The sequence below is a fragment of the Pinus tabuliformis genome, chromosome 7 (genome assembly GCF_031772625.1).
Source record: "Pinus tabuliformis cultivar Carrire ecotype Pingquan chromosome 7, CPIR1, whole genome shotgun sequence".
NCBI lineage: Eukaryota > Viridiplantae > Streptophyta > Pinopsida > Pinales > Pinaceae > Pinus > Pinus tabuliformis.
Window position 1 is genome coordinate 1,173,021,866 of NC_142293.1, and position 72,089 is coordinate 1,173,093,954.

Below are 72,089 nucleotides of genomic sequence, written 5' to 3' on the forward strand. Positions count from 1 at the left end.
CTTGGCGAGATTGGTGTTGTAGCTTTCTCTTTTTTTTCTCTATGGTCTTCCAACTTTCTTTATCTTACATCTTCTTCATCTCTTCTAATGGGACATTGGTGTCTTAGCTTCACGATCTATTGTGTTCTTCCTTTTGAAGATAGTCGGAGAAGAAGTTTGGTCTAGGAGATCTGCTTTGCCGTTAGATGGAGATTTATTTTGTGTGGTATTCGAACCCTCATAACTTGAGGGGTTGTTGACTTCACTCTTTTGTTGTTGGGCGAGGCTTTCCCCCTGCTTGTCTTGAGAGTTGTTTATTTCTGCCTGATTTCTTGTGATTCAGAGTTTTCTCGAGAGTATTCTTCTTTGATGATAGTGTAGTGCTCCTTCCCACCATGTAGATTTGTGGTGATTTTTTCTTCCAATTTTTTTTTGGGAGGCTTTTGGGAAATTTTTTTCTAGGTGGCCTGTCTCAGAGCAGGACCGACATCTAAAGAGGACACTTTCATAATCGAATTTCTAGTTTCACACATAGTCTTTACTTGTTAGGTGTATTCCAGCCGGGAATATAAATGATATATGAAAATTATATAAAAATAATTTGTGCTTATAAAAATATTTGTTTTTCTAATCAAATATCATAGATTTATTTTTATAAATTAATTTTAATTTTGGATTTATCAATTATTAATATATTAAATTTATTGAGACGCAAATCTCATTTGAAGTGAAAAAATTAACGAAAAATTTACATATTGAGAGATTTGATTATTTTAGAGTTGATGGATGTGGGTGGTGATACGTATATATTGAGGATGGAAACAATTACAAATATCCTTAGCTTAACAAGCGCACTTACAATTTTTTTTAAACATATTAAATTTTTCTATTATTATTTGTTATATATAAAATATACATAGTTGACATAAAGATATTTTTCTTTCTAATTGACATTGTCCATATAAATTTTTGTTTTGTTATTAGTATAAAAGATAAATTTGACTCATATTAGGAAATATAAACCATATATAAGATAATGAGAGATTTCATTTTGTTATTATTATTTTCATAGAAGGAATTATAAAATTGTATACATGCTTTCTCTTCTATTCAACTTCTTCCTTGTGCGAAGTATCTAGAAAATTCTCCAAACATTAAAAAGGTAGTAAACCCTTCGGGCGGATCTTCGTTAGCTAATGGAGCAACTATTCAACACTGAATATGGGTGATAAAAGAGTTTACAATAGACTTTGCAATGTCTTGTGGAATATGTTTGATCCTTCTAAAATATGCCTTGGGGAATACACCTCTTCTAGCACAAACTATTGTTCCACTGGATATCCTCAATCACATGCATTCAGAGTACCTTTTGCTACACTAAATAATTCTAGTATAATTACGCACCATTCAGAAACATTTTCAAATGTACCTTTCAATGCTGGTGAAATGTTTTAGGTAAGGGAATTATTTTTTTTTACATCGAAATTTATTATTTTTAAATGTTTTATAATTTGATAAAGATATGTATAATGTTTACATATAATGTCTTTAGGGTGTAGATAAGTTTGTTATAGAATGTATTATTAAGGCATTTCTTGTAATGTAGATAGTTCAAACTCTTCATTAATCTTGTTGGTATGTTTAGAGGTAAAAGCAGGAGACTATTAATTGACCCCAAATCACAAAGGATTCCATAGAAGTAATAAGTATATGACTCATATACTTTAAATTAAAAATGTGAGTCATATACTTATTAGTTTTAAGAAAAAATGACAATGATCTAGTTAATGGTATGGAAACCACATCAATAATATCGATATAATATATTTAACAGTAGAAGTGTCCTTAGACAAAAAAATTGTTAATAAGGAAAAGAAAATTAAATAGAATTTGCAAGAGTTTACACACCATTTCTAAACACTCTTACAAGCAGAGAAATTAGCTTGAAATAAGCTAATTTCCTAACCTAATTTTGTTATGCATCACTTATTTTATTTACAAGTGTCCATTTAAATTTAGTTCTATAATAATAACACTCCTAACTATTTTCCTAAATTAGTTCCCAAGAAACAACTCATTTCTACATGCCATATCTTTTACAACAATTAGTTATTCTAAAATTTCTCTAAAATCGAATTCAATATTCTAAATAATTGAATATTATATTCTAAAAAATTATACTAAATTTTATGTATTTTGGATCATCTAACATTCCCCCATTTGATCCAAACATGCATTACAACAGATACAAAATTCATTCGTGAACTATAAATTTGATCCTACCAAGTGGTTTTTTGAAAATATCAAAGATCTCATCTTCTGAAGGACAATATATCGACTTGATGACATCCTTTGGAATGAGTTTTCTAATCTAACTATACTTTCTGTCCACATGCTTTATTTTTGGAATGAAAAATTGGATTTTTGGCAAGCTTTATGGCTGAATAGGTGCTCGATGGATAATGATGTAGTCTTTGCACAACCAAACAATTTCACATGTTGCTTCCCATTTCAATATATATTTTTCTTCTAACAAAGAAGTGACCATTGTATCTTTCCTCTTGTAACTCCAGGAAACTGCATTTGATCCCATTTTCATCAAATAACCCGAGGTTGATGCCCCATCATCAATACTGGTGATATCTCCATTTCAATATTCACCAAGTACATTTTTCTTAGTTTTATGTAACGAATGCCAAAATCTTTCATCCCTTGTATATATCTAAGGATCCTTTTTTTTGCATTCCAATGGTTGTCCCTTGGTTCCTACATAAAGTGAAAAATAATACTCACCCCTTAAGATAAATTTGGATGAGTGGTTGTGAGATAAATGAATCTACCAATCAACTGTCTATAAGTAGTATTGTTCACCATTTCCCCCTTCAAGTTTTGAATGTTTCAAGTTTTGTTCCATGCGGTTGAGAATGAGCTTGCAATGTTGCATTCCAAGCCTTTCAATAATTACATATGCATACTTTGAAAAATGAAAATATGGTATGGAAGTTGGAATACTTCAACTCCAAGATAATAGTCAACTAATTCCAAATTAGTCATCTTAAAACTAGCTTATAACTCCTTCTTCACCTGCAACATATTATCACTATTTTTCCCGGTAATGATGAAGTCATCCGCATATCTAAAAAATATCACCAAATTTTTACCCTATTGGCGTACATATAAAGTATCATTAGATCCACTTCGCTTCAAGCCAAATTTGCAAAGGCACTCGTTCATTTTTTTCATACCGAGCTCATGTACCTTGTTTCAATCTGTATAAAGCCTTGATCAATTTGTAGACTTTGTGTTCCTAGCCTTCAATCTCAAAACCTGGAGGTTGTGTCATATAATTTCTTCCTGTAAATTTCCATTGAGGAAATAAATTTTAACATATATTTGATGAACATTCCATCCTTTTTATGTTGTTAATGCAAGTGTTAATCCAATGGTGTTCCATTTTGTTGTAGGTGCAAATGTTTCTTCATAGTTAATGCCTTCCTGCTGTGAAAAAACCCTAACAAAAAGCCTTTCTTTGTACTTGTCAATGTCTCCATTTTTCTTATAATTAATTCTGTAAACACATTTCATCTGATGGGTTTCACGTTTTTTGGACAATCAACAAGTTTCCAAGTATTATTTTCCATTTCTACCTAGTAATCTTCAATCATTACTTTTTTCCGTTATTTATGTTTTACTACCTCTTTGTATATGGAGGGACCAATAAAATAATTTGTTATCAAGGAAGAAATTCATGATTTGTATGTGATCCCCGTGTTCCTATTTTGTTTTGCTCATTTGGCGTAACATATTTTAAAAGTTGAATGAAGCATTTGTCAGTTGATGTTCACTAGTTTTCATATCTGAAAACTTACCATGATTACAAAGTGGATTGATATAAACAGATGTTCTTCGATCAACTGAAGGTTCAAGGGGTGGAGACTCACTGTTAGATGAACTAATGTTGCTAGGAGATTGAGATGGATTCTTAGAAGATCTAGATGGTGTAGTTAAAGTATATGGGCTAGATGAGCCATTTTCAGATGAATACTTTCTATATCTATGGCACTCTTTCTTTATATTTCTTTTAAGGCCACATCCTTGCCCAAAAAAAAATTCCATTGGATTGAATACAATACCTTTTCTTCTCATCAAAATAACCAATCATTGTACACTTTAGACTTCATGAATCTAGCATAATTCATTTTTCTTTTGGAACTAAGGCATAACACACTGAACCAAAAACACTACGATTTTTAAATCAAGGTTTGAAACCAAACCATGCTTCATATAGTATAACTCAATCCAGAGAAGTAGTGGGTGAATTTTTCTTTAAGTAGATTGTTGTACATATTTCTTCTACCCAATATACAGGACATTCATTTTTTAAAGTTAGTATGGATATTTCCGTTCCTAGAAAAATAAGATTCATTCTCTCTGCTTCTCCATTTTGTTATGGAGTGTAGATATTTGTATGTTTTATTTTGATGCCATTGTCCCTACAATAATTTTAGAATTCAGTGAAAGTGAATTATCCCCCATTGACTGTCCTAAGAGTATCAATATTCTTTATAATTTCATTCTAAACAAGTTCGCGAAAAGTTTTAAACTTTCTGAATGTTTCTCACTTTTTCTTCAAAAAATAAACCCACGTCATTAGACTAAAATAATAAATGAAGAGAAAAAAATATCTACAACTTGCTAGATAAGTTTGTAGAGGTACATGAATGTCACTGTGAACTAATTAAAAATGCTTGTTTGCACACCATAAACTTGTTGGAAAAGTCTCTCGACCTTGTTGCCGGTAAATGCAAGCTTCACATTTTTCATTTTCTTTATTAAATGATCCAGGTGGATATTGGTGGCCACCTGCCAAGTCCACCTGGACCCCCACCATTGTCTTTCTCAACATTTTCAGTTTCCTTAATTGTAGCACAACTTACTGTTTTTAGCAATTTTTCGGGTCCTGAACTTCCGGAGCCGTTTTGAGGCCCTAAACGACGTTTTTTGGGGAATCCGGGGGCAACATGGGTCCATGGAATGGACCGATTTTGCCCGTTCCAACAATGATAGTGCTCGGATAGATCTTTCTAATGAGCTATTGTACGCGCCAAACGGAGATCATATGCCAAAGTTACGACCCCGAGAAGTTGATGTACCAATTTACCCCAAACGGGGCCCACAGTTTGGCGTTTCATCTCCTAGGGTTAGGTTTTGGAATGTTAAGGGTTTTTCCATTGTTTCTCAACAATAAATAGGCCTTCGAGCTTCATTGTAACACAGTTCAGAGGCATGTAGCCATCACATCTCTTCTCAGAGATAAGCTACCATCGCCCTAGCTGGTTTATTTCCATTTCTGGTTGTAAGCATATTTTAGTATTTTCCATTAATGAAATGAAGTATTATTTCCGCTGCATCTTTGTGTATATGGTTATCTCAGTAATTTGTTGCGTTCCTGTTTAAATCCGGATCAGTGGTATCAGAGCGGTTTGATTTTTCTCTGTTTTTCTTTGCATGTCCCCAACAAGTTCGGGATATAAGGAGTTAGGGCTTGAACTGGTTGAACCTTTGCAAGAGCAGCCTCGCAAATCCCGACGGCCTCAGATGGCAGACGAGAAGAAAGACGAGGGGGCAGGAGATCCCATCAAAATCTTGCTCGAAGAAGCCCTCGAGCGACAACGGAACGCGATGATGGACAGCTTTGCCCAGATCCTTGAGCGGCTACCCAGAAGCGGCGCATCGGCTTCCAGCAGCTCCTCTAGAAACGCCACACCCTTTAAGGTACAAGTTAATTTTGAAATCCCCATATTCGAGGGTCAGATAGACGCCGATGTCGTAGATAAATGGTTAAATCTGCTAGAGGGTTATTTTTCTGTTCATGAATTTTCGAGTCGGGAAAAGATTGTTTTTGCTCTTCTCAAAACAGCCCCCCACGTCAAGGACTGGTGGGAAACCTACTGCGAGCAGAAGGATGAAAGTACTGGCTCACTATTTTCAGCCGCACCCACCTGGGATTCGTTCTGAGATGCCATCAAGGAGCAGTACTACCCTGTCGGAAGCTATGAGGATGAATACATAAAGTGGACCACGCTGCAGCAGGGAAGGGACCAAGACGTGCCGGAGTTCACCAATCTTTTCCATACCCTTTGCACAAAGTTGGGTATCAAGGATTCAGAGCAACATTTGATACTCAAATACCATGGCTGTCTGCACAAGTACATCCAGGAAGAAATACAATTCCTAAACTTCCCCTCGCTCGGCGCAGCATAACGATATGCCGTCAAGGTCGAGCAGAAGTTTAAACAAAAGAAGCGAGACTTTGGATCTGCGAATCCAACGCAGGGGAAAGGTGCCCCTAAACCATAGAACAAAGGACAGAGCCAAGGCGGGACAGCCCAAAACAACCAGCTGAAGCTGCAAGCAAAGAACAACGCTGCGAATCCGAGAAAGGACACTGGAAAATGGTGCGAGTTCCATAAGAGCTCCACTCACAACACAAGTGAGTGTCGGGCCAAGCAGTCACTGGTGGCTGAGCTAAAGGTTTCAGAATCAGATGCATGTTCCAACTCTGAGTTAGAACCCGATAAGGGGTATGAAAAAGGGAAGCAGATCATTGATGCAGATCCCAACGCCATTGTTGCTACCGCAAAGATCCAGAAAAATGAACCCGAAGATCCAGAGGAGGAGGAGCGTCTCTTCCACTCCCAGATTTGGGTAAAGGGCTCCCCAATACAGTTCATTGTTGATAGCGGGAGTCAAAATAACCTCATTTCAGCAGAGGTCGTGAAGCGGTTGGGCTTACCGACCACAACACATCCACAACCATACACCATTGGGTGGCTTCACCAAGGGCGAGATCTTCGCGTGAGCCAGCAGTGTCGCCTTCCATACAACATCAAGCCCTTCACAGATGAGGTATTGTGTGACATTGCTCCCCTTGAAGTTTGTGATGTATTACTAGGACAACCATACTTGTGGAAGCGACATGCTGTGTATGAATCAAGGCCCCGTGCTGTTATTATTACATTGGGAAATAATTTGTTCAGGATACCAGAGGTAGCACCACCTGCCGCCATCTCTTTGATTACTGCAAAACAATGCAGTAAGATCATTTCCAAAACCAGGAAATTTGTTTTCCTGATGATACGCCCTCAAGGGAAGAAGAAGACAGTGGTCGCGGCCTCCAAACGGGGTCCCTCTGCACGACAGCTACAGATGGACAAGATTGTGGAGGAGTATGAAGACATCTTCACCTCCCCGGCAGGGGTTCCTCTGCACTGTCAAGTCAAGCACTCCATCGATCTGACCCCAGGTGCGCCGCTACCCAATGGACCAATTTATCGACGCTCCGTTCTGGAGAACAATGAAATCAAGAGGCAGATTCAGGAGCTCCTGCAGAAAGGTCACATCCGTCCGAGTTCATCGCCCTGTGGGAGCCCGATCGTGTTGGTACAGAAGAAGGATGGGACGTGGAGACTCTGTATTGACTATCGGGCGCTGAACAAGATCACTGTCCATAATAAGTACCCGATCCCGCAGATTGATGACCTCCTAGACCAACTAAAGGGGGCGAAATATTTCAGCAAGATCGATCTGAAGTCAGGATATCACCAGGTACCAATCGAACCCTCAGATGTGTGGAAGACTGCCTTCAAATCCAAGGAGGGCCTCTTTGAATGGTTGGTCATGCCTTTCGGATTGACGAATGCTCCTGCAACCTTTATGAGGCTAATGGATGACATCTTGCGGCCATTCACCAACTCCTTTGTAGTAGTATACTTGGATGACATTCTGATCTTCAGCCAGAGTTGGGAAGAGCGCCTCCACTACATCCGACAGGTTCTCCAAACACTGCGGCAACACAAGCTATGTGCCAATTTGGAGAAATGCAATTTTGGCATGACCCAGGTTCAGTATCTGGGATACATCATTGATGAACAGGGGGTGCATATCGATCCAGCCAAGGTCCAAGTCATTCGGGATTGGCCCTCTCCAACCACTCTAACAGAGCTCCGCAGCTTTCTAGGTCTTGCCAACTTCTACCGCAGGTTTGTGCTGGGGTTTTCTCATATTTCTTGGCCCTTGAGTCAAGTCACCAAGGGAGGGGCGAAAGCAAAATTCATTTGGTCTGAATCTCAACAGAAGGCATTCAGGGAGTTGAAGGATCGCCTCTGCACGACACCAGTGCTCGTGTTACTAGATTTACAACAACCATTTAAGGTCGAGACAGATGCCTCTGACTATGCTATTGGGGCAGTCCTTACTCAACATGGACATCCAGTGGCATATCACAGTGAAATGCTTTCAGAAACAGTCTGGAAGTACCCCACTTATGATAAAGAGATGTATTCCATTGTACAGGCCTCCCAACAATGGAAGCATTACATTTTGGGGAAGGAAACGGTCATCCACACAGACCACCGACCCCTGCAGTTCATACAGACCCAAGGGAAATTGCAGAATGATCGCCATCAGAAGTGGTCTACATACCTGCAACAATTTCACTTCAATATCAAGTATAAAAAGGGCAGCACAAATAATGTTGCAGATTGCCTCAGTCGACCACCGATCATGGCACTGACCACCGTGCTCAACTCTTGTGGGAACGAGACTTCTGATTGGCCACTTCTCTACAAAAGCGACCCAGAATTCGGCCACACATACCAGACACTCTTGGAGGGTCGGCATGTTGCAGATTTTCACCTCCAGGATGCCCTATTATGCCACCTCGGTCACCTTTGTGTTCCTTCAAGCGAGCATGCCAAGATGATTTGGGAAGCACACTACAGTCAGGCTGTTGGGCATTTCGGGGTCGAGAAAACAGTGGCAGTACTGCAAAATTATTTCTATTGGCCGAATCTTCGACAGGATGTTGGGAAGTACATCTGATCATGTACTGCCTGTGCCATTTCCAAACCGATCATTAAGAAGCACGGCCTCTATACCCCGTTGCCTACCCCTAGTCGACCTTGGGAATCCATCTCCATGGATTACATGTCAGGCCTTCCTTCCACCAAGCATGGAAATGACTGTGTTTTTGTGGTCGTCGACAGGTTCTCGAAGATGGCCATTATGGTGGCCTGCAAGAAGAATATCACAGCAGAAGCCACTGCTAAACTCTTCTTTGAACGAGTGTGGGTGCACTTTGGGATCCCACAGTCTATCATATCAGATCGGGACAGTCGGTTTCTCAGCACATTTTGGTCCAGTCTCTGGTCAATGCGGGACACCAAACTCACGAAGTCCACAGCCTTCCATCCTCAAACTGATGGCCAGACAGAGGTTGTCAATAAGATGATTGTGCACATTCTGCGCATGTATAACTCAAAGCATCCACGCACATGGGATGAGAGCCTCCCCTATGTTCAGCACAGCTACAACCAAGCTCTTCACAGCTCCACTGGCCATAGCCCTTTTCAGGTCGGTTTGGGATTCCAGCCACTATGCCCCATTAACGTGGCCATGCCGCTTGCAGCTACTCACATGAATTTAGCTCATGTCCAGTTCGAAACAGATAAGGCCACCAGCTTCATTGAGCGCATCCAACATATTCGCCAGCAGGTCCATGACATTCTTGAGAAATCAAATGCCAAGTACAAGCAGCGACATGATCAACATCGGGTGCCACACAAGTTTCAGGTGGGCGACAAAGTTTGGTTGCATTTGCAAAAGGAACGCCTTACTGGAGCCTATCAGAAATTGAGACCACTCCGATATGGTCCTTAAACCATTACTAAGGCTATGGGAGACAATGCATTTGAGCTCAGTATTCCCCCATTCCTTGGCCTGCACCCAGTGTTCAATGTGGACCTCCTTCGGCCATACTTTTCACCATTGCTAGACACATCCGACATTGCAGAACAGCTCAAACCCACATAATTAAATCCAGATTGCATGGAACAAGCTGCAACTGATCGAATCATGGACACACAGATCAAGAACACTCGCCAACAGAATATCCAACTGTATCGAGTTGTCAAAGCAGGCCAACTCCTTCAGCAGGGCAAGTGGCTCACCAGGGAACACGTTCAGCAGAAGTTTCCTCATCTCATGGAGGAGCTCAACGCAATGGGGACCATTGCTTCCTAAGGGGGGAGGAATGATTCAGGTGGATATTGGTGGCCACCTGCCAAGTCCACCTGGACCCCCACCATTGTCTTTCTCATCATTTTCAGTTTCCTTAATTGTAGCACAACTTACTATTTTTAGCAGTCTTTCAGGTCCTGAACTTTCGGAGCCGTATTGAGGCCCTAAACGACGTTTTTTGGGGAATCCGGGGGCAACATGGGTCCATGGAATGGACCGATGTTGCCCATTCCAGCAATGATAGTGCTCGGATAGATCTTTCTAATGAGCTATTGTACGCGTCAAACGGAGATCATATGCCAAAGTTACGACCCCGGGAAGTTGATGTACCAATTTACCCCAAACGAGGCCCACAGTTTGGCGTTTCATCTCCTAGGGTTAGGTTTTGGAATGTTAAGGGTTTTTCCATTGTTTCTCAACAATAAATAGGCCTTCGAGCCTCATTGTAACATAGTTTAGAGGCATGTAGCCATCACATCTCTTCTCAGAGATAAGCTACCATCGCCCTAGCTAGTTTATTTCCATTTCTGGTTGTAAGCATATTTTAGTATTTTCCATTAATGAAATGAAGTATTATTTCCACTGCATCTTTGTGTATATGGTTATCTCTATAATTTGTTGCGTTCCTGTTTAAATCTGGATCATTAAAAGTAGGAAGTCCTTTAACCACTCCCTATTGCTAAAGTTGAGAGAGACTTTCAAGGTTTAAATGCCCATATCTAGCATGCCACAACCTCATTGGTGAAATATATGTACTTGCTACACCTCGAAAATAAAAATTATGTGGAATGAATGTTCCTTTCATCCTTAAAAGTTTTCCATTTTCATATCCTATCATGACTCTCTTCATATTTTATTTGTTGGCATTGATTTTTACTAGGCCATCCTCCATAAAAACTTGATGTCCTACTTTTGTTGGGAAAAACACTAAGAGGGGGGGTGAATCAATATTTTCAAATCAATAATTCTTTTAATTTCATATTCAGATTTTTATACGCGACTTTACTGAAAGCAACCTACATATGTACATGACTGTTCTTAAGACAACTAGCGTACATGCAGTAAACTTATGATTCAGTTAATTCATCATATGCTCGTATTTAGCTAGTGCATCTATACTTTATTAAAAATTAGATAATTGGTAACCATGTGTTGTAAGAGAAAAATAAACCATAACACATAAGAAACACACATGAACACCGGGATTTAAGGTGGAAACCCAATGCGGGAAAAAAACCACTTCCTGTTGCTATCTTTGTCTTCCTTTTAATATAAAGAAAATGTGTTTTCTAATCGTGTACTCGTACAAACTTATACTATTATGCAGACACCCACCTACAGAAGGCTACAACCTTCGATCTTTCCCCCGATCATACTACAAGGGAGTTCCAACCCCCTAGTTCTTGTACTGGGGTAAACTTGTACCAATACATAAGCACCAACCCGTAGAAGGATACAACCTTTGATCGTTATCTAGTTTCTACTGGGAGGGAGCTCCAGCCCCTAATACAATTACCGTTCACTAGTGGAAGGAAGCTTCAACTTCCTCACTGAAGGCTCCAACCCTCACCATCCTCTATGGACCACGTTTCATAAATTTTTAAACTGGATCCACCTGCTACAACCCATCATAACTTGTAGGCCACTTTTAATCAAATTTTAAGACTGAACCCATTATCGAAACTTAAGCTCCATACCAATAATCAAATTGTATCTCATCACTTTAGTGCATTCATTAATCACTAACATAACTAAATCAACCCATCAATCTCTGACACAACTAAATTTACCATTCACTAAAAACCCAATCAACTAACACTTAATAAAAACTCAACTAGTCAACTAGAACAATAAGATCACTATAACAAATACAGAAAATTGAACCCATAATACTGCATCCACACATAGAATCAATTGTAGTCCTGAGATCGCTCAAATGCAAAAATGTATACATGGTCCGAATTTAAACAAGAAAGAAAAAAATTACAAAGATAACCATAAATACACAGATACAAAACAAATAATACTTCATTTCATTAATATAAAATACTAAAATATGCTTACAAATAGAAATGGAAATAAACTAACTCAGGCAATGGAAGCTTATCTCTGAGGAGATATGTGGTGGCTACATGCCTTTGGATTGTCTTACAATGAGGCTCAAAGGCCTATTTATTTTTTAGAAACAATGGAAAACCCTAAACATCCAAAACCCTAACCCTATGAGATGAGGCGCCAAACTATCAGCCCTGTTTTGGGTAAATTGGTACATCAAGTTCCTTGGGTCGTAACTTTGGCATATGATCTCCATTTGACGCGCACAATACCTCGTTAGAAAGATCTATCCAAGGACTACAACTTTGGGATGAGAAACATCAAACTATGGACCCATGTTGCTCCAACATTTCCCAAAAAACATCATTTAGGGCCTCAAACAACTCTAGAAGTTTATGATCCAAAAAACTTCCAAAAATGGTAAATTGTGCTACAAATAAGTAAACTGAAAAACTGAAAGAAGCAATGGTGGGGGTCCAAGTGGAATTTTTCGGTGTCCACCAATATCCACCTAGATCATTCCTCCCACCTTAGGAAGCAATGGCCCCATTGCATTGAGTTCCCCCATGAGATGAGGAAGCTTCTGTTGAACATGGTCCCTCGTGAGCCACTTGGCCTGGTGAAGGAGTTGGCTTGCTTTGACAACTCGATAGAGTTGGATCTTTTGCTGGTGAGTCTGATTGATCTGCATGTCCATGATCCAATCAGTTGCAGGTTATTCCATGAAATCTGGATTTAACTCTGTTGGTGTGAGTTGTTCTGTAATGTCAAATGTGTCTAGTAATGGTGGAAACCTATGGCCAAAGGTGGTCCACAATGAACATTGGGTTTAGGCAAAGGAATGGGGGAATACTGAGCTCAAATGCATTGTCTCCCACATCCTTAGTAATGGTGTAAGGACCATATCAGAGTGGGTTGAGTTTCTGATAGGATCTGGTAAGGCATTCCTTTTGCAAATGCAACCAGAATTTGCCGCCCACTTGGAACTTGTGTGGCACCTGATGTTTATCATGTCGTTGCTTATACTTGGCATTTGATTTCTCCAGAATTTCATGGACCTGCTAGCGGATATGTTGGATGTGCTCAATGAAATTGTTTGCCTTATATATTTTAGATTGGACATGAGCCGAATCTACCTTAGTAGCTGCAAATGGCATGGCCACATCAATGGGACATAGTGGTTGGAATCCTAAGCACACATGAAAAGGGTTGTGTCCAGTCGAGCTGTGGAGAGCCTAGTTCTAGCTATGCTAAACATATGAGAGACTCTCATCCCATGTGTGTGGATTCTTCAAGTTGTACATGCATAGAATGTGTACGACCATCCTATTGACAACCTATGTCTGGCCATCAGTTTGGGGATGGAAGGCTATGGACTTAGTGAGATTGGTGTCCAGCATCGACTAGAGACTGGACCAAAATGTATTGAGGAACCTGCTATCCCAATCTGAGGTGATGGACTGTGGGACCCCAAAGTGTACCCACACTCGTTCAAAGAAGAGTTTAGTAGTGGCTTCTATTGTGATATTCTTCTTGCAGGCCGCCATAATGGCCATCTTTGAGAACTTATCGACAACCACAAAAACACAATCATTTCCATGCTTAGTAGAAGGAAGGTCTAGCATTGAATCGATGGAGATGGATTCCCAAGGTCGACTAGGGGTAGGTAGCGGAGTTAGAGGCCTTGATTCTTGATGGTCGATTTTGGAATGGTGTAGGGAGTGTAGGATCTGATGTACTTCCCGACATCATGTCTAAGATTCGGCCAATAGAAATACTTTTGTAGTACTGCCATCATTTTCACGACACTGAAATGCCCAGTAGCCCAACTCTAGTGTGCTTCCAAAATCATCTTACCACACTCGCTTGAAGGAACACAAAGGTGACCCAGGTGGCATAGCATGACATCATAGAGGTAAAAATATGGAAAATGTTGACCATCCAAGAGTGTCTAGTATATGTGGTCGATTTCTCAATCACTTTTGTAGAGAAGTGGTCAATTAGAAGTCTTATGCCCACAAGGGTGGAGAACAATGTTTAACGCCATGATCAGAGGTCGATTGAGGCAATCTGCAACATTATTGGTGTTGCCCTTCTTATATTTGATATTCAAATGGAAATGTTGCAGGTATGTGGATCACTTCTGATGGCGATCATTCTACAACTTCCCTTACGTCTGTATGAACTGCAGGGGTCAATGGTCTGTGTGGATGAATGTTTCCTTCCCCAAAATGTAATGCTTCCATTTTCGGCAGGCCTGCACATTGGAATACATCTCTTTGTCATAAGTGGGATACTTTGAGACCGTGTCTGAAAGTGTCTCACTATGATATGCTATTGGATTCCCATGCTGAGTAAGAATTGCCACAATAGCATAGTCAAAGGCATCTATCTCGATCTCAAATGGTTGTTGCAAGTTTGGTAATGTGAGCACTAGTGCCGAGCAGGGGTGAAATTTCAACTTTGTGAATTCCTTTTGTTGAGATTCAGACTAAGAGAATTTTTCCTCGCTCCTCCCTTGGTGACTTGACTCAAGGGACAAGTGATATGATAAAATCCGAACACGAACTTGCGGTAGAAGTTGGCAAGACACAGAAAGCTGCGGAGCTTTGCCACAGTGGTTGGAGATGGCCAATCCCGAATGGCTTGGACCTTGGCTAGATCCACATGCACCCCTTATTCATCAATAATGTATCCTAGATATTGAACCGGGGTCATGCCAAAAGTGCATTTCTCCAAATTGGCACATAACTTGTGTTGTCACAGTGTTTGGATAACTTGTCGGATGTGGTGGAGGTGCTCTTCCCAACTCTAGTTGAAGATCAGGATGTAATCCAAGTATACCACTACCAATGAGTTGGTTAATGGCCACAAAATGTCATCCATTAGCCTCATGAATGTTGCAGGAGCATTCGTCAACCTCAAAGGCACAACCAACCATTCAAAAAGGTAATCCATGGCTTTGAAGGCAGTCTTCCACACATAGAAGGGTTCGACTGGTACCTAGTGATATCCCAACTTCAAATCAATCTTGCTGAAATATTTTGCCCCCTTCAGTTGGTCTAGAAGGGCATTAATCCATGGGATTGGGTGCCTATTCTAGACAGTGATCTTGTTCAGTGCCTGATAGTCAATGTAGAGTCTCCAAGTCCCATCCTTCTTCTGTACCAACATGATCGGGCTCCCACTGGGTGATGAACTCGGTTGTATGTGACCTTTCTATAGCAACTCCTAAATATGCCTCTTGATTTCATCGTTCTCCATAATCGAGTACCGATATATTGGTCCATTGGGCAGCATTATACCTGGGGTTAGATCAATGGAGTGCTTGACCTAACAGTGGAGAGGAACCCCTGTGGGGGAGGTAAATATGTCCTCATACTCCTCGACAACCTTGTCCATCTGTAGTTGTTCTGGGGAGGGGCCCTCTCTGGAGGTTGTGGCCACTGTATTCTTCTTTCCTTGAGGGCATATCGTTAGGAAAACAAATTTCTCAGTTTAGGAGATGAGCTTACTGCATTGTTTTGCAGTAACCAAAGAGATGGCAGTAGGTGGTGCTACCTCTAGTATCCTGTACAACTTATTTCCCAAAGTAACAATAACAACACAAGGCCTTAACTCATATAGAGAATGTCGCTTCCACAAGTATGGTTGGCTAATAATACATCACGAACTTCAAGGGGAGTAATGTCGCACAATACCTCATTCGTGAAGGGCTTGATGTTGTATGGAAGGCGACACTGCTGGCTCATGCGAACATCCCATGTTTGGTGAAGCCACCTGATGGTGTATGGTTGTGGATGCACTGTGGTCAGTAAGCCCAACCACTTCACGAACTCTTTCTAAATTAGGTTCTTTTGGCTCTCGCTATTGACAATGAACTGTAGTGGGGAGCCCTTTACCACATCTAGGAGTGGAAGAGGCGCTCCTCCTCCTCCGGATCTTCGGGTTCCTCCTTCTAGGTCTTTGTGGTGGCAACAGTGCCATTAGGCTTGGCATCAATAACTTGCTTCCCTTTGTCATTCCCCTTATTGCGTTCTGACTTAGATTTTGAATGTGCATTTGGTTCCGAAGACTTTAGCTCAATCACCAGTGACTACTTGGCCCAACACTCACTTATGTTGTGAGTGGAGCTCTTATCAAACTTTCACTACTTTCTCTTCTCCTTCTTCGGCTTTGCAGTGCTGTTCTTTGCTTGCGGCTTTGGCAGGTTGTCTTGGGCCACCCCACCTTGGCTTTGTCCTCTATTCAGTAGTTTGGGGTGCCTTTCCCTTACTTCAGATTTGCAGATTTGAAGTATCACTTCTTCTATTTAAACTTCTACTCGATCTTTACAGTGTATTGGTATGCCGTGTCAAGCGAGGAGATGTCCAGGAACTCCATCTCGTCCTGGATGTACCTGTGTAGGAAGCCACGGTATTTGAGTACCAAATGTAGCTTAGAATCCTTGATACCCAAATTTGAACGAATGGTATGAGAAATATTGGTAAACTCTGGCATGATTTGGTCCCTTCCCTGCTGCAACATGGTCCACTTTATGTATTTATCCTCATATCTTCTAACAGGGTAGTACTACTCCTTGATGGAATTCTGGAATGAATTCCAAGTTGGTGTGGCTGAAAATAGTGAGATTTTACTTTCATATTTTTTCTTGCAGTAGGTTTCCTACCAGTCCTTGACATGGGGGGCGGCTTTGAGAAGAGCGAAAGTAATCTTTTCCCTGCTGGAAAAATCATTAATAGAAAAAAACCCTTCTAGTAGATTTAACCATTTATCTACATGAGTTGCATCTATCTGACCCTAAAATATGGGAATGTCAATTTTAACTTGTAGCTTAAAGGGTGTGGTGCTTCCAGAGTAGCTACTGTAAGTAGATGTGTCGCCCCTCGATAGCCATTGAAGGATCTTGGAAAATTTGTCCATCATCGCATTATTTTGTCACTCGAGGGCCTCTTCGGGCCAAACTTTAATAGGGTCTCCTACCCCCTCATCCTTCTTTTCATCTTCCATGGGAGGCTGTTTGGATTTGCAAGGCTAGTCTTGTGAAGTTTCGACCAAGTTAAGTCCCCGAATCCTTATATCTCGAGCTCATTGGGGACATGCAAAGAAAAACAGAGAAAGAGTAGACCGCTCTAATACCACTGATCTAGATTTAAACAAGAACGCAACAAATTACAAATATAACCATAAATATATAGATACAACATAAATAATACTTAATTTCATTAATGTAAAATACCGAAATATGCTTACATACAATAATGGAAATAAACTAGCTCAGGGGATGGTAGCTTATCTCTAAGGAGAGATGTGGCAGCTACATGCCTCTAGACTCTCTTACAATGAGGTTTGAAAACCTATTTATTGTTGAGAAACAATAGAAAACTATAAAAATCCAAAACCCTAACCCTAGGAGATGAAGCACCAAACTATGGGCCCCATTTTGGGTAAATTGGTACATCAACTTCCCAAGGTTGTAACTTTGGCATACAATCTCTCTTTGACATGCACAATACCTCGTTAGAAACATCTATCTGAGGAATACAACTTTGGGATGAGAAAGATCATTCTTTCGACCCATTTTTCTCCCATTTTTCCCAAAAATTATTGTTTCGGGCCTCAAAATGGCTCTAAATGTTGAGGAACCAAAAACCTGCCAAAGATAGTAAATTGTGCTACAAATAAGGAAACTAAAAGACTATAAGAAAAAAAGGTGGGGGTCCAAGTGAAATTGGTGGGTGGCCACCAATATCCACCTAGATCAATACGATACTTCACTTAAGGAAACCCACATGGATATGTGCTTTTTCTGTAGAGAAACCTATGTATTAATCCTAAAATACCAAGAACTGAAAACTTGACTAGTGCACTCTGAAAAGAATAATGAACCAAACTTAAATATACTGCAATGCTCTAAACCATTCAAAAAATTGTCTTTGATATTCAATCACAATCATCAAGTAATATTAAATTTTTTGAACCAATCCATAACCATATTCAACTTCATCATCCATTCATTTTTGCTTCAGACATCATCACTCAACTAAGATCAATGATGAGGACATCATTGATAGACAATAGAGAAGTAAAAACATTGATTAGGCTTATCGATAATTTATGAACATAAACCCTTAATTTGTATACTTTACTTTGAAGAATCAAACTTCCATGTATACGCTCTTTTCTTGAGGCCAACCAACATATATATCTGCACATTTTGACCTAAAATTGTGCAGCACTTCAGGACTTCATACTGACCTAGATCATAATATTCAAAGATAAAAATATGCAACAGTACATAGATCTACTCAATCCATGAGAAGATCATAGAATGAAAAGTATTTTTAGGCCTCATGATCATAATTCATCATTGTATTTATTGGTGCATAATTATTTTAGATCTATTGGATCTTATCCACCATCAAATTCTCACGTTCATACTTAGTTTAGATCAAGAAAAGCATCAAAAACCCATAACATGCATATTTTATTTTGATCTAACTATTCATAATATTTCCATTACTTTCACCTGTCACAAATATTGATCTTCAACATCTCATATAGTTTAGCCTTTTCCAATACGATGGGTCAAAACCATAGTTATGTCAATGGTATTCATTGACTGAATCAATACTTGTTTTCGCGCTCATTACTATGGGAAAATACCATGGTGTTGACAGTGTTGGACCCGCCAAAATCTCAAGGGGATCTCCCTGGTAAGAATTCCAAATTAGACCTCAGACCATTTGGTGTAGGATACTATTGGGTAGCGGAGGTCCCGCGTAACAGTTTTGGGGCAAAAAGCCCAAAAAGTAGGATTAAATTATTGTAAAAACTCTAAAGTATGTGGAGCGCGAATTATAGTTGGATCAAGTCAAAGGGTAGTCCACCTAAAAATAATGTAAATAAATATAAATACAGTTGGCCTGCACAGGGATCGCGGGTCAAGGAAGGGTATAAATAGAGCGCGAGTCTATGAGGGAAAGGGAGTTCATTTTTGGAAAAATATGGAATGTAATGGGTTTTTGAAGAAGATAGTCTGAAAGATTCTGTAAGTCTAAGTTGAGGGTTGGGGAGTAGGTAGAGGATCTGCAACCGTGTACGTAGAGGCCTGGAAAGTTTTCAGCTGTGTACGCGGACCCCTGGAGCTGAGTATGCAGGGAGGATCTATACGTATTAAGGAAAAAGTGGAAATAAAGATAAGTTTCTTCCGAAATTCTGCGTATCTTCTGAGCTGTTATAATATCTGTTTAACTTAATCTACTTATGGTTTGAATGAATGTAAATCTGGGTTCATTTTAATGCGTGAATCAGTTGTGTTGGTTAAATGTTTGCTTAAAGACCTGGTTAATTTGTAACCACATCCTCCAATAGAATAGTGCACTAATAAGAAAGATATTATCAAGCTCGCTCTTTGCGAATATTGAGCAGCACTGAGCTATAAACCAGTGCGCGAAACCTCCAAACCACACCAAGACATCCCTAGTGTGTGAAAGCCTGGTTCCAGCATCCTCCCCTGCTACCTCGGGTGAGACCTTAGTCCGCGCTCCGCAGGCTGTTGCTGAAAGGGCTAGTACCTGCTGGATTTGTTTAGCTAAATAACTCTTCTGACCCTGGGTCAAGCCCATATAAACCAACAAATGGTTCTATTGCCAGGACCAAGATCTGCATAAGGGGTGTCTGGTGTGAAATGCAGGGTCTCGATAAAAAATAACAGGGACTATAGTAGAACAAGGGTAACTATGGCGAACACAATTCAGTTACCAGTGTTCAAAGGAGTCGGAGGTGAAGACCCAAAACAATTTTGGTTTGTACAAACATCAGTATGGACCGCGCAGTAGGTCACGAATGATAATATCCAGAAAGCAATCTTAGTCAGCGCAGTGCAAGATCGAGTGCTAACATGGTACATGAAGTATTCAAGTATCAACCCAATGACGGGGATAGCAGACACCCATACTGAATTAACAAAGGAGTTTAGCTGGCCTAATTCATAAGCACAGTCGATTGTTGGATTCCAAGAGATCACGATGATGCCTGGTGAGACCCCATGGGATTTGGATCAGAGTTCGAAAAGCACCATTTCTCAGGCCAACATGACCTTGATAGATGCAGAACACCACGCTTGGTTCATCGCATCAGTAATGCCATATCTAAAGTTGGCTTTGTCACAACAAAATATCTCAACCCAAGTAGAAGCATTGGAGGCAACACTGCGGCTGCACGAAACCTCAATATAGGACCCAGGGTTGGGAGTTCAACAAATCCAAGCCAGGTCCAAAATTTTTGTTTGGAAATATAGAAGTTAAAACAAGAATAGACACCGCGCCCAGAAGTCTGGGAGGAAGTATGGCGTATAAAGTGCAGGAGCCAAGGACACGATAAAGATCACTGTCTGGTCTCGATGAATTTTGTGGTAATGGGGGGACCGACACCATTGTGACCAGAAGTACAGGCATGTCCGAGCATGATTTCCCCACTCTGGTGTGCAATCTGTTAGGTAGGAGGGAAGCACAACACTGATAACTATGATCTATTGCCAAAATATAACTAGACCCCCAACAGCTCTTTTGCAACTTTTGTAGATTGGTGGGTCACACAGAAAGAGATTGTCGTAGCTATCAAATGTTGATGGACAAAGCACCTGCCTACAGAATGTAGACTGAGGTGCGAGGTCAGGATCCAGCCATGGTGTTTGTGCACGGTGGGTTCCCAGGATGCGGTTGAGGACGAGGCAGAATGGGACCAGGAAGGGGTCATAGGAAGCTAATCTGTTACAACTGTTGAGGGCTAGGAAATTATGCACGGGATTGTACTAATCCAAACCAAGTATCATCTCCTTATTGTGAGAAATTCGATCATGAGCTGCTAGATTGCCCCATTCTGATAGCACAGATTCACGAGAAAAAGGTAGCACCTCCTACAACAATGCAAAACGTGTAGATGATGCGATCTGAACCAGGTGACAACGAACCCAAGGTAAACATGGTATTACGGAGTGGTGCAGCCATAAAAGAGGTCGATGGGGATACTAATATGGAAGCTAGGGAAAGCTTCACGGGCATCTCTACTTGAGGTAGTATGGCTCGCCCTGAGCCAGATAAGGTTCCCTCGATGTTGACTACCTTCTTAAAGACATGCATAAAAATGCTTCGTGACAACAGGGTAGTTAGAGGGTTATAGAAAGTGATTAATAGATGTAGGATGAGGTGAACCTCAAGCAGTCCGGAAATTAGGAAGACACGCATCACGGACAGGTAGGGAGATGCGGTTAATGACGTAGATTGTCGACTACGAGATGGATTATATCATTCTGGACCTAGGTTCGGATGCAAATGTATTACCTAAACAAACTTGGGAGTGCATGGGTAAGCCTACACTACAATGGCCTCCTATCCAATTGTGGATGTCCAATCAATGGAAGATCTTGCCCATGGGAAGGCTGCAAGGAATTACAGTAGATATTGATGGTGCAAGTACCCGGACGGACTTTGAATTTATTGAAATCATGGATGAAAATAGCCCGTACCCTGTGTTGCTAGGGATAGACTGAGCCACTGACATGAATGGGGTTATTGCCCTCAAACAAAGGAAGATAAAATTTGAGAAGAAGTCGCTCCATCTAGTCGTTCCACTAGATCCAATAGATGTACCACACTACACAGAACCTGTGCGCAACGATGAAAGGGACGATGCATTGGATTGCATCTTCAAGATCGCTGCACATAGGCAAAAGGAGGAGAAGAGACCCTTGTGGGGCTACGCCAGCTCATGCACTAACGATTCAGATGAAGAGGACGAGCGATGGTGAAACAGGGTGAAACGGGTAACCACGCTACACTTTGATATGATGACGAAATCCCTGTATTGCGTTATAGCTCAGAACCGCGAACTGCCAATGTATGATGGGTTGATAGAAGTGGATGAATTCTTCGTTAAATGGGAAAGCACAGTACTAGAGCACCAATTATTTGATGCGCTAAAATGGGCATTGTGCGCAACACCAGCATGATGGTGGGGTGACCATGAAGGAACCTTCGAAGATCGGTGAAGCTGCAGGCGCATGATGAAAATAAGATTTGGGAAGCCAACACTATGAATAACGAATAAATATGATGGATGAGAGAATCCGCGCATATACCTGAGCAAATGGACTAAAGCTTATGGTGTGGAGCCTCAACCAGAATGGGTGCACTTATTTTATCACACCCTGGATGTCATTCCCAGGAACTGGTATACGGAAGCAGAGCTCTAATGTGGCACCGGCGAGTGGGATATCTTGCGCGAAGGGTTTCTGTTGACATTTCTCTTTGAAGATCAATGGACGGATACCATGGACGATGCATTACAATAAGTAAAGACTGCCATTTTCAGAACATCGCCGAAACTAGAAGAAGTCATGCCGTCAGACTAGTCGCGACAATTGAGCCAGGCCTTAGCATGTTACAATGTACAAGTAGAAGATAACGAGGATGACCCGCATAAGATCAATATACCAGAATCTGAAGGGAATCGTGAGGTGCGTAGCCCCAAGATAGAAGATCCAGACATCATGGTGCCATTGAAAATAAAGTAGGTAAATATCAAAACAGAGGAAAAGCTGAAGTATGCTACGCTTGGGGACTATTGGGACGATGCCACGATGGAAAAGGTCGTCGAGTTGCTTCGTGAATACCGAGATTTATTCCCTACAAAAATTATGGAGGTAAAAGGGATTCTAGGAGACTTAGGAATGATGAAAATAACTTTGAAGCTAGATATGAAGCCAGTGAAACAACGACCCTATCAATTGAATTCGAAATACAAAGCAAAGGTCCGTGAAGAATTGGACAAGATGCTGGCAGTAGGAATTATTGAACCAATCGAGGAGTCCGATTGGGTAAGTCCTATGGTTGTGCAAGAAAAGAAACACTAGGGTGAGATCTGCATCTACATAAATTTGTGGAAGCTCAATGATGCTTGTGTTAACGATCCATTTCCATCACCCTTTACAGATGAGGTACTAGAAAATTTGGGCAGGAAGGAAGCATACTCCTTCACGAACGGATTCTTCGGGTACCATCAGATCAACATCGCACCAGAGGATCGAAGCAAGACAACGTTTGCTACTGAATGGGGTTTTTTTCAATAAATGGTAATGCCCTTTGGGCTGAAGAATGTGCTGGTGATATTTTCCCGTATTGTGGTAGCCGTGTTCAAAGAATTTATCCACAAGTTCTTAGAAGTCTACCTGGATGACTAGACCGTACTTGACTTGGTTAAGAAACATGTCACGAGCTTACAATTGATGATGGATACCTGCCACTAGCACCCGATTGCGCTCAACCTAAAGAAGTGTACTTTCCTCGTCCCTTTCAGGAACTTGCTAGGCCATGTGGTTTGTAAGCAAGGACTGATGGTGGATCTGCTAAAGATCGTTGTCATAGTAAATCGATAAGCACAGCGAAGTGTAAAGCAGTTTCGCGCTACATTGGGTCATACGGGCTACTACCGGAAGTTTATAAAAAACTACGCCTAGATCACAGCTCCAATGGAACAGTTACTGAAGAAGGATGCTATGTATTGCTGGAACAAGGAATGTAATGAAAACCTGGAAACGCTTAAGGAAAAGATGGCATCTACCCCTATTTTGGTCATTCCAAAGTGGGACGTTGAATTTCATGTACATGTCGACGCGTCGCGTATTGCGTTGGGTGTGGTACTCTCTCAAGAAGGAACAGAGGGAATTGATCACTTGATTGCATTCACAGGTCGCAGGTTGTCTAAAGTGGAAAAGAATTACTCTACTACTGAGCGAGAGGGATTGGCGATGGTATAGGCACTCCAAAAGTTCCGTCACTATCTGCTCGAAGGACATTTTAAGATGTATACTGATCACTTTGCATTCAAATACCTAGTGAATAAGCCTGTGTTGGTGGGGCGCATCTGTTGATGGTTGTTGTTGTTTCAAGAATATGACTTTGAGGTTGTTGTAAAGGTGGGATGTCTAAATGCAGGTCCGAATCAAAAGATCTAGAGGAGGGACTCACGGACGCCCAGTTATATGCCGTGCGTGTTGCAGATGGCCACTTCGAAGATATTGTTGACTTTTTAACTACGGGCACTATGCCACAGGGGTATTCTGTCCAGAAAAAGAAGGAATTAGTGATAGCCACAACAAATTTTACCGTAATTGCAGGCCACCTCTACAAGATGGGCAACAACGAAATATTCCATCGATATGTACTAGAATTCGAGTGCGGACAGATCCTGGCCGAAGCACATGGAGGTGTTGTTGGCGGACATTACACAGGCTGCGCCACAGCCCAAAAGATTCTTCACGCCAGATTATGGTGGCCCACTCTACATCTAGATTCGAAAGCATACTATCGGGCCTGTGATGTATGTCAATAGAAGGGAAAACCATCGCGAAGGGATGAAATGCCACTTCGGCCACGAATAATGCTACAGCCATTTGAGAAATGGGCGATCGACTTCGTGGGACCTATTGAACCGCGAGGAAATATGGGCGCTCATTATATCATCACTACGACGAAATATTTGACCCGATGGCTAGAGGCACATCCAGTTAAGGATTTCACGGCTACGACAACAGCAAAATTTTTGTTCAAGAACGTTCTGACCAGGTTTGGTTGCCCCAAAATTCTCATGAGTGACAGGGGTCACGGAGCAATTTCAGATATATCACCAACAGAGTACGCCCTACCATCCGCAAGCAAATGGGACCGTCAAGGCCTTCAAAATTTTTTTGGAGAATGCGTTGACTAAGGTCTGTAATGCGCGACAAATGACTGGGACTTGCACATCCCTACTGTGCTATGGGCATACCGAATGACATGCAAGAAGCTGACAGGCCAAACACCGTTTTGCTTAGTCTATGGCAAGGAGGCCATTATGCCTATGGAATATATTGTGCCTAGTCTACGGATCACGACAATCATAGGTATGGTAGACCGCGAGGAATTTGAAGAGAGGCTCGAACAACTAGAAGAATTGGAGGAGGAGCAGTTTTTGGCTGGATTCCATCAGCAGGTACAAAAAAATTGTGAGAAAGCATGGCATGATTGCCATATCAAGGTGCGCACCTTCAAGGAGAACAATCTAGTATTGCTTTATGATAGTAAGCTCGAAAAATTCCCAGGTAAGCTCCACATGCACTGGTTGGGACCCTATGTCGTCAAAGCGCTTACTGATGGGGGTGCAGTTCAGCTGGCTAAACTCAATGGAGACCCCTTCCGAAGAAGAGTGAATGGCAGTTGCCTAAAGCTCTACATGGGTGGGCGGACCACCTGACGAGCCATTCAGAAGAGACTCTCACCACTCCACCCAATTGAAAGAGAGCGTGGGACAATAAAGTAGCCTGGGGGATAGATGCGCGAGTACTACGGTGCGCATACATTTGACCAAACACAAGGGTCACTGTCACGCGAGAAGGCTCATGCAGATGCGCTGATAAAAGGAATGATGACTGTTGATATCACTATTCATGACAAGATGTATGCATTATGACAAAAGTGAGCGGGCAGCAGGAAATTAAGAGAAATAGTACGAGCCAGATATGGAATGAGCTGCCACAGGCTTTACACGCGAAGCTTACATGAACTGGAATAGGTGGCAATCAGTGCATTTGAAATTCATATGGTTTATAAATCACTGAAGGGAATCCACTAGGTGGCCTACACTTCAGAAAAATAGATGGAGTTGTTCATTATCTCTGTACAAGGCATGTGGTCGAAGGTAGTAATCTGGCTGATGCAGAAGCAGCACTCTCTAAGGAGTATGGGGGTGACAGTTGCAGGAATTGCACAGACTGCAGCATCACCAGTAGTGGATGTACCAGAAAATAGGGAACATGAAGCAGAATTGGTCTGGATGTCATCGCCTTGCCTAGCGACAGGCCAACACACTACAACAGAGCAACAAAAGGATGAATAGATGGTTACCATGGGTAGAAATGTAGTTACTAAGTCGTCTTTGATGTCCCTTGAAGATTGGGATCTTGTGGACAGCAGACAAGGTCTTGAAAAATTGCAACACAAGCTACGGAAGACAGTGCGAAGAGAAGATATGAAGGTTCGAAGTGGCTGCGGTGGTACCAGGAGCTCCCATATGCGGCTCCCCCGCTCGGGTTAAAATCCTATGAGGGGGTGTTCTATGTTAATTGAGTAGAGAAGAATGAACATCATCAGTTGCGAGACATGGTAGAAACACTGAAGCATGAGCCGGACAAAGTGTTGTAGGAGACAATGAAGGAGCAGCAGGACGATGAGCGCCACTCAAAGGGAGGTGAACCGTGAAGCCAAGGCAGAGCATCTAGCCGTGCTAGCGAGTGACTTGAGACAAGTCACAATGATTGTGTTGGGGGACTGTTGGGTAGCGGAGGTCCCGCGTAATGGTTTTGGGGCAGAAAGCCCAAAAAGTAGGATTAAATTATTATAAAAACTCTGAAGTATGCGGAGCGCGAATTATAGTAGGATTGAGTCAAACGGTAGTCTGCCCAAAAATAATGTAAAGAAATATAAATAGAGTCAGCCCGCGTAGGGATCATGGGCCAAGGAAGGGTATAAATAGAGCGCGGCTCTATGAGGGAAAGGCAGTTCTTTTTTGGAAAAATATGGAATGCAATGGGTTTTTGAAGAAGATAGTCATAAAGCGTCTGTAAGTCCGAGTCGAGGGTTGGGGAGGAGGTATAGGCTCTGCAACTATGTGCGCAGAGGCCTCAAAATTCTATAACTGTGTGCGCGGACCCCTACAGCTAAGTGCGGAGGGTGGATCTTGATGTATTAAGGATAAAGTGGAAATAAGGATAAGTTTCTTCTGAAATTTTGCGTTTCTTCTGAGCTATCATAATATTTGTTTAATTTAATCTGCTTATGCTTTGAATGGATGTAAATTTGGGTTCATTTTAATGTGTGAATTAGTTGTGTTGGTTAAATTTTTGCTTAAAGTCCTCGTTAATTTGTAACCACATCCTCCAATAGAATAGTGCACTAATAAGAATGATATAATCAAGATGGATCTGTGTGAATACCGAGCAACGCAGAGCTATAAACCAGTGCGTGAAACCTCCAAACCACACCAAGACATACCTAGGGTGCCGAGACCTGGTTCGAGCACCCTCCCCTGCTACCTCGGGTGAGACCTCAGTCCGCACTCCGCAGGTTGTTGCTGAAAGGGCCGGTAGTTGCGAGATCGTTTTTGCTAAATAACTCTTCTGAACCTAGGTCAGGCCCATATAAGCCAACAAATACCCAGCAGTGGGTCATAAGGTAATGCCTTGACCGCGATGCCGCACAAAGGCAAGTAAGATAACTCTATTAGTAGCAAGGGTGTGACTCCTGCAGTGAGTTAAGGAAGGCGAATGAGAAGTTCTAACACATGGAGGGTGAGATGAGTATGTTGCTTGGCAACTTGTAGTAGTACTAAACTGAGAAGGGAACACATGAGAAAAGATCCATCACAGGCTGCAAAGTAGATCAGGTGGGAACCCAAAGTGATGGTTAAACCAATAGCACATCTACAACAAGATTCATATAATCAGATACAAAGCTGTTCATACACAACTACGTAAGTTAAACAACATACATTTCTAAGCAACTAGAACAGTCCAACTACAATAACAACATATGCATGAAAATGTGTTGGCTCTTATTATATAAATAAGTGTAAGTTCCAATCATATAATACATCCATTTAAACTTGCTAGCCCCAACAGTGGAATGTTGCAACCACTTGTACCTGCTCCTCCAAAGAAATGAACTAGCTCCCTGTAGTGGAGAAGCCAAGACATGTTACACTACTATCCAATCCTTCTCCAAGATAATTTTATCAAAAGCTTGGCTGACCAAAAGCCCTTACAATGAGTTATGAGGGACTATTTATAGTAAAGGGTTGTCTGGCCCTTGATGTTTCCCCTTTGTGACTGTTTAGCTACCCTCATGACCCTTAACCTACTCTATGACCATTAAATCCACTATTGACACTTGAATTACACTTGACATGACTCAACATTACAATGCACATGTACCAATGTGAACACAAGGGCTTCAGCAAGCCAAACTAGACATGACTCAATATAGAACTATAGAAGTCCAATTTCTCAACATATAGTCATGTTGATCAACAGTAACATATTGATTCCAAGCTCTATAGTCTCTGATAGTGTCTATGTATTTTGCGATGACATCCATATGAAACCTGAACTTTTCAACTATAGCATCTAGGTACACTACTTGGGATCCTCTATCCAACTCGTCTGAAACATGCATATCATTGTCTTCAATGTGGCAAGACTAACAACATACTTTTGCATGACGTCTCAACTAATAGGCAACTCTGGGCTAGTGGCAATGCACATCAATGCATTGAAGTTCGAGTCAAGATCTTGTCATACCCACTTCTTTATCTTCGCTTGGGTGATTGTCCCAATTGATGGGATCGCATACGTGTGCACCACAACATCCATACTCTTGAATACTCATGCACGGGAGGCCTCTATGCTAGTGATGAACTGTGGGAGCTCTTCATAGTTCTGGATCTAACTCTAGATATGTGCCTTCAGCTTGACCGCACTGACCCTCATCATCTTAGGCAAGTGAAGAGAGGATCCCTTGTAATTCATAGTGCATGTTTTCATGTCATCAACAACAACATGCACCTTCAACAAGATGCATGCTCTTCTAGCACATCATTTCTACCGTCTATTGAGATGGACCATTGCCTTGTGAATGGTACCATACTTGGAGTACAATGCTCGCATGAATGTGTCAAGAGATAATACTTCATCTAGTATTTCCTTCTTTAGTTCAGCTCGGGCAAACATTGTTACCAAGTCTCCTCCTTGCTTTGCCATTTGTAAATCCTTTGACATTCACTGATTCTCAGCTCTGTGGAAGTGAACACTTCAGCTAGTGGCTTTAATGTACCCCCTAGTTGCATCGGTGTTAGAGATCCATTTGGGTGCATCACTCCCAACATTTAGATCAGTAATCTTAGGTCTTATCAAACCCTAATTCAGTTACTACATGCCCTAGAGAAGTCATCACTTTGGATGCCTCCTTCCCTGAGAGTTTCCTAGACTTAATCCCTCCAGAAATGCCTCCATGAGGGATCATGGGAGCCTTGGTTAGGGGTAAGTGCATTTCAGTGCTTTTAGGACCATGTTATGGTGCATTTCGGAGCACCTATCTCCACTTTCACCCCCGTTGGGCGAGATTGAGTGAAATCCTCATAGGGTTCTGGGAATATTCTTATCTTTTGGAGCTTTCTAGCAGATTCCCACACTTATCATCTCTGATGAGCTCGAAATTAGATAGGGAACGAGTTAGGTAACCTTCTATCCTCTCATCCCTTCCTCCATGGAAACTAATGCTGATTTTGGAAGGTCATTAAATACCCTCATTTATAACCAAACCTCCTCCATTTTCCTATAAATTGAGCACTCATCTAAGGGATCAGGGACTGGACATTGAGAATTTGTAAGGAGATATTGTTGGTGTGAGCATTGAGATTGTGAGCAAGTATTGTTATGCTGCCAAAGTGTTGTGCTTTTGATGTGATGTTGGTTGGAACCCAAGCTAGAGGAGTGACATTGGATCGGACTTGATGGTTGTAACTCTTCCTTCTACTTAATAAAGTTGTTTACACCTTTTCTGATATTCTTGTGTTTATGTGTGATGATTATATGTATAAATGATTTCGATTCCATTTGCTTATAGTAGATAGATCTCTTGCTTAGATTGGCTTTTTCCCTCTGTTTATGATTGTAGGTACTTGTGGAGCAGATTAGGTTCAAGAAGGACAGACGAGAGCCATACAAAGGAGATAAAGGGAAAGTGAAAGATAACAAGTAGGTCCCTTGTCTTATTTATCTTCTATAGAAAAAGGATAAACACTTTAAATCCGTTGTTCTAGGTGTAGCTACCCACCAAGGGAAATTGTATTTATCCGTAGATGAAAAATTCCACATAACAAATTGGCGACTCCACTGGGGAATGATCAATGTTCCGGGTTGTTTTCCTAAATACTAGTATGCCCTAGTAGACTTTAATTGTTTCCATTGATCTTGTTTCAGCCCTTTTGAAGTGTTTTTTGGTAAAACTTGTGCTTGAAAGCTCCTAGGATGGCCTCTCTGACAGCAACGCAGGCTTGGTCAAGACACAAAGTGTTGTAGAGCACCCTTGGCTTGAGGAGGGTTCTCTGAAGCACATTGTCTTCCATTCGGGTCTACATTGATCCTCCTTAGGTAAAAAATCCCACGTTTGACTTGATGTTTCCCAAATTTCCTTATGTTTTTGCTTGCTAAAAGATCAATGATTTTTGTGTCTCTGAAATCAATTCATGTTTCCTTTCCTAGCCTTACTTTGGCCTTGATTTTTTATTGTTTCTTAAATTATTTCTTTATCACTATCAATTCATTGTCAAAGTTAGTTTATAGTCGACTAATATTTGCTCCAAATAAAGTGTCCTAAAATCCTTCATTTCTTTCGAAAAGGAACTGTCGTAAAGTCTTCATTCTTGTAAAAATATTGATTGATTGTATGTGCATTAGTTTCCTTTTGTTCATCTCAACATTAAGGGAATTGAAAAGAAAAACTTGCATCGTGCATTGCAATTTTTGTGTGTTCTCATAGGAATAGTTTAGGGAAATTGCATTAGATGTGCTCTATGCTCTTCGATTAAAAGAATCTGATTTCTCTATCCCTATTAGATAAGGTTTTCATTGTTCAAATTGAATGAAAAGAATGTTTCTCATGTTAGTTTCATTCTAGGAATTGCAAACATATATCATGCAATGAACCTTGAAAGGAAAATTATCAAGAATATCAACTTAAAAGTTATCTCAATTAACCTAATGGAGCATTGTAACTTAACGCATAACATTTAGAGGTCTAGTCTAGAGACATGTTCCGACATCGTTAAGCATAGTAGTTGTCGCTAACTTGTCTGCGATACATTCTGAGTGCCGTACCTCATTCCATGTATGTAAGTATATCGTAGTTCATACATGTACCTTAGGGTATATAGGGCAGTGTTACAGTACGTAAAGTATAAATGAATGCTCTCACTATGCAATTTAGCATTAGATAACGCTGACACGAATTGGGCCTCCACGTACTTTCGGGTATATATGGGAGGACTACATTAGGTTTCTATCCATCATTAGGTAACCGAGTTGGCTAACTTATACACTGTGATACACCAATCACAACATTCAGGGGGTTTCCCTGCACGTATGTTAAGTCCTTGGTTTACTGAGGGAGTATATTGCAGTTCATAATTTCTTGGTAATCCTTTTGCCTAGATTATCCCTCTTTTGTTTTGTTCTATTATTTTTATTAAATTAAAATTAATTGACTATGGATAGCATCCTCCACACTCACTCCTTAGTTGATCTTAGGTTGAGACATATGGCAACAACTTTGGATTCCACTGATAAAGGAATTCCTTTTGATGGGAATCCTTGTCCTTTTCCTCCTTTCAGAAATATTGGTGCTCTTTATATGGCTACATTGTCCCTTTACGGATTTACCATTGGCTTGCTAGTATGGTTGTTTTCAACCTCCTTGCTTCAAAATGTCATGATCTCTCCACAATTGAGTACTCCTCCAACTGGACAATATCAACCTCGAGTTCATCCTAAAGTTGACCCTTTGCCTTCTTCATGGGTTTTTTCTTCCTCCCCTTCTTCCTCTTCGCCTGTTGAAAGTATTGACACTAGTAACCAGGTGGCTAAGAAAAAAAAAAGCAAAGAAGAAGAAGAAGAAGCAAATTCAACAGGGTTGCAACCAGGCAACCACTACTTTTAATGCAACGTCTAACGAGAAATCATCTGATAAGCCTCACAAAGTTAAATATCCATGCAAAATTTGTACCAGAGACCATCTTATTCGACATTTCCCTAATATTCCATAGATCTTAGAGCAATGGTATTCTCGTTCACATGGTCCCGTGTAATCAACTTTTGGATATCATGTTGGTGACACACCATCAACGAGCGATAGTAAAGTTCATGTAAAGAAGGGTAAAGTTAACTTTCCCTGTAGGTGATATGAATGGAATCACCCAATTCACCTTTGTCCCTATCTAGATGAAGCCAAGAAAGTGTTGGATAACCATCCTACTTCATCGCAGCGACTTCCATCTAGTTACAGGAGACTCTCCCTTAATCCTTCACTGGTTGATGTAGTGACTGACCCAAATCAACCATCAGTCAAACCCACTCTCTCTGAATGTGAATCCCATGAGTCTATACTTGACCAATCACAGGCCGAAGAAATAGTTGACCCCATTTAACCTTCATTTAATCATACCTTTCCTGAAGAGAGTAAATATGATACCACTCAAGTTCTTTTCATTTCTTCAGATTCCAATGAGCTTGGAGGCAACCCTCCTATTCCATCAAGACAGGAATAAAATCCTCCCATTATTGCAACTCAAGGGGGTAATTATCTCATTCTTACAGTACCCTCTCCAAGTAGCCTGGTCACTTCCTTTGATCGGAATTGACTAGCAAGATGTCATCTTCCTTCTTATGTAACTTTCCAGATCATAGTACAGGTTTGTAATATGATTGTACGTAGCACTATTATGGATGAAGGTGCATATGTGAGTATCCTTATCTCCACTACTTAGCAATTGTTCAGTTCACCGGCACTTGTGCCTCTTACCTAGAATCTATTGGCTTTTAACAAAGGAACCAGCCAACCATTAGGGATCCTTCCTCAGTTGCTTATTATTTTGGGAGGAAAAATTGTTTATCTCAATGTGATGGTATTCCTAGGCCCTTTAGATTACATTATAGTTTTTGAGCACGACTATTTTTATGACATGGGAGCTATTGTTTCAACACTATTTCCAGTGATGTGTTTCCTGCATGAAGGCATAATTGTCACCATTGAGAAGATTTCATTTCCCGGTCCAAATATTGCTTCGAGTCAACCATATTCCCTAAATTTTCCTTTTCTTCCAATGGTATATTCCCCTCCACGGGTCAATTATGTGGCAACCTGTTCCATGCTTGCATCAATGGACCATCAATTCCATGATGTTGTAAATTATGTACTGGGGACATTTGAACTAGATCTCTCCTTCCATAGCATTATTCTTGCATATGATGAGAACCTCTTGGAATTCATGACCTCTTATGGGTCGTGATATGAGCATAGTTCCTTGTCTTGCGTCAATCTCGTTAAAAAATGAAACAAGGAATATGAGGATAGTTCCTTGTCTTGTGTCAACCTCATTAAAAAATCAAACAAACGTTATCAGCATAGCTCCTTGTCTTGTGTCAAGCTCGTTAAAAAATGAAACAAGGAATATGAGGATAGTTATTTCACTCTGCCAACCTCATTAAAAAATGAAACCGGTCTCGGAGCATAGTTCCTTGTCTTGTTTCAATCTCGTTAAGAAATGAAACAAGGAATATGAGCAAATTTCCTTGTCTTGTGTCAAGCTCATTAAAAAATGAAGCAAGGTCCCCTGGAGAAAAGTTCCAATTTGAGTCTTTGATTAGATCTCGTAAAATCCCAGATGAGTCTTTCACTTGATCTCATATATGAACCTTTATTCCATCGACTTCATAGCCATGAGTAGTCTACTTAGGTGAATGCGATGAAGCTTGGGGGGCACGTAAACTAAATCCAAGCATAGCTTTTCTTTTTAAGCTTGTGCAAAAATGAAAATGAATCTAACCATAACTTTTCGTTTTAATCTTGTGCAAAAATGAAACTGAATCCAAGCATAATTTTTTGTTTTAAGCTTGTATAAAAATGAAACGAAATCCAAGCATAGTTTTTCATTTCAAGCTTGTGTAAGCATGAAAGTGAATCCAAGCATAGTTCCCTATGGTTCAATCTTGTTTAAAAATGAACCCATCTCCATTTCAACCCTCATGATTGCCATTCTATCAGCCTCTTCCATCATATGAGTCTTGGTTTTTCTCCTTCCATCATCACTATCTGCATGGCTGATCATAAGCTTTCACCTAGTTGTTTTACCCTTTTTGTGGAAAATTTGCAATGAGTGGTCATATTAGCTAGCCTATTCACATAAATCAATAGGTTTTGAGAAGTTCCAGCATCACCAGAACCAGTTCCTATCCTAGACACCATTCATTCCTCTAAGCGGAGTCCTCTTTAATCTCTTTTCGGACTGTTGAAACATGAAAAGATTGTCGAGCGCCTGTCCTTTTCAACTCGTAAATAGTTTGTAAATGATATCTACTCAGTATAAGTTTAACCCTTTTCTGGACTAAGATAGATTACTTAGAAAAAAGGAATACATTGATTGAACATGGTCAATAGGTTCTATCTCATATTATTTTATGCTTTTTCAAACTCGAGAGGAAAATCTACGAAAATGAACTTGTCGAGTTTTCTTTTTGCCCCTTTTCAAACTCTCTCAACATGAAAAGGAACGAGTTATCACTATCGTTAAATTCATTAAAACATCAAATAGTGACAAACTTGTCCATCACGACAAGACCGAGTTTCACCTTTTCTAGACGTGTTAAAACATCACATAGAGATGAATTCACCCGAAAGGTGGAATTATACGACAAGAATATGTTGTCCTCCTCAATATTGATAAAAATAAAGAGGTATTGGTCAGCAATGACTGGGGAAAATGGGAAAAGGGGTAAACCAGTTTATGGTAGCAGGTCTCTCTTGAACATGACACTTTCACTTCATCTTTGTGACTACATGGGTTGGGTTATCTGCTTGATGGTTATCCTACCTATGGTCTATCATACCATCCATTACTTTGGTTTTGGGTCAATGCTACCAATTGATTTAGTGTCTCTGACATGTTCAAGAGAAGTCACTCAGTTAAATTCATCCTTTGCAATACTCATAAACCTTCATTTTCATGAATTCCATTCCTGAACCTTGTGTCATCAATCACATTCCATCTCCAAAAATCATTACACTCGTTTCGTTTCGTTGATTTGGGATACATCAAGGCCCTGCTATGACGAGTCACTTCTTGTCAACATCAGCACATTATCCAAGAAGTTGACTTAGAAACAACCTTCCAGTACCTTGAGGCTTGCATACATCAATGGCACGTTTCTCACTTCCGGTGATAGGTTGACATCATTGGACTTTGACCGAAAGACTTTGTATGGTGTTCGACATCAAAACATCCATTCACACCATGCAAAACGTACTGCAGTACCTTAGGGATCATTATCATTATCGATGATTTCTCTCGCATTTGTTAACGACTTACATCATTGGCTGGTAATCAGATAGTTTCTTCCCATGCTCGAATTCAAATCACATATTCATATGCTTAGACTTGTACTTGACTGAATGATTGAACGAGATAGAAGACCCTGGATCTAGTTTCATCCATCCAGGCTACGATTTTAGGAAAGTACTAAATCATATCTACAATGGCTTTACGCAAATGGTCATCCTAGCATGGGCCTATATATGTAGACAACTATCTATGTACATGTAATGAAAAGTTTATATGTTGAGCAATGGTATTCCTTCCCTCAACAATTCATTAAAAATCCAAAATATCATGATATTATGTATTGTAATTGATGCAGATCACCATCCACTTTGGAACCTCCTCATCACATCATAAAGCATATCACTCGACATTATCATTTTCGACTTCATGCTTTAGGGGGAAGCTGTTACAGATCCATTTGGGAACATCACTCCCAACATTTAGATCAATACTATTAGGGCTCATCAGGCCCTAATTTGTTTCTACATGCCTTAGACAAGTCATCACTTTGGATGCCTCTTTCCATGTGAGTTTCCTAGCCTGAATCCCTCCAGAAATGCCTCCTTGAGGCACCAACGAAGCCTTAGTTATGTGTAAGTGTGCTTCAGTGCGGGTAGGCCCATGTTAGGGTGCATTTAAGAGCACCTAGGCCAACATTCACCCATGCTAGGTGAGATTGAGCAAAATCCTCATAGGGTTTTGCAAACATTCTTATCTTCTGGAGTTTTCTAGAAGATTCCCAAACTTATCATCTCCTATGAGCTAGAAATTGGTTAGGGAATGATTTAATTAACCTCCTATCTTCTCATCCCTTCCTCCATGGAAACTAACTCTAAGTTTGGAAGGCAATTCAATACCCTCATTTATGACCAAACCTCCTCCATTTTCCTATAAATTGAGCACTCATCTAAGTGATCAGTGGCTAGACTTAGAGAATTTGTATGGAGATACCGTTGGTGTGAGGATTGAGATTGTAAGCAAGTATTGTTACACTGCAAGAGTGTCATGCTTTTGATGTGATGTTGGTTGGAACCCAAGCTGGAGGAGTGACATTGGATCAGACTTCATGGTTGTAACTCTTCCTTCTACTTAATAAAGTCGTTGACACCTTTTCCCATATTCTTGTCTTTATGTATGATGATTGTATGTGTAAATGCTTTCGATTCCATTTGCTTCCAGTAGTATATCTCTTACTTTGATTGGTTTTTTCCTTTGTTTATGATTGCAGGTACTTGTTGAGAGGGTTAAGTTCGAGAAGGAGCGATGGGAGCCATAAAATCGAGACAAAGGGAAAGTGAAAGATAACAAATAGGTCCCTTGTCTTATTTATCTTCTATAGAAAAGTATAATCACTTTAAATCTGTTGTTCTAGGCGTAGCTACCTACCTAGGGAAATTGTATTTATCTGTAGATGTAAAATTCCATGTAACAATCAGCCAAGTCAGCTAGATGTTTGTGCACATCAGTCATGATCACTCGTTCTTCAACTTGTGCAGGGGATGTTTCATCCTCCAGAGCTGACACTCTACAAGACTGCATAACTCTATGTTGGGATTCATCAAATGCGATGTTGTGCATCTTTTCTTCTAGCTGGTAACCAAGGATCTTAGTGCCTCCTTGGTACTTTCTCATCATTTGGATGCATTAAACTGGGTGAGTTGACCTCCTTGTAGTGAGGCATGAGGTCAGTGTCCTATTCTAACTCTTGCTGCTCCATGTCTGCATCCAACTGTTGAAGTGCCTATCCTATTTCATGAGCAAAGTCTTGCCCTTGCGATGGTTCACACTGTTTCCGTGATGCAAGCTATTGAGATGAATCAACTACTTGTATAAGCACTACCTCGTTTGTTTGCACATGTTGTGACCCTTGTCGTATCTATTTTTGTTGTGCTTCCATCTCCTATTTGCGTAGCTCTTGTTCCTTTTGTAGTTTCTCTCTTAACTCATGCAACTCCTCCTCTGCTTCTTCATTTCTCTTCTTGTCCTTCTATCTTCGCGTGATTCACTTGTCGCACAACTGCCTCATGCCTCTATAGCTATAACTGCTTTCTCTACAAGTGGACCTGCTCAAAAATTGCAGCTTTACTCCTCCTCCATGCAATCGACAATCTTCCTCCCTTTGTCCTGCACTGGTATGCTTGGCTCTACTGCCACTACTGTTATTGATGTTACTATTGTTGCTCTCTATGATGCTGCTTCATGCTCCCTTGCTAAACACTGCACAGCGAAGCCAACCGGTTCACTGGGTCTGGAGAAATTGTAGCAATATCTCATGGGTCCTCCCCGGCCCAATGAAATGCCCCGTAGATCTAGTTAAACTGAACTCTCATGCCATGATCGTTCACAATGCAATGTGGGTCATACAAATTGTAGCTTCGGAGGTCGAACAAGTACTTCTTCATCAGTTCTACTTCAACGTTCACTTGCTTGATACTCCAGATTTCATATAACCCAATCCGCAATGGAAGAGTAGGCTAAGGCTCCTTCTTCTTCCGCTATAGTCTAGCTGCCAATCCTACCAAGGTGTGATATGCTACTTCCTACAGGAAAAATATGTCTAAGGAAAAATTTTGCAGAACCAGTGGAAGCTTCTCCGCACAAAAAATTAGGATGAAAGTGTCAGACAGTGAGGTATACCAATATGCAATTCCTACCAATGGCTCCATTGCTTAATTTGAAATGTAGTGTGGATCCAGTTTGAATATCATCCTATACATAGGGGTGACAAAATGATCAGGAAGTCGTGTGATTACGCCTTTGAAGCTGCATTCTGACAACAACTTGAAATATGTGTTCATAACAATCTCTGTCAGTGACCATGCCCACTCCAAGCCTAGGAACTCATGTCAGGCATAGACTGCATCTAAGATATATGTAGACATGTAAATCTCTTCATGCATACTTGCGGATGACTGTTGAGCTGTCGTTACTTGCTCCTTTAACCGATGAGCCAGTACGCTGGACCAGTTGCATGGTTTTCCTTCTCTAGCCAATTGGTCCAATGAAACCACCAAAATATGTGGGAAGGTTTCCATGCTTGCTTGGGAATATAGTTTAGAAGAAAATATGATCAAGTATCGGTACTCCTTCCTTAGTATCATTGTCTTGTAGACCTAGCTAGGTGTCATCCTGGAACAATCTGACTCCTTTACCCAATCCTTCTGAATGTTTCTAGAGTTAGCACTGCTATTGGATAAGATGAATAGAGTTTGTATGAAAGTCACAAGATTTGACATTTGATACATCTCATCATAATCCTTTTCCTAGAAGGTCGTAAGCTTCGTCCCACTTACACTACTTGATGCAAGAAACCATGATCACATTGATATTTCCCTCCATATACAATTATCATAATCCTAAACTATGGTTATGGTCACATATCTCTATCGGAAGCATTATTGTTGTTTTCCTTTAAAAACTTGACCTATATAACTTTATTCAATTACAAAGGAAGTACGGGAAAAATCCGCTCCGAAACTCAGAAGCTGAAACTCAAAACTTATACAGCCGAACTATATATATCATCAGGTCCACACACTTTAGTCACTCCATGACACTTTCCTTTATATTTTCCGATCTAATCACATAACCCAGACTTCAAAATGAATTCCAATCCACTATATAATCCCATCGGGTCTGGATTGGGAATTAACTTTCACGCTTATTTGCGCATGAAATTCATCCAATTTTCCATTTGATGGATGGCCCAGACAACCCCAAATTTCAATTTAATTAAACCACAACTCATTACCTCATCGGGTCTGGTTTCTGGAAACCACTTACAGCTTTTGAGGCCACTTGATAACTGCTTACCACCTTTTGGAAACCACTGTCTCGTTAATGCACACGTCTTATCTCCACCATTGATCAAGTATATGATCCAACGATCCACAAAATATCACAATGTTGCAATTGGAGTTTGGTAAGTGTTTAGGCCCGGTCCATTCACATAGACTTCTGCCGATGCCATATATTGGTGTGATTGCAATCGTAACTCCTTAAGGCCTGAGTCTGTCCCCCTTATAACAATCTTTGCCAATGCGATAAAGTGCTTGGCTTTCTCTGATTACATCTGGTCCATTGATCTTACAGATCTAACAACCACTGTGCATCGATCCATCTACTCTCTCTTGGACTTGGTCTCGCTTGTTTTTAATTGATTCTACATTATAAATGATTCTCCTCTATACTCTATTCCGATGCAAGACTTTTATATATAATAGTAAGCTATGATCTATTTGAAACGTTGAGCCATGGCTATAACAATAAAGACCCAATCATGCTTTAATGTTGTGATTCATCACTGAAGGAATAAAACAGAGAAGAATGCTTCATTTGTTCCGTAGCTAAATGTATAGATAAAAGCAAAGGATTTCAATACAAATGACCTATTAACACACACATGCAATCATTTATTCATTATAATGAATTTACAGAGTCTCGTCCGTCTGGCTCGATTACATAAATAAAAGGCCTTGTTTCAATATTGAAACCCTCGCTCTCTCCTCTCAGGCTTCTCTCAATCCTCTAACTAACCTATCTGACTTCTCTAGTTTCTCTCTCGCTAACCTATCCAACCCCTGAATTATACAAAAGGATCACAATTTATACAAAAGTGGATTCATGAACCAGAATTGGTTCAGATCTAGAAATCTCTCACTCTTTCCTAAAGAATCTCTTCAACTCCATTCTTTTCTAAACCAAACGGTAAATTAACCTTTCAAATCCTTCATATTCTATTCAAACCAAATAAATCTAATTGTTTGGCCTGATCTCCACTCAAGGAGGATCAATCGGCCACATATACCCTTTTCTCATATTTGACAATAAATAAACACTCTCACACATTTAAATAAATAAAATTAACTAATCTCCTATCTTCCAACCCCTTGTTAGTCACAACATGTGATCATGCCATCACATTGTTGACTAGGCTTGAATGCTCTTGCATCAGACTCCCAAAGTTGAAAGTTTTCATGACCTCCTGGTTGTGTGTTCCTTCTGCTGTCTATCTAGTATCCCAAACTTTACTTTGTAGCTGGTCATAAATTTCATCATGCGGCTAATTCAATTCTTCTACCACTGTCACTTCTATTCTTCCAGGTTTCAAAATATTGTTTTGCTGTTGTCCTCTTTCGTTGTTTATACAAATTCCTTTTGTTAATTTCTCTTCATTGATGTCCCTCTTTTTAACTATATTCATCTTTGACAATTTCTCAGCTTCCTCTTTAAAATTTGTTCTCAACTGAACTCCACTAACATATGTCTACTGTACATTCTCCTTTACCATATAAATTATAAAAATTTTGTCCAAATCTTCTTTACCTCTATCATTTAGAAACTGTTGTTTGTATTCTACAGCTTCCCTTCCATTATCATTAAAAATAATCCTTTCCTCCATGTTATTAGGTTCATCTAATAACCTTTCCAGAAAAATAAAAATTCCTTCATATTCAATAAGCATGTCATTTTCATATGATTCCTCCTTCCTGTATAAAATAGAATTTCCATCACAATTGTCAGACTCATAATAACTATGGTTTTCACTTTGCATAGATAATCCTGCCATCAACTCTTATATTGTCCTTCTGCAAAAGTTATAAAACTGTCATCAATTCTCATTCCAATACTTTCCTCTGCAATACATAGTGTTCCTTGTTCTAACACAAGATTATCATTCAATAGTTCAATAGCTAGGATTTCTTGGAGTATATCATTATGAAGTATCCTTTCATCTTCTACACTTATACTATTGCAACAAGATGATGTTGTCTCATCTTATCCTACATCAAAAAAAAAATTGGTTTTCTAAAGCTTCTTCATGATTTATAGATTCATCAAATAATCTACTTTAAAATCACAGAATTCTTGAACTTGTGCACCTATCAACATCATCTTATATTCCTTCATAATTTCCATAGTACTTTCATTCTGATTCTCTACTGAAGATATTTCATTTTTATTATCATCACAAACTTTTAATTGCTTATCTTCATCTTCTTTAATCATGACAATTTCCCTGTCAATACCATCATTCTCAAGATTATTAAATACATGCTCAACATATCTTTCTGTTTCAGCCATCTCTTCTAGTAATCTCACTTCTTCATCAACATGCATAAGCACATTGTCCAATTGTTGTTCATCACTTGTCAAACATGAAAACATACACAACATGTTAGTTTCAAAAATACAAAGCTCTTCATTTGAAGCCTTAGTGATCAGCTCCTCATGCCCCTCTGAACTATTTGGATATTTCACTAAGTTATTGACAAATTCTTCCTCAACATCTTTGACTTCTGCCTCATTAAATAAAACTTTTGGGACTGCAACTTCTTGACTATGCTTGGCAACTTCATCATAAGTTTGTATAATACCTTCCTATTCTACACAATTTCTTCCACCACTCAGTTTGTCCAAATAAGACAACAATGCCTCCTCCTCTTCTCTGATAAGACTTTGATCTCTCAAATATTTCCTTGGCTTAACTTCTTTAGCTAAGTTCTCTGTGTCAGCTTTCCCTCTCTTCACTTCACAAATCTGTAATGAATTTATTTCCTTTCGTATTTCCATTTCCCATTGGTATTTTATCCATGCTAAAATTCCTTCAAATATGATCCAATAGGTTTTCATTAAGAAAAGACACAACCATTCAGTCATACCTTTTATTTTCCTCCATCTTTTGAAGTCTTGAAATTCTTTATGCATCTGTTTTTGTGTTTGTCTTGCCTTTGCCTCTTTCACCAACACATTTCTCTCATTATGATCTACATAGATTAGTTATTCATCACTGTCATCATTGTCTTCACTGTCTCCTTCCCCAAGGAGAGATCCTTTCTCTAGTTCACAGATGTATTCTACTCCATTCTCAACTATTTGAAGTATTACTTTCTCAGTAAACAATTATCTGACAAGCCATTTAACTCTTCTTCCCACATAAAGTCCTTGATTCCATTTTTCTCTAATTCCTTTCAATACCAGCTTCTCCAAATGACTGGGATCTGACTTCATCTCAGCCAACTCTATGTCCCTTTCTTCTTTATTCATTCCTTTGAGTCTAACTGCTTCAGCACTCTTTTCCCTTTGTTTCTAACTTTCCTCTATATCCCTATCATGGCTATCAACAATCAATTCCATTTCTTCCTCTAGTGAACTTTCCTTGTTCACTAGTGAGCTGCAACTAACCTTTTTCATTTAATTTGTAAAAAGTCTCCTTCACACCTCACCAAAATTTCCTTAGTTCAGCCTTTTGCACCTATTGGTTCTTTCTTTGAACCTTACATTGACTAACAATTCTACCCAACACTGCTCTTGTTGGAATTGTTATCTCCTATCGACAATCACAATTGTGGAGCTACCACAACAGCTTCTACCAACCACAGTTGGAAGTTTTTTTTAGCTTCTCTTGAACACTCCTTGTTCTAGGCTTTGCATCTTCAATTTCTCACTTCCTTCTCCATTTAGTAATTTCATTTACTGTTGGGTATTATCACGTTTAATCATCTACGATTTCTTCTTGCTCTATCTTCTTTAACATGGCTCATATGCTATGATGATGGTACAATTCATTCTATCTTTCAGCAATTCTACTGCTTCTATTGACCTACACAATCTTATCTCAAGATACATCAAAGCACCTTTCAAACCTGCAATATTTCCTTCAAAGATGTCTTAAAACTAATTACCATTCCATCAGTTAAATCTTTGCAAAGGGATTCATCCGTTCACTATTTCATTTAGAATTTCCATTCAAAAGACTCCATACAGCCAACAACTATCTCCCATTTTACTTTTCATAATAGACTCTTCAGCTTTGAAGATTAATTAAGCTTAGATCTGAATTTCAATTATATTTACCAATTCATGACAGACACTACCAATTCATCCTGATAACCTAGTTGTAAGAAAATCTTTTTTTGCTTCTACAAATTCCAGAATTCATTCTTTGTAGTGGTTCTTCTTTCAGTCCTATTAAACCTGATCTTTGTTCTCTCAATCATCGATATCATTGCCCTTAGCAATACTTCAAACAATCCTCAATCATTCTCAGTTTTCCCAAAATTCTTCAAATCATTTAAATGACTTCAGTGCCATAGCAAACCACTCTTCTATTCAACTTTTACCTCTAAACCTTTCATTTCAATCAAATCAATCATGCAATCAACTTACATGGAAAGTTCATTTTCCTGAAAGGAAAACACCTTCTCCTTTGAAATTTCAATCCCTTATTGTTCTTTAGACATTCAAACAAATCTCTGCAAAATTATCAAATTTAAAAATTCTTACCAGACCTTCCTCAGATGTTCATTGCTTCCCCATTCTGATCTCAGTATTATTTATAGTCTGATCCCCATCTGTGTCAAATTCACTTTAGTGCAAATTATACATATGCTGGAATTAAAATTCAGTCTCTAAACTAGTCTTTGCAGAGTGTTAATCTGCTTTGATACCACAAATGATGTAGGAAACCCCAATCACATTGCTATTTCCCTCCATATACAACTATCAGAATCTAGAATTGTGATTATGGTCACATATCTTTATCGGAAGTGTTATTGTTGCTTTCCTTTAAAAACCCAACCTATACAACTTTATTCAATTACAATGGAAATACGGGGAAAACCCGCTCCGAAAATCAAAAGCTGAAACTCAAAATTATACAAATGAACTATATATATCGTCGGGTCCACACCATTTAGTCACTCCACAACACTTTCCTTTATATTTTCTGATTTCTGACCACATAACCCGGACTTCAAAAGGAATTCCAATCCGTTGTATAGTCCCTTTAGGTTCAGATTGGGAATTAACTTTTACACTTATTCATGCCCAAAATCCGTCTCATCATCCATTTTATGGATGATCCTATTGACCCCAGATTTCAATTTAACTAAACCACAGCTCATTACCTCATCAGGTCTGGTTTCTGGAAGTCGCTTACAGTTTTTGAGGCCACCCGATAACTGCTTACATTTTAGAAACCACCATCTGGTTAATGCACACACCTTATCTCCGTCGTTGACAAGGTATATGATCCAACGGTTCACAAAATATTACAATGTCGCAATCGGAGATTGGTAAGTGCTTAGGCCCGATCCATTCACACAGACTTCTGCCAATGCGATATATCGGTGCAATCGCAATCACAACTCCTTAAGGCCTGAGTTTGTCCCCCTTATAACAATCTTTGCAAATGAGATAAAGTGATCGACTTTATCCGAATAGATCTAGTCCGTTGATCTTATAGATCTAATGGCCGTTGTGCATCGATCCGTCTACTCCCTCTTGGACTTGATCTCGCTTGTTTTTAACAGATTCTGCATTATAAATGATTCTCCTCTATACTCCATTCCCACGTAAGACTTTTATATATAATAGTAAGCTATGATCTATTTGAAACACTCAACCATGGTTATAACAATAGAGACCCAATCATGGTTTAATGCTGCGATTCATCATTGAAGGAATAAAATAGAGAAGAAAGCTTTAGTTTTTCCACAAGTAAATGTACAGAGAAAAGCAAAGGATTTCAATACAAATGGCCCATTAACACACACACGCAATCATCTATTCATTATAATGAATTTACAGAGTCTCTTCCCTCTGGCTTGATTACATAAATAAAAGGCCCTATTTTAATCTTTGAACCCTCCCTCTCTCCTCTCAGGCTTCTCTCGATCCTCTAACTAACCTATCCGACTTCTCTAGTTTCTGTCTCTAACCTATCCAACCCCTAAATTATACAAAAAGATCACAATTTATACGAAAGTGGATTCATGAACCAGAATTGGTTCAGATCCAGAAATCTCTCACTCTCTCCTAAATTACCTCTTCAACTCCATTCTTTTCTAAAGCAAACGTTAAATTAAGCTTTCAAATCCCTCATACTTTATTCAAACCAAATAAATCTAATTGTTTGGCCTGATCTCCGCACAGGGAGGATCAATTAGCCACATATACCCTTTTCTCATATTTGAAAATAAATAAACACTCTCACTAATTTAAATAAATAAAATTAACTAAGATCTTATCTTCCAACCGCTTGTTAGTCACAACATGTGATCATGTCATCGCATTGCTGACTAGGCCTAAATGCTCCTGCATCACTACGTGAGGTCATTGTCTCGGGATAAGTGTGAGAGATGATCTAGTGTATCATGTTCATGCATGGGAGCATGAGATATTTGCATGCATCACGTATAATTTAGACTTTTGAATGTTCACATACACGTGGCGGTCTTCGAGGTATTCCCCAAAAGTGCCTATAGTTGTCTCATTGACCTCTTTCCACATCGATTCAATGTCCTTTTCTAGATATAACTTTGTATCTTTGTAGATTAGCAGACTAGAGAACACTTTCTCAACTGTTGCTCCAAATGCATTTCTATCAGTTTCTCGAGATCCTGTTCTCTTGGAAGCCATTTAGATATATGGACACTTGAAATATCTAGAGACAAGCAACATGCATGGTAAGAAATCTGTCAGTGAAAACAAAGAGAATTTTGGGGAATGACATAGCCTGCACATGGGAAGCTTATGAGAAAGATTGCATAATTTCTTCTGGGAGGTTGGGCGTCTCACTACCATAACTATGCAAAAGGAAATTTGGGCTATCTGGGAGGTAGGACTGGCTGCTGGATGTGAACATTATGCAATCCAGGCTAGATGATGGCTTCTACGATTGTTCAATGTGCGATTCCAGCTGGGAAGGACTGCAAGCCCAGGGATTGTATTGCGTAATTTCATGGGCAAGTAGTCACTATCCTCCAGAAATGTGAAAAAAATACTAGAGGCCAATGCTAGGAAAAAACACAAATTTCTGGAGAGGAAGGCAGAGCCTTCCTTCCCTAGATTATGCAATGCAGTCCCAGTGAAGGGAAACTCTGGGCCAAGGTTGGCCCGACTCGCCGATGGGAAACTGAAAGTAAATAAGAAAGTGAATGCATGGTGACACTAAGTTATAGTAGAAGTGATTAACAATATGTGAAAAACATGAATGAAAGATTCAGCAAATAGATGAACATACATGTTGGTGAAGCAATCCATCGATTCAGTGAACATTTGTGCAAAACTGTTTCATGCATGCAACAACAGTGAGATAGAAATGAAAAATGAAATAGAGATAGGACAAGCTAGTATACATGTAAACAACAATAGGTGTTCAAGGAAATCAAGAAAAAATCACTCACACAAGCGAATACAGAAAAAGCGACAAAAATGTTCAAAAAGACAAGTTGAGGCAACTTACCTATGGATAGCTGAGTCAGATGTTTTGAAGAGTCTTGGATGTGTTGTGGGATGTCAAAGCTCCAAGATGCATGTGAAAGAATGAGATATGATGCACCGAATAAATCAATTTGGGTTCATGACACGCATGCCACAAATCTAGGAAAAAGCGACACTTTGAGGGTAACTTCTAAAACAAATTTTCATGTAACGTCCGACTACCGAAAATGGCTCCCTGAATCATGAGATTCCTTTTGCACATCACCTTTTTCTATTCTTGGAAGATAAATTCATGCATTCATGCAAGTCAAGTTTCCTTGGTAATTGGTGGAACTTGTCAACTAGACTGCTTATGCATGGAGCTGCTCAACTGCTTGACAAAAATTCACATTTCTAACTGGGAGTTGGGTTGACTGGCCAAGAGTTTGCACAATTTTTGGGCAGAGTAGATGAATTCTACCCATATTTTCACAAATTATTGGCTGAGCAACCATGCTAGAGAAATTTGCACAATTTTTGCTAGGAGTGTTTGCTGGAAGAATTGCACAATTCTAGAACCCAATAGGCTACTAGACAGAATTTCCCAATTTCTAGAGGGAAGGTTGTTTTCCCTCTGGAAATGCATAATTTTCTTGGGGAAGCTACTGAGCCTGTAGCTGGACCAAGTTCGGGTGATGATCCTGTGAGGTGAATGCATCAATATGTGCTTGACATGCTACCTTTGTGCATGAAAAACACTGAAGCTTCTGTACTTGACGAAGCAAGACAAGTTGCTGCGAAAGGTTGGTAGGGAGGCTCCAAACTAGGCTAACATAAAATTTTGGAGGGTGGTTGTAGTTGCTTCAACACATGGTAAGGATCCTTGGTATTTAGAATACTATGGTGCTGAAACCATACACTACTTTTCTTCAGTAAACTCGGGTGCATATGCGAATGGGCTTAACAAAACATACATATAATTCCTCAACTTCCAATTTTATCATTCCTATCAAATGATTCCTCTGAACTGCCATGCATTCTATCACATTTGTAAACACATCATTAACAAGTATATTTTCATCAAGAGACAACTTATCAAGTAGGATTCCATTCATCAAATAGGTTGTGATGAAGGACAACTCATAACATAGGTTTCCATCAAGGAAAACACCTAATTCATAATGCTAACTATTTCACCATGTCAAAATTATGATTCTGATATGTAAAACTTTTACCCATCATTATGGTATTATGTTCCATCATTCTCTCACCTCTAAACTAACCCATGGATTCATCTATTTATGATATACTTGTTTATTACAAGTGATTTTCCATCAAGGACAACACATGCATCATAACTCCAACAATCACCCCCTTTGGACTTGATGTCAACCACTTTAGTTTTTGTTCACTACAATCTATCAATAAAATCAAGCTAGACACTGAGACTTTCAAAACATTAAGCTACTCTCCTCCTTTGAGATTAAGGGCAAAGTGCTGTCTATTTTTAAATGAATACGTCCATATCTACACTACTGAATATAAATATTGACCATGCTCCCCCTAAGCACATGCGGAATTCTCTGATCATGCTCCCCTTGAGTGCATGCCAAAATCTCTGACAGATCTACAATGGAGTACATGACTCTATGACAGATAGAACTTGTCCTATCACCAAAAAATTGCATCAATCACCCAACCAAGTGGGGATACATATTTTACATCATTATTAAATCAACTTCCCAAACATAGTAGGGTTTCAAAATTCATCATATATCCAAAAGGACTTGACCACAATAGGCCATACATGGATTAATTTTATAATGACTACATCATAGGTGTTTACATGGCCTTTACATGAAATGATATACATGATATTTATAACAACTACCAAAGGCATAAATAGGACGATGCTAGTTATTGGTAACTATCATACACCATATATGATATGCACCATAAGCATTTGTCAGTAGCATTAATAACAACAACTTGTATATGTTCATCATCAATTCGCAAGATAAGACAATGTAGCATTAATATCATCAACATGTGACTAAGTATGCCATATATAGATATCAACTCATCCTCTTGACCTTATCTCGATCAAATTTCTCCTCTTCCTTTGTAGAAAAAGCCTTATGTTCACAAAAAACATATCCTTCCATGAATCAACCAGGCATATGCCATATCTCCAAGTAGTGATACAAAACCATTCACATCATATCATATACATGTGAGAGGACCATAGTCATCATCCATGACCACAACATCATCATCAAATCATCGTAGCAATAAACCCTCAATATATCAAACATGTATCATCACTAGGGAGTTTTCTAGCATCCCACATGTCATAAGCATCAACCATGATAAACAATACAATCCTTTCAACATAAAGTAAGATAGGAAGAAGTATTCATCATTCCTTATCATTATCATTATGTGACTAAGTAAGACATGTCTCCAAATGGCCATGTCTTCATGAAACCTACAATAACACCATTCTCTTGGAAAATGTTCTTCATACAAGAAGATATTTTATACCAACATCATTTACCAATGTGCAATTTAAGTAACCATCCATGTGATTCTTATATGTAATGTATCCATCGTAGAGATAGCAATATGTTTCTAGCTTCTCATCAATTTGAAAGGAAAACCATGAGCTTAGAGTCATTTCTCAAAATGTCTTGATACCATCAAGAGAAACAATCTTCACACAATATACCATGTTAGAGCCAATAACTATAGGAATCCTCATTCATAACTGAACCATATGAAATTTATGCATCTTTGAAGGCATGATGACATCAACATAAAAGAAATGAGTGACACTTATCATCCTAAAATAATGAAGTTGTGTACTCAAGCTTTTTTCTTATCCTTGAACTTATGAAAATCACTAGATAAGAAGCATAACTATATGCATCATCAAAAGAATCATCCATAGATCTGATCAGAAGCATCAAAACAACTATGTGACTGAAGAAATATAAGTATTATCTGTGATTTCGTCATAGGAAACCCATGACTACAACATAGTATGATGCATCATTTAAACACTTTAACAACATAAGCATCATCATCATTGAGAATAATTATTACGCACCAAGGAATTCTAAAGAAAACATAATCCCAACAATGCATTATTAGGAGCATAGCAATTGTTCCCCCTGAACTTGTGCTAACTTTTCACTCTCAGATCACATCATTTCATATATCAATAAGAATCATCAAGGGGTCATCATCAACCAGTTATGGATCAAAACATCAACAACTTATGAGGGCCAAAAGAACTTTTAAATAGCATCAACATATTGTAATCATAAACCATCAAAATAGAAAAGATAATTGATCCTTCACTGAACCATATCAGACCCTTTTCCTGATTTGTCCCACAATTTCTTCATCAAACCAAAGGATACGTTACTATGCAGTTTATATGTCACGTATACATGTGACTTCTATTCATAATATCCATGTATTGAAAGTTGAATACGGAAGTTTCACACATTCAACTCCCCCTAAGTCTGCTTTGATTGTACCTTCTCCTAAAAATTTTGTTGAAACATCAGTTCCAAGGATACCATTACCATAATGGTTCTTTATGGGAGACTCAATTTTACTCTTTTATCAATTAATGTGATGAGAGAATCCACTATCTATGTACCATTAATCTTCATCTTCGAATGAGAAAAGAGAAAGACCACACCTTATCTGATCTTATTTTTATTGCTTATTGGTGGATCCATCTTTTCTAGATTTTCTAATATCAATGCTCTTATTTAGTTTCTTACCATATGTCTATGGCGATCCTTAGACTTGTTCCTGCATTGTTTTTCTACATGTCCAAAATTGTTACAAGCATAAAATCTTATATTTTTCATACTCCTATAGAAATCAATGGATTTACGACAAGACATATTGCAACAAAAAGAATCCCTGAAAGAACTTGGAAGTTGTTGATCTTTCTCTGAGACAATTATTAGCTTCAAACATTCGACTTCATTACCTAGCTAGGACATATCCAAAATTATGACGTATAGAACATTCAACATTATCGACCAAAGGAAAGAATCAATTAATGCCTATAGATTTAGGATTAAATTATTTTCTTTGAATACTTTATTTCCTTGGTTGTTGATGGGGTTGACTTCTTATCTCCTTATTGATCATTTCATATTTTGTGCTAGAATTTATTGCCTCATCTTGTGAGCTAGATTGACCTTTAACAGTTTCATGAAAAACAAGACCAGATTTGATGGTAAGAGACGTTGGACTACTAAGAATATTATTGAAAATATTAGTATATCTTGAAATTGTAAAAGTTTATCCTTTTATTCTAATTTACGTTTTATGATATTTACCTCAACCTGATATTGCTTTTATTTTTCTAGATACTGCTTCTTCATGTTTTGTTCAACTTCTCTTCCTTCCTCCACTTGATGTTTAATTTGTGATTCTCATTTTCTTGTTCTTCAAATTCTTGAAGTAGTTCTTCATTCTTGCTATTTTATTTTTCAAGATCTTCTTCTACAGAGATGACCTCATCTTCAAGGCTTTCACAGTAACTGGTTCTTTATCTACCTTCCTTGGTTATTGTATGATTTTCATTCACTCGATATCAAAATTATTTTACTTCATCATGTAGCCATTGACATTGGCCTTCTGTTTCCTTGTATTGCTTCTTTATTTTGTTTCCTTCCTCCAACTGAGTTTTTAACCTAGAAAGCTCTTCTTTTTAGGTACATTCCCCTCTATCAAATAAATTTTGTTGATCTCTAATTTTATCTGTTAGCCTTTTAACTTCTCCCTTTATTAGATAGCTTTCACTTTCACCCATGGGAGAAGAATTAGATGTTTCATTGTCACATTCATTACGTTCAATGTTGTATGAACAAAATATGGTATCACTAGAGGACCAAAAATCAGTACCTCATAATATTTTTGCTTGTTCATCTTCATTCTAAAGTGATTCTGAATCTGAATATTTTCTTAAAACTAATAGAAAATCATCTCTAACACCCTCACTATCTCTTGTAGATGTCTTCTTCTTTTGACATGATTTCTTCTTTTTATTCTTTCCCATTTTCTCGATGAATCTCCTTAAAGCGATCAAGCTTCTGCAAAAGGACCTACTCTAATTCCAATTATTTGGAAAAATACTAAGAGTGGAGTGAATTAGTATTTTGAAATCAATAATTTTTTTCAATTCATATTTAGATTTATATACGCGACTTTACTGAAAGGAACCCGCGTGTATACACAACTCTTCTTAAGACAACTGGCGTACATCCAGTAAACTTATGATTCTGTTAATTCATCATATATTGGTGTTCAACTAGTGCATCAGTACTTTATTAAACATTAGATAAATAGTAACCATATGCTGTAAGAACAAAATAAACCATCACACATAAGAAACACACATGAACAATATGATTTAAGATGGAAACCCAATGTGGGAAAAAAAAACCACCTGTTGTTGTCGTCTCTATCTTCTTTTTAGTATAAAGAAAGATATTTGTACAATCTTGTACTGGTGCAAAGTCATACAAGTACGTAGGTACCCACGTGTAAAAGGATACAACATTCGATCATTCTCCAGCTCCTATTGGAAGGGAGTTCAAACCCCCTTTTTCTTCTACTAGTGTAAACTTGTACCAAGACACAAGCACCAACATGTCGAAGGCTACAACCTTCGATCATTCTCCAGCTGCTACTGGAAGGGAGCTCCAACCCATTCATCTGATTACCAACCACTACAGGAAAGAAGCTCCAACTTCCTCACCGAAGGCTCCAACCATCAACATCCTTCATGGATCACGTTTCATAAATTTTCACAGTAGATCCACCTACTACTGTTATCACCAAAAAAATTATCATCTAGCCTAATTTATTAGATGGATTGAAGTACACCATGTAAAGCCAATTTACCATAGCAAAATTGCTAGAACTATGGGAAATTACTTAATGCACCACCTTTGTTAAGTAATTTATAGTTAAACCCATCAAGAACAATTAAATCAATTACTATTTATTTGATTTTCTTCTAGGAATAAATAATTAAACCATTGTTTTATTATCATTCCTTCTCAAATTTGACCAAATCATGAAAAATTTACAGATAAATCATTATTTATATTATTTGTCTCTAAGAATAGCTAATCAATCACTAATTAATTATTATTCTTTGTTAAATTTGACTAAATCCCTTAGGAGTAATTAAATAAATCCTTATTTGTTTATTATTCCTTTACTGATTCCTTCAGATAATAAATAAATCATTTATTTATTTATTATTTCTAAATAAAAGTTTAAATACTTTTTCCCTCCTCAACAAATATAATAAAATATTCCAACTGGTCATTCCAAGAATGGGATCGACAATATTTTATTCTTGCTCATTATTCGAGGATAACTCAATATTTTCTTATAAATAGAAGGGTTTTCCATTCGTTATTAAATTTTGATTATTTTCATTGTTGCACTCATTGTTGTAACTCTGATTATTTTCATTGTTGCACACCATATTTCTATTGGGTTTACACATTATAGAGGAGAGAGACTCTACACAAGCTGAAGACATTTGAGGATAGCCAAGAACCCATCCCATAGAGGGGGACTTGTAACATTTATCTATTCTCTTCATAGGTGTTATACTAAAATTATTATTTACATATTTGATTTCCATTGGATGATTGGAGTTATTACTGTTTCTTTTTTTGTTTAACTATGATTGTAGCATAGATCTGAACTTTCGTAGGTTTTGTCTCTGTCAAGTTGAGATTGTTGAGATTGTTTGTCATCCACAATCTAAAGTGGGTTATTTTCGTACATCATTGAGAAGAAAACACTACAACAAAATTGACGACTCCACTGGGTTTTATACTTTAGATCTAGAAACTTGGGTGACCTTTCGTTTTCAACTTAGGGTTTTTTCTTTCTTCAATTCTCTTAATGTTTCCTAGTTTTATAACCCTAGATCTAATAAATTTTGGACTTCCGCAAGATTTCTGGTCGTTTCCGCAGGTCACAGGAACCAACAGCGACAAAGGCTACACTTTTTTCCGAGATTTGTCGACTAGGATCCTTGGAACAAAAATCAGAGTTTTTAGACCAAAAAGTGTGATCTGGCTTTAGAACACACCTTTCAGCCCAAAAAGTGCGATCCCTACAGAGAACCAAGTCAGTACCTGCGATTTTTGGGTTTTAGGGTTTTTGTCAGATCTGTTTCTAGGTTTTTCTTAGAGTTGTCTGCGCAGTGTTTGACCTCTATCTCATCCCACTTAGGCCTTGATCCACTATGTTTTACTCACCGAAGTTGAATTTATCCAAACCCTATGGATTCTAGTACACTTCCACCTTTCTAGGAGGAGTTTAGATGAGTAAGTAGTCTGAGTTTCTCCATCACTTTCAACCACATTTTCCATATCTTTAATCTTTTGTTTTAGATCTATTGAGGTAGGTTGCTTCCATCTGTTTCACATTTAAACTTTTTTGGTCATTCCCTTAGGGTCCCATTAGTTTCCCTAAGTGTTTCACCCATCTGCCTATATTTTTGTAACGATTTTCCTCACTAGTTTTTTGTTGTTGTTGACCACTTTCGAGCAGTTTAGTGTCACTTGATCCCAGTCACATCGAAATTCATATATATTGACTATTTCAATGTATTTCCCATCGGTTTAGCCACCAAGCAGTACAATGTTTGCAAACCCAGTTTCGGTGGGGTTTAGTTAGTGGTCTTCCTGTTCATTTTCTGTTATTTATTTCAGTTTAGTTTCAGCAAGATTTTTTATTTTTTACAAACATGATCCGAGCTTAATCAGTTAATACACTTTCACACAGAGGCATACCTTAAGTGAAGGGTGCTTGGTTTACACCACCAAGCCATGACATAACATAATAAATTTATCTCCTTGCATCAAGAAAAAAGATATATTGTTGATTTCCCTTCACCATTTCTGTGTTTCGTGTGTCTTACCATGATTGCGCCACCAAGGCGTGTGTCACAGCGACTATTAGGCCTTCACCCCCAGTGTCTGCCTGAGCGCATTACCCCTCCCTGTCGGGTTTGAGTTCATATTTGTACGAGTACCCATACCGACTCTTCTCCTAGTCCTTCTGATTCCTCATCTGATTCTTAACCTCCTTCACCGCATATCATCACCATGTCTAGACCGATAGATGGTGCAGGAACCCAAACTTATTTTTGCTTCAGTTCTATACCAGTGATCAAATCAGGTGGAACAATTTGAGGAACTGTTTTGACAGCCCCATGGTCCCCTTTATGGTTGGCTTAAGTCTACCAAATCTTAACCAGTTGATAAATGACCCCATACACCACGATGCTGGTCCGCCCTCTATGTCGACTAAGCTTCCCTCAGACATCACCAAGTTCGAGGGTATTGCTAGAGAGGACCCTACCAACCATGTTTGATCCTTGCATATGTGGTGTTCATCAAACTCCATAACCAATGACTCTCTTTGTCCTCAACTCTTCCAATGCATGCTCATTGGAGATGCCGTGAAATGGTATGTAGACCAACCCTCCACCTCTCTTTCCAGTTTAGTAAGCATGGGGGATGCTTACTAAACTGTTCCTTTCATATGTCCAGCTACCTCTCCATATGACGTTGGTACAAAGTTGTTGACAACATTCTGTCAATCCTCTGCCAGGCACCTTTCTGACCATGTTCAAGGGTGGTGTCGAAGGAGAAGCACAAATCGTGCCCCACCTTTTGAAGACCATGTCTATCTAGGTTGGTTTCTTAAGAGCCTTTTATCCCCCATTGGAAAAATGTCGCGTCCCATTTTCCTCAGACCAAGGAAGAAGCTCTCCAAACTGCTTTGAGATATGGTACGACTTATGTAGAACCTTCTTATGTCTATACCATCATGCCAGACCTCCCACATCCTGGAAGTTCCAATGCACTGGGGACATCTCACGTCGTCAACAAAATCGTTAGATCCCTTTCACACTCTTCCCCATACACTCAGGAGAGTTATGGCTACTCGCAGGGGGGCACTAGTTCCTCCAACATTTATGCCCCTCCTTCTAGCAACATGTTCCCATGGTGCCAACCCATCTACCAAAATATTTCTCCTTCTTATTTATAGCATCCTGCTTGAGCCCCTCAAGCATTAGCGCTGTAGCATCCCATGCATCCTCATCCCCAACAACCACTACCCCCTCAAGGCCAGGTGTTGTCACAATAAAGGGACACTAGTCCCCAAAATTCAAAGAAAAATAATAAAGGGAAGGGTGATAAGGGTAACCAGGGTAACCAAGGTAACCAACCTAGTGAACCCCAGGGGAACCAGCCTAACACCAACAACCAGCAACAGGGCAGCCAGCCCAAGCAGAACAACACTACTCATATGAATAAGCCTTATGCATCTTGTGGTGTACATGGCCACTATACACATGAGAGTCATCTTTTACCTCATATGCGCCAAATGTGGGAAGCCCAAGTAGCTTCTTGAGGTCAACAATCACCTCAGAATCCTGTGCCATCTCAACAGGCCATGCTCACAAATACTTTCCCTCGGCAAGGATTTTTTTCTCGTCAACCACAACTAGGTCAAGCAGCTCACCTTTGCCAACCTTCCTATCCCAGTGACTTCTAGATCCTTATGATGAACTGTGATGACATTAAACCCTCCAATATCAACCTACAAACTTGGCTGTGCTATTATGACAAGCCCTCCACTTTGTCTGCTACCGAGTCCAAAACCAAAGTATCCACTGAGCCTCTTATGACATCGTATGTTCCTTCATAGATCCGTCAAGCTAAATTTAAGGGCATTCCCAAGATCCCAAATGGACCATTATGCCGTAATGTGGCTTCTAATAGAGTTTCCCATACATACAATATATTATACGACTTGGTACAATCACCTACCGCCATGTCGACACTGGAAGTCCTCCTATTGTGCCCTTCCCAAAAGAAAGATCTAATAACTACCTTAGGTGTAGTGAATCCTTCTGAAAATCGTTCGATTTTCTTCCTGGTTGATACATCATAGCGCTCCCCACTACCTTCATTGATTGCTTTCTAGATACCAGTTAGAATCCGTAATGCCATCATCTCCTGATACATTATTGATGAAGGTGCATTCATGTGTGTGATGTCTACTATTGTTTGAAAACAACTTAAGTCACCTGAGTTGTCCCCCTCTACTATCACTTTGTGTGCTTGGGATCGACATCCCTCCACACCCCTTGGCATGTATGGCTTCCCAACTATCAAAACCCCCGATAATAATTGTCTTAATGCCTTGGTCGCACCCTTGAGCTTGCTTCTATGTCACTGGGAGGCCATAGTTGCACCTATAGGCATTCTTCCATGAAACTGAGGCTTAGAATAAGAGAAAACTCTCTCACCTTATATCAAAACATTGTTGAACATCAAAAATGTCATATATTTATGTATTCTTGTGGATAAATCATACTTCAACAGTAAATACTATATAATGCAAATGAAAATAGGATAAGGGATCTTATGGATAGATTCTGCCTCTGAATTGGAATCCACTTCAGTGATCTTCATTCATTCCATAAATATGTTTATAATATTGTCATGCATTAGCAGGTCTATTAGATCATAAATTAGACTATATCCACATATTCATCATGGTTGTATATTTTAGAATCAAGGGTTAGTGTCAAATAGATAATAGGACCATATTTCAAGAATCATAATCACAACATTACTTCTTTGTCACATACCTTAATCCAATAATTTAGGACATTCATTTTACCATATGTTGAAATCACTAGGAAAATAAAATAAAACCATCATCTGAAAAATATCATGAATATCAATATTATTGTCACACTTCTATCATCATGGCTACTATGATTTTCACAAACAATATCAATATTACCAAGTTACCATCTACTAGATCAAGGAGCTATCATTTATGGAATCAATATATCAAAAAATGATATATGATGAAGTATACCAATATATCAAAGATCAATATTAAGTAGCCTCATAGAATCAAGAAGTTAATAACGTAAGGTACTTGTTCAACATCAAGTGCACCATTTCATCATAAGAATTATTAATTCAAATAACTTTCATGTGCATGCATGAGCCATTTGAGAAGAATACAATCTAATCATGCCTTAGGGCTTACCTTGCCATTAAACATAACACTAAAATAATATATCATGAATACCTTGTACTATTCAATTACTTCTGCACCTTTTCATTTGACATAGGTATCCTGTAGCACTTATTCAACATTTCATGAGGTTCCTCCTTACCTTTTCGAACTCTAGCTTTTCTTTCATGCATTTCAAATGATCCTCAAGAAGAATCCTCTTATTACATCTAATAAATGAGGTTAGAAACATCAAAATACTCAAATATACATTATGGAAGTATAAGTGATGATAAAATAAATGATCATATCAAAAGTAAAGACATAAAGGAGCATCATAGGTCAAGATATACTTATCTTGAACTAGAGGTGATCCTCTCCCTCTTGAACCAACCTTCAAGAGTCATCATTGTACATTTTCCATATAACAATGTTGCCTTTTGAATATTTCAAACAACTTTATCAACAAGGCCTACTAGAGTCTATCCCATCTAGGGCTTCATGAAATTTGTCTAAGTACTTGACCTCATAATATCAACAAACCAAGGTGTCTCTCAAAACTTAACCTCATAATATCAATAAAACCTTAATACAAAAATTTCCCAAGGTTATATTCAAAACGTATAATTATTTTATGTTTCCTCCATTCTTTGTTTCTCCCATTAAAGGTGTCTACATGGGGGTGATTTGCATGAATTTCTTTAGCCCAACTATGAAAGAATGTTAATTTTTCATAGGGCTATATTGTTCTTTGCTTTGATAATTTTATTTCTTCATTAACTAGTTAAGTTCACCCCATAAGATCATGACAAAATTAATATTTACATCATTATTCATCATCATATGAAACTATGCAGAAAGAACAATATCATCATCATCAATGCAATGAAACTGAAGGAGCAATAGAATAAAATCATTCACACGTAGGGAAACCTCCATTGGTGGGAGACTAAGGAAAAACCCACTATGGGGGAAACCCTTTCAAATTATTCTTCTCATTTGATTATCCTCAGATGACTCAACAAGAGAGAGTACAATAATATATATCTTCATCTATACAACAAACTAGAAAAGCAACTACCATCCATGAAATGAACCAATCAAAGTATATGCTCAAAAATCTGATTCTCAAGACTGTGATGAACTATCACTCACTGCATTGAACTTCTGAACCATCTGGTCATTGAGCGAAATATTAAAAAGACTGAGATTTCACTTTTTTAGATATTGATCACATGGAGGACGTGTCATGCGAGGGACTATATATTCCCCTGTTTCTCCCCCAAGCGTGACATGCAAGCGACTAGGGTCAAATTTGGACTATAGAAACCCTAAAACCCCACTTGCATGGATGGAGAGTTTTGAGTGTGACTAGAAGACTCTAGTCACATAGATGAGCTTTTGTGCGTCTGACTATAGTTGAAGCCTTCTAGTTTTGTGCCTGCAAATGGGTCCAGAACCCTAAATAAGAGATGCGAGCTTTAGACCATGCAATTTCACCTCATAGTGAACATGATCCTCTCCAAACGAACCTCAGTCATATGCAAGCCCAAAAAGGATTGAAGAGTGTCTCATCATTCTGTCTAAATAAGGTAAAGTGAATTTGTATTTATATCTATTCAAGGTAGTCCGCTTTTCTTTAGCACTGACCTTATCAAATATGGACATGTGGGGTTTTCCTCATAATTTCACTTTCCCTTATCTAATTTGAGTAATATTTAGAATGATTTTGGTCCTCTCAAAAAGCAGAATTCAATGAAATCATTCTCTACATCAACTAATATGTCTAAGGTGGAATATGAATGCAGTTGCATATTTTTAGCAATTGCATAGAGTTTATGTCATCGTGATGTTATTGATATGTTATGATGTTGATGTGTTGGCTAGATGAAGCAAGAGATGTATATTATCAAAGGAAGGTTGCAACACTACACCTCGAGGTAAGAAAATATCATCATATAGGTTTGTATCATGGGTATGAACTTATGTTTGTTGGTTTATAAGAATTAGGGTTATGAACATGGTTGTCATTATATTGTTGTGGTTACATACATGATAGATGTCAGTTAATGACTACGGTCATATGCACATGCATCAGATAGTCATCAATGATAGTAACTTGTTGTTACATGTGTTTCTTTAATACACATGATGATTATGGTCATTACATTTATGATATTCATGTTATTATGTGTCATGCTAATATGGATTGGCCTGTGCACATGGTTATGGTTATGATATTTAGGTATGTGTCGATATGTTTATGATATTGTGTCATACTAATTTGGAATGAATTGTGCATACATGATAGCCTCCATTGAGATACATTGAGGTATGACTTTGAATATGTTGTATACTAGGTGTTTGAGTGTTTGGTGTCTATTATGTTATCTATCTATTGTTTGAATTTTTTATTAATCACATGGTATGATTATGTGTCTATAAGATTGAATGAAGGAATGATATTGTCTCAAGATAGTTGTACTAGCACATTATGTGTTGAGACAACTGATATGTAATTGAATGCAAGTTGGTGTTAGTTGTAGTATTATGATTAATGACTATGACTTGAATGTTGATTGTGACATTTCTCTTAGTCTTCTCAAAGGCTGATTTCAGTTAATAGACATGATGTCTTGGTGTTTGGAACACGTGACTGACATGTGTGACAATACATAGTAAGACTCAATTGGATCATGGAAAACTAATAAAATGAAGGAATTGGGTAAGAATTCCTTTTGCAATGTTTGTGAATCATAGTTCTAAATGAATGAGAACTTGCATGAGTACATGAAGTCTTCTTAACCTTGATTTTTTCTGAAATTATGTGGACGTGTGCTATATTCATGAACATGTATTTCATAATTATAATAGTTGGTCTCTTGTTATGGTTGGATTCGTCAAGGACTTGGAGTCCCTTAACAAATGATATATTTATGTGTTAATTTACAAGTCTGCGTGATGAGTAAAATAAGGTAAGGTAACTAGTATATTGGTATATTTATTTCTGCATTGATAGTTATGTATTTATGGAAGTATGATGCAAGAGATTCCATGCCAAAGAGACTACCATGGAATCTTGAAGAAGGTTAAGGTCGGAATTTCCTTTGGAAGCATTGGGAACCATGGAGTTAAATCATGGTATATATTTCTTGTTTATTTCTTTTGGTGTTTGCGATTATTTTCTGCTTGATTCATGGTTTTGATTGAATCTAGTGCATGCTCACGACACATTGTTTATGGTGTCGTATTGTTATTGGTTTTGATGGTTTTCTTCTTTTTTTTCCTTCTTTCTCCTGTATTTTATATTTTAGGGGTCTTGGGAATTGGTTGGGGAAGAGGGAAGTTAGTCAAGTTGGGGGAGAGCTAGATCTAACCCAACAGGTAATCTAGGACACAGAGGAAGCTTGTTGCATGTATATGTGAAGTTGAAGGTAAGAATATGAGAACCAGTCAGATTGGTTTGGTCCATTGGCGTAAATGGACGGTGGGAGGACAATCATGACAATGGTAATATGAAAGATAAAGTAAATGGATTTGAGGCATCATATGGCTTGGCTATGTTGGGAACAATTGTTCTCAACATTTTGCATGTTTTCCATGGATAAATGGTCTTCTCTTAACCTTATGATATATGGTAATCATGTTGTAATTAGGACTATACTGATGCCTATATATGCATACATGTATGTACGTATGTCTTTGTTTGACAGATTCATAAAGTATCATGATTTTTTTATGTTAGTATTTATATGCATGTGTGTCATTGTCTTACATGGTTATCCGTGATCATTCTTGTCGAGGAATGATTTCTTATGTAAGTGAAGGAATGAAGAAGTTCATAGAATCAAGTGGACATAGTAGCCAAGACAAGTCTATGAGGTTAGTATCATGTGCATATGAATTGATATTACATGTTCATACTATTCACATGTTTATGTTATAGAAGGTAATTCTAACGAATACATCAATGGAATGAAAGTAGTGCAATATGCGACATGTTGGGACAAGAATAGATAGTGGAAAATACACCATAAGTAACATTATCTACTGGATTCAGTTTCATTTTAGGATGTGTAATACTATTGTTGTGTATATGTTGTACATGATGTGCCTATTGTGTTGTGTGCATGTTTCAAATATAGTGTTGTGTGGCTCTTGCATATGTAGTATTGTGTACATATAGCATTGCATACATGTTGCATATATGGTATTGTCTACGTATAGAGTTGTATATGTGTTGTATATACAATTGTATGGTATTTTCTATGTGTTTTATAATAGTGCTATGTACATTTGGTTTTTTGTATATCTTGCATATGTTGTGTTGAGTACATATGGTGTCATGGGCATGTTGGCCATTTGGCACTATGTACATACAATATTGTGTGCATGTTGTACATGTGGTCCTGGGTACATATGGTGTTGTGTGCATGTTGTACATGTGGTGCTATGTATATATGGTGTTGTGTGCATGTTGTACATGTGGTATCGTGCATACGTGGTGTTGTGTGTGTGTTGTACATGTGCCAATGTGTGCATCTGGTGTTGTGTACATGCTGTGCAGGTGGTGTTGTGTAGAATCAGTGTTGTGTACTAACTATGGAAGTGGTGCTTTGTACATTTGGTGTTATTTAGGTGACATTTTGTATATGTGGTATTGTGTATAGGTCATACATGTTGTGTTGTGTATATTTGGTATGGTTTTATGGTTATTGTGCAGTTTGTGTATCGTGACATGCATATTCCTGATATTGTGCGATGTGTATGCATATGTATTGTGTTATACATTAGGTGTAGGTTTATGTGTGGCATTGTACACCAAGTGTAGGTATATGTGTTCTGTTGTACACTAGGTGTACGTGTATGTGTCATGTTCTACACCAGGTGTAGGTGTATCTATTTTTATGTACACCGAGTGTAGGTGTATGTGTTTTGTTGTACACAGGGTGTAGGTGTGTGTGTTGTGTTGTACGTTTGGTGTAGGTGTATGTGCGGTGTCGTACATTGGGTGTAGGTGTATGTCTTGTATTGTACGCTCAGTGTAGGTGTATTTGTTGTGTTGTACACCAGGTATAGGTATAGGAATATCTATTGTGGTGCACTCTATATGTGTATTTGTTGTGCGGTGCGATGGGATAGACATGTATGGTATTGTCTGGCCCTTGATTTCAATATTGAGGGTTGAGGTGGTTTAGTCTCGAGATACACTTGTTACTATTGAGGGTTGAGGTGATTTAGTCCCTAGATGCCCATGTTGGTTCTAATGAGGGTTCAGGCAGTTTAGTCTAGAAATACAATTCTTTCTATTGAGGGTTGAGGTAGTTTAATCTTTGGATGACCTTGTTATTGATATTGAGGGTTCATGTGGTTTAGTCTTGGGATATCATTGTTTCAATTACGGGTTGAGGTGGTTTAGTCTTTTGATGCCCTTGTTGTTGCTATTGAGGGTAGATATGGTTTAGTCTCGGGATACACTTATTGTTGATATTGAAGGAGGAGGTAGTTTAGTCTCTGGATTCCCTTCTTTTTTAAAGAGAAGGAAAAAGGTGGTTACTGGGTTATGAAATGTATTCAGTGTGTGTATGAAAATAATAAAGAACCAAGGGAGAAGAAAAGAAAAATTCAAATATAAGTATAAATATTTTATTTCAATTTTTAATAATGCATGTGATCTATGACTCTGATTTATGATGGTTACATGTGATATATGATTTTGATTATGATCATTGAATTTTGAGCTAATAGGATGTGATATTTTTATACATGATGAATTCAGCAAATAGCTATATTGACTTGCTATGATAGGATGCAAACAAAATTGTAAGTGTATCTTATTGATGGGCCACCATTGAGGTAGGATTTGAATTTATTTTAATTCATTTTTAGTCTAATGGAAATTATGTGCTAGGTATAGGAAGGAATGGAAATTCCCAAGTTGGGTGGTTGAAACTAACTGCAAGAATTAGAAGCAACAACAAAGGGAATGGGAATAGATAATAGTATGTTGGTTAAATACTCAGGAGAAGGGCCATTATGGGACACTCATACCCAAAAGTGTCTAGTTATTGCCATGAGAATTTTATGAGTGGTATGATTGTTTTTCAGTAGGGATGAGCCTTGGTTCTTGGACCTTCTAATGCAAGGAAACTTTGCTAACATATTGATTTCCTAGGAACTTGGCAGGTGAGTGACTACATGAAAGGGGGTCACTCGATTGCATAAGGGACTATGTAGGAGAGAAGGGAAGGGTGAGGAATGGATTTTTTCTTCTCAGTAGCATTTCCAGATGGAATTAGATTCACATTGTTAGTGCACCATAGAGTAATCAGTCGGTAAATGTTCATTGACGTAACAGGTAGTGCAAGGATCGTATCACTCGACATTGATATAGGTTGAGTTTGGCTGGGGATTCTAGTCTTCCTGAGAAGGACGTGAATCCTAGTATTACTTTAAGGGTGGAGGTGTGAGCCTCTAGATTCCTAAGGTACGGATGTAGGCATTGTATCCTTTTATTTTATGATTAAAGAAAATATGCATATGGACATGTGTATGTTATTGTAAATATTGTATCGAGCTAGATTTATGTAACTCCATGAACAACATGGTTATTTGCTGTTTGAAGCAAAAGTGTATAAGTATATATGATTGTTATTGCAAATATCACAATGAGATTTTTTATAAAGCTCCAATAAGTTGTATGGTTGTCATATTGTCCTAATTGTCATGATGGCTTTTCTTTTGAGAAAGTTGTTCATTGTAAATAATTTAATGAGCTAAGTTATAAATCTTGATGGGAAGTATGTTTTGGTTTCCCATTCTCTTTCTTGTTTTAGGTGTCATAGAACATTGAGAACATTGTTCTTGAAGGGGGAGGGGTCTATAACAACCCCAGGTTAAGCGTTCATGTAATAAAGGTAAATAAAGGGAAAATAAGACCAAGGTCATGGGAAACATATTTGAAGCTGAATGTTGGGAAAACCATCATTGTCGGTGTTCATTTGGTTTATTATAGCTAAGGGGAAATTTCCAAAGGCATTGGAAAAGGAAAAGAGGCATTAATTGACATTTGTTTTTATGAAAATAAATGAAAATAACATAAAAGGGTGGTGAAAAGTCATAGGTTGCAAGTATTATTTCATAGCTTATTTTGGCATGCATGGTATGTGCTATATTTAGTTTATTTTTTGTCGATGACATTGATTTTTCCATGTTTTGACATTGATTTAGCTAAACCTTGGCATTTTTGAATAGCCATGGTGTGATGGGATTCGTTCTCGGTTGAGATTTGGATTTTATGGAGGCTTTGGATCTAGGTGAGGTAGTCTAAGGAAAATCCCAAGGGTTTGGAGTGGAGATAGTTTTGTCCTAGAAGCTCTCAACAAGGGGTGGAGATAGTAACATTCGTTAAGTGATGGTCAAGGAATTCTGAGGCATCCAAGCTTAGTTTCTTTTTGTAATCTTGGGACTAGTTTAGGTGAGATCACAGTATGGTGAGTGTGGAGGTGGTTTAACCTTTGGATTCCATTGGTTATTTATGAATTGAATTATCCCATGAGATTCCACATTAATGTTTCTAATATGGCATGGTGATGATTGGATGAAAGAAATATTTGGTTCAGCATGATCTATAGTTGGGTGGTAGTGGAAGTCCCTAAACTGTTTAGATTTTTCATATGGTTAATAAAAGCTAACTTTCTCTTTCGTTTTATGAGTAATTATACTTGTCATTATGTGGCTTTACTGGTTGTTCTATCATTGTTATTAGTATGGTAATATGGTACTTATAAGCATGGTCCATGACATACTTTGGTTATGGATCTTATCATGTTTAGTTGATAAATGGTTTGTTAATGAACACATGACTTAAATCATATTATGGAAGCTATTGGGAGAAGGAATCAGTCCTTCTCGGTAAAACATATATAAGTTTCAGATCTCTACGTTCATGTACACATTCATGACCTGTAGATTTCATTTTCATCATGTGTTTGACAGAATACCTGTTATGGTTAGGTTTGGTTAGTTGAAGCCCTTGACCAAGTTTTTTGTTGGAGGCTTTGTCTTGGTTTCATCTATTGTCTTGGAAAGTCTCATCAAGTTATGGGAATTGGTATGGAGACTAGACCTAAAAAATGTCACTTAAATATCACAATCTCTAGCACACAATTAGCTAAAAAAGACTGTAGTCCCTCCATTGTAGGATTTGGGAGAAACTTGAGGGTTTGATTCACATGGAGTCCTTTTCATGGAAGCAACTAGGGGTTTAGTTCAGTGGAAGGCTATGTTAAATCAAGGGTTGGACACCTAGAGGTGTTGGGTTGCTCATGGAGGTCCTCTAGCATAGAATGGAAGTCAGTAAGGTCATAGGTTGTTGACTCCACTTCCTTAAATAGACTTAGGGAGTTGAATCCTATTATAATAGTTCTATGGTCATGTTTACTCTGGGAAAGTGACTGAAAATGTGTAGGTATGAGAGGTGGTTCTACACCATCATCTAAATAATATGTGTGATGGTACTTATAGATGAACCTGAGTCAATGATAGTACGGCCCACATTTCCTTATGCATTCCAAATATTGAGGTATTCTAGAAAGTGCATGTATAGGGTTTGAAAAATAGTAGGGATACTAAATTCTCTATTCTTCTCTACATGGTTCAAATCTAAGGCTAATTCCATCCAATGCATCCTATTTCAGTACCTGATACTCCTAGAACAATGCTCGAGGACATTTTTTTGGAATTTTATTAGCAACTTCTTAGTCGTTGGATACTGTCACGTCCTCTTATATGCCAAAAGTACTATTTGGGTTGGCCCTAGTTCATCTCCAATGAAAAATTTCATAGCCTCTTCATTTTCTATTATAATGGTACAAGAAACCTTCCAACTAACCTTATTATATAGAAATGGTGTGAAGGGCCTTATTTGAAGCTTATTAAAATTAATTGCTCCAAAACAGGCACAATCATGGAAATATGACTCACATAGTAAATTTTTCCCTAGAATGTTATCTTTCTAGAAAGTCCCTAGAAAAGCTTGAAAATCCCTTACCACATATGGTTGCTCCTCTTTTATTTTTGTTAGTTGCCAAAGGAAATTTTTTCCTTGTCAATACAAAGGGTAAAAAGGAGAAGGGATTATAACACACAACATATTTTCTAGTAGGTGATACATCTTCTCCTTTCATTCGTATATTAGCTTTATCATTTTTTTCAATTATTCTTCCTATAACATTGCTTTCTATCTTTCTACCTGAATCCCTTCCAAATCCCAAAACAATGAATTTTCAATCGAGGATATTTTAGGATTGTTGGAAACCTCCTTATTTTTCCTTAGAGGGGTTACCTAACCTTACGGTGACATTGCTAGCCTTTCCTATCTGTCTAATTCTTCAAGAAAAACCATTGATTATGGTCATTTGAGTCCAAATGATGTTGTGTTTGTTTATGTTACAAAAAAAAGTTCAACAACTCCCTATAATCCTTCTCCATATTTCTTTTTATCTTGTTGTGCTATCTCGAATAATGGTTCTTGTATAACAACAATGTCATCAATATGTTCTTCTAGATTAACAATCTCATTTTCCCTAGTCCACTCTACTTCAGTTTCTAGTTCTTGTGTAGAAACAATATTGTCAAGAACTTCTTGTGGATTAGTAGTTTTAATTTTATTAGTCTCCCTTACTTCATCTATTGGTCCTTCTACAGAAACAATGCTATGATCAGGTCCTTGTGGGTTACCAATATGAAATTCCACATCCTAATCCTTTACTTGTATCCCCACAAAGATAGTTGTGTGTCCTTCAAAACCTGTTTCCTTACGAATTTTTTTACAACCCATACATAACCTGTTAGCTATGTCAATAGGTGACATTATTCCTACTATCTCTGCTAGAGTTTATAATGTTATTTTCTCCATAAATTGAAAATTTTCTTTTACTATGGTAGGTTGTCTCTTCAAATCGTGAATTCTTCTTTCAAATCGTTAAATTGTTGGGTAAGAGAGTCAATTTAAATCTTATTTGGTGGAAGAATTCCTTCCTTCTTCTGCTTAGATTCACCATCCATTTCTTCACTCAGTTTTTCCTACAATATGAATAACTACTCTTGGGTTCCCAAGATATTCATATTTTTTAGGTCCATTAACCAATAACATTAGTGCTAATATTTTTCTAATTACACGTATAGTAGGCTGATGCCATGGTTTCCTACCTAGATTTTTGACAAATAGTTCTCTAATTGTTTTATCATGGATTAAAATATCTCATATCACTTGAGATGAGAAAATTCGAGCATCAAAATTTTTCAACTCGTTTATGAAATTAGATTCAGATTGAGTATTTTTTACATTAATTAATCTCTCGGGATAAGGGGGATGCAAAGAAGTCTCGTTACTAACAGTTGTTGAAGGTCTCACAACTAGATTAACATCAACTATTATGGTGGGATCAAAAATATAATTAGTTGTTATAATGGTATTAATAGGATTACAAACGATTACAAATTCATTCATGCCATCAATTATTCAAGTTCCTGTACTAACATGGGAGGTTACAAACTATTTTTCCTCTCGAAAAAACTGAATTCGAATTTCTTCTCATGCCAAATTATGTTCCACATTTTCGATAATGATAGGAGAAATGTTGGGGTTTACAATATTTCTTGAGTGTAATTTTATGTCATTGCACTCAAAAGGTGAGGTACAATAATTGGAGAAACTAGTGTTTCAACTTGTTCCACTATGGTATTATTAGGTTATTATGATTATTTTCTATAAGGGTAAGCTTGTATAAGTAGTTTGGGTTGTAATGGAGGAACAATTCTAAGCACATTGGAAGGAACTTGTAATTTTTTTGTTGCATCCAAGTCTTAACATACATTTTCTTGGGGACAAAAATCCTTCTTGATGGCTAAGGCCATAGGGGCGAAGGCCAATGGGGCCAAGGAGTGAGATATTGAACCAGAGGGGGAATAGAAGGTTTTGATCAGGGAACTAGATATTTCATTTGATGGGGAATTCATTGAGGACTATACATGTTACAAAAAATATTAAAAGAAGAGAATAGTTCTTGTACCATACTTGATGGCTCAGGCCCTCAATGTTGGTCAGTGCCAATGAAATACACAACTTGAGTGTATTCCCCTATTTCCTTATATAAAAAAAATTAGTCCAACAAATGATGGGAAATATGTTTTAGAATGATCCCCCTCACACATATGACAATATTTTGAGTGGGAACTCACTCAGAGGATGTTTCTTCTTGCACGAAGAGAGAAATATAGCCAAAGATTGTTCTACTTCAATTTCTTCCTCCTTCACCTGCACCACATCATGCCTAGAGGGTAACAAGCTCATAATTTTAGTTTTATAATTCTCCTTCAACTTCCCAATTTTTGCTCATTTTTTGTAACTATTGGCTGATTTGAAGGTCCTAGTAGAACAATCATGTACCATATTCTCGTTTTTTGTTGATTCCCTATAACTTATTAGACAAAGTTGAATAATTATGTCATATGTTTCCATGGATATATCTCCTTTGCCAAGAATATTTAGCATCTCAAGGTAGTCATCCCACATTCCTCTGATATTTTTTTTTTAAGTATTTCCTTGTAAAAATTACAATGATAGGATATTCACATATTGTACTCAAGGTGTTGAACACACTCTTATGAATTTCGATCTGTTGTTTGAGTTATCCTAAAGTTCTCTTCCCTATGATATCTTGAATGGTGATAATCCTGGTACTTCTATAACAATGTTTTCTTCATTCCATTAGAGAATTTAATGAATTCCCATCCTCATTTGATAAACCATCTTAATGTGACTCCCTCTAAAGTAGATGTGAACAAATTTAATTTATGCTAATGTGTGGTGTAATCATAAATCCCGTTGAGGACGTTAAATTCGAAGATAAATGTATCTATATCTTTAGTAATTGTACCCCGAAAAGTGGGAACTATTGGCCTAGGGATGTTTTACATTGGGCCCTACTCTTGGACATTTACAATGGGGAACTCAAAAGTTGTAATCAAGATACTTTCCATTTGGTTCTTCCTAGAAGCTTGAGGGTTTTGTACACTTGTTATAGGTGGCCCCATAATGAAGGATATTCCACTCATTTTTATGGTTAGGGTTGTTTAGGATATTCAAGATGTTCACGTTTTTCAAACTTTTTAGGTCGTTCAGGTGATCCCAGCGTTCCACAAAACCCTCTACAATAGAGTACCAAATAGGCTTTTCCACAACACTACCTAAATTTGGGATACATTGGTCAAGTGGTAGTTCTTTTGAACTTGGCTCTAAATATTATTCGTCCACATCCCCTTTTCCTTATAGAAAACCTTGATATCATTCCTATGTTGATACAAATGGACTAGAAAATCTAAATATTGTCTTTAATATCAAGGATTCATAAATATCCATCTCCTTTATATGTGTACTGAACAGAGATGACTCAAGGGATGCTAATCTTTGCACTGATGCTTTACCTGATTCCTTATTCCTATATTTTTCTTCCTAGGTGGATGATTCTACTTCAACCTTTGAAATGATCTTCTGTATATATGTTACTCTTCCCAAATATTTATTCCTCTTCTTTCTCCCACCTCGTCTTATACCTACACAGTTAGTTTCTTTAGGGCCACTAATTTTTCTTCTTCACTATTCATATAATTCCATGCTATGTTCCCTAATTCCTTATGACGTGTCACCCACTTAAGTATGTTGAAGAAGTCTATGGGTTCTTACCTCTTGTCTAACTGCCCAGAAGCCTCAGAGTTTGGAAAACATCGAACAAATTTCTAATCAATTCATGTAATACATTCTTGTCAGACACATGCACTTTGAATAGTCTCCTTCACAGCGACGCCAAAATGATGGGTGTATTAATTATCCTTTTGATTCAAAACAACAAATCCTCCTCACACATAAATTTTTAATATGAGTATGCCTCTTTATTTCAAGGCTATTGTGAGGAATATATGAAGGAAAAAAATGGAAAATGGCACTAATAAAATATCAAAACCAACCATTATAAATATCACTCTCAACACTCCATATACAATGTTGTTACATTCAAAATATTGGTCAAGATTGAAAAATAAAAGACACATGTTGTAGAGAAAATCACACTCGGTCACACAATCACTCGTATTACAAGGAAACAACACTCTTAGAAACCATTCAACACTCATACAATAAAATAACAATTAGTGTAACACCCATTAAATCAATTAAACATACCAAATAGTTATAAAAGTATTCAAACAACCATCACACCTACTAAAGTGAGTAGTCTACGACTTACAATGTTACACAATTATATAAGTTACAATCCTACAATTGTTCAATACATAACCAAGATATGTAATAGTAATAGTAAACCACACATAACTTTTAACTAAGAGGAAATAAATGTACAAGTACAATACCTCTCTAACCAGTGATCCTTTCTATGAAGGAGGTCCCTTCCTCCCTAGTAGGGGCTATTGATTTACACAACATGCAAGAGAATCACGAAAGAGATATGAAGCCATGAATGATAAAGAGTTGTAATGATGAAAGTTGCAATACAATATTGTTTAGGATGATGTTGTTGTCCTTATAACCGATATCTATACATTCCCTATTGGAAGGAGGTATAACCTTTTACAATTTCATATTACATTATTTTATGAAAAGTAGTATCTTCATGAGAATCTTTGAATTCTCGTCCTATCCAAATCGGTATTAGACAAAATTTTCTTTTAACAAATTGTCCTAATTAAAACAAAGCTATCATATCTTTATAAAGTAAAATGTATTATCATTTGAGAATATCAATTGTTTCAACTAAGTTTTCTTTGTTGTCAATGATTGTCTCACTTCATTGGTCAAAATAACCTTGACTATCTTTCTGTCAATGTCAGACTTTGTTGCTAATCATGGAAGAAGAGGGTATCAAAAATAGACCTTGATGTTGTATCAACAACACCAACAGAGCCTTCATTCCATCTTTAGCAAGAAAATACTAGGGATATATCATGTTGTAATAACATGTCAATAAGCTATACTACCTCAAACAACATTTTGTTAAGTCATTATTAAAATATCATAAAGAAGTTATATTTTGTATCAAATTGCAAGCACATTTGAATAACAAAGGTGACATACAAAGAAATGTGCTTGGGCTGTTAATGACTAACAAATTGAGGAGGTATGGTGCTTTGGGTTCAAAATGGTAGGAAAATATAGGGAGAATACGTACAAACAAAATGCTTATTTTGCATTCCAATGCTTGAGCTAAACTATAGTAAAAACTAATCTTATTTTCTATGTTGCCTTAATTTTTCACATAGTTAGTTATTTGACATTAAATATAGATGTGAATAAATTAACATAGAATTTCTTTGAATAAATATTTATTTTTTTCCAA